This window comes from Dioscorea cayenensis, chromosome 18 (genome assembly GCF_009730915.1).
Source record: "Dioscorea cayenensis subsp. rotundata cultivar TDr96_F1 chromosome 18, TDr96_F1_v2_PseudoChromosome.rev07_lg8_w22 25.fasta, whole genome shotgun sequence".
NCBI lineage: Eukaryota > Viridiplantae > Streptophyta > Magnoliopsida > Dioscoreales > Dioscoreaceae > Dioscorea > Dioscorea cayenensis.
The window spans coordinates 18,358,097-18,428,665 of NC_052488.1; the positions used below are offsets into that span (position 1 = coordinate 18,358,097).

A 70,569-nucleotide genomic window follows, 5' to 3' on the forward strand; every position below is an offset into this window, starting at 1 on the left:
AATGATGAATAGATGGCTCAATAAATAAATCAAATTGACTTGCATAAATATCATAACACTCAGCATATAAAATGCTTATAGCTTTGAATCCCCTTCCACAATTAATTCAAGGATACAGTTAATGCAAAACACAGAAAATTTTGTAAGAGGAATTGAACAAATAAAACAAAGCAAATTTAGGGAGTAAGGATTTTATAATTATCTAATAAAGTAAAGCATTCACCAAGACATTAAGAACAGACATAGTAAATACCACATGAAAATTCTCAAAACAAACCAATCCACACATCTTACTTATCACTTGATAAAACATAGAAACTATTTAGTATAAGAAAATTTCTGCATAAAAAAGTGAACACCCTATTGAATCAAAAGCATATCATATATATTGGAGAAAGTAAGCAATAGATTTAACAAGCAAAGAATAAATATTCTCTTATATAATCTAGCATGCAACAACATTATAAGTTGAAAATCATATAAGAATTAAAGACAACACCCCTCCACATATGGAAAAAATAGTCCATAAGAATTAAACTTACAACAGCAAAAAAACATAGATTTTGACTGAACATCATCAAGGATATAGAAGTAGTCATCCCTAACATCCCTTTCTTTCCCTCTCTCCACACTTACTTTAGGCATACAGGACATGTCATAGCACAACCGCAACTTCACAAAAATGACATCTTGGCATAGAATTCTCTTGTGCATGAATTCTAAACCCTAATACCTAATGTGACCAAAAACACTAGGCATTACGCATTTCACAAACAAAACCTTCTCAAATTGATACCCTTTCCCAATTTAACCATTTATATTGTACACATAAAAATAGAATATAAATGACTTAATTACCTGCACCGTGTCATCCAACCTATCCTAGTTCTGGCCATCATTCCGATAGTCACTCTGCTGATTAATCAATCTCTCGTCAGATGCCATGCTACTTAGGGTGTCCTCAATGGAGCGTGCAAAATGAGATAAAGATTCAGTGGAAAAAGGGAGAAAAAGGAGCTATATGGGTTTTCAGCCCCGTGACACTACAGCATATTAGGTCTTCTCCGGCATTTTTATTGACCTTTGGCGGCGTTTATAAACACCAATAAATCACTCCATGGCGACTTTGGAAAACGCCAGAGAAAACGCCAGGCAAAACTAACGTCGCTGAAGTAGCGGTGTTTGTTGTATAAAAATGCCGCTAAAGTTAGCGACGTTTGATCATAACACGCTGGCAATGTTGATGCCAATTCTTCGAGAGTAGCCCGGATTTACCCACGTTTAACAAATAAACGCCACCAATGTTCCGGCGCTTATCAACCAAAACGTCAGAAAAAGAACATGGTCTAACATTGATTTTTGATTTATTGGAGGCATTTTAAGTAATAAAACGCCGCCAAAGGGCCAGCATTTTCTGAAATAAACACCACAAAAATTCGGCGGTCTGTGTATTCTTTGTTGATTTTGCCGCCGTTTTAAAGTAAAAACACCGGTAATTCGATAAATCCTGTGATTTTTTTTCAGATTTTTGCATTTAATACCCGTAATAAATTTGAATATTACCTAAAACCCAAATTAAACTTCAAGATTGTCCATATATTAATAAAAATAAATATGAAATCAATAAATAATGTACAATCTTGTATGTGAATGCCACAAAGATATATAAATTTAATCAACTTAGAGATCTTGAATCTCATTCACAATCACAAGTATTTAACAAAATATGATAGGTACAATTGTGAGAAAAACTCATAGACACCAAAAACATTCAAAGTTCACATAAAATCTCATAAAAAAGTGGGGAAAAAAAAATCAAACATTCATCGGTCTTGATCATCTAACCTCCTAAGAGTGCATTAATGTTCTAGAGAAGCATGATTCTGCAAGAATAATTTAGAGTATTAGTATTAAACAAAACACAGCATTATATGTTTAATGTACACAAGTAAGCAACTCTATATATCTACACATGTTGTTTCATATGTTTTAGTACTGCATGTGGGGGATGTTTTCTTTACCGGCTAGTGCATGATAAACGGTAGCAAGGTATGGGTTTTATAGTACAATATTTATTTGAAAAATTAACCTAGATGCAGTAATAGATGGCTTTGAGAGGGAAAGGCAGAAGAAAGGTCATAATGGAAATAATGCATGAACAACATGGTAATTTTCACCGTGACTCTTGTCCTGGAAACAAAATAAAAAGCAAGCAGGCTTTTTCGAATGGTCAGGGCTTCTCTGCCGGTTTTCTTGACTACACCATAATGAGCCTACACACACACACACGCACACACACACACACACACACACACACACACACACACACACATATATATATATATCCATTGTTTGTCCAGTTATTTCTCTGTGCTTCAATATCTCTTGTGAATGTTCACAGAGGTTTAAGTTTAACACACACACAGACACACACACAGTAATAGTTAGAAAGATAGAGATGTCAATGAACAAGAGGTCAGTATTTGCCATGGCGGAGAGGCATCACTACAATGACTACGGCCGCATTTGACAAACAATTATGCAGTGCAAATGAGCAAAACAACATGTCTTTTTTGGAGACAAAATATTGCCGATGTATATTAGAAAGTGTTAATACTTAATATAGTGTTGATGGATGAATATCTCAATATTATAACTCATCTTAAAAATAGTCCAGTTTCCTCAAAAACATAAACCAAAATAAAAAACAAACTCTAAGACCAAAATTTTCTACAAACCCCATATCAAAACAAGCAAGATAGATGTCCAAATTCAACACCTCCACGCAAACATGATTTCAAGCAAGCCGGATAGAATTTCACCATCCAAATCAATCAAAAAAAGAAAAGAATGAACCAATATTTAGATAAAATCCTAAAAGAGGAATGAGAATGAAGCAAAGGATGAGGATAAGGTGACAGAAGTACCACCAGTGATTGATGCTCGGGAGCCACAATGAGTTGGAGATGACGGTGATTAGGCACTTGAGAGGAGAGGGTAGTAGCTGCCAGGAGAGGTTCCGTGTGGCAGCGGGGGCTGCGGCCGGAGATGTAGAGAGATAAGCTCAATGGTAAATGGGATTGGAGGTCATCTTTTAATTAAACCTACAAGAAGAGATAGGAGAAACAATTCATCAACTTCCTTTCCTTGATTTCTCTTAAAGAATTAAAAATTTCGGATCTTGATTCGTTTGATAGCCCTAAAAAGCATGCGTCAAAGAAATCACAGCAGATTATGAATCAAACACAAAGCAAAAAGGCAATCAAATTGGCAACCTGAAGGAGAAAACTCCTTAGAAAGAAGGCAAGCAACCAGAAAACCCCCTTTGCTATGGTTCCGAGATCGAATAGCAAGGTATCAAAAGTGTGCGACGGTGTTGAATGGCAGTGAGATCGAGGGAAAAAGAGCAAATTGGAGAAGGATTTGGGACTGAAGAAGGAAGCAAAGAGGGTGGGCAACTCGGAGCTTTTATGCGATGGAGAAGAAGACCTGCAGACAAGGGTCGAAGATGTGGGAGAAAAATAATAAAGTTTCCCGGCGTTTTATCAAACAGCGCACCAAATCAATGGACTTTCTCAGCGTTTAAAAGGGATCCCCGCGAAAAATGATAAATTCTCGGTGTTTTAAAACTAAAACGCCGCTCTAACAAAACATTTCTCAGCGTTTTTCATCAACACGCCGCAAAGTTCCAAATCTTCCATACTAGAAATTGCTTTAGTGGCGTTTTAAAATGAAAGAGCCGTACACATACCGGTAAAAACTCATAATGATGTAGTGTTGCCGGCGTTTTATACACAAACGCCGGAAAATCAAGAGGAAATTCCCGGCGTTTCGTAAAAAAAACGCCGCTAAAACAAAACATTTACCGGCATATCTCCTGACATTTTAGAGAAAACCCCGTTGATGTTCGCAAATTCTTCGCGTCATCCTTTTCCAGATAGTGCGCATGCACATTGCCGGCGTTTATATTATAAACGCCGCTAATGGAAAAACCATCGCTGCGTTTTCCATTAAAACGCCGCCAACATCCAATTCTTCAATCCTAGAAAGAGCATTCGTGGCATACAGTAAAAATGCCGTAGATATGCCAGCATTTATGAAAACGCTGCCAATAAAATGCCGCTAAAACCCTACAATGTTGTAGTGTGACTTTGCAGTTGGGGAGGAGAGAAAGTGGGAAGAGGAAAAAGGGGGGAACTTCTCGGCCATGTGGAAAGTTGGCGTGGACTGAATTGGGTGAGTCGGCCTGCCACATCATCACTCCGTTAATGTCGTCTGTGATAATGACTTGATTGGAATGATTTACTAAGTTAAATGACTCAAATAGATTTTGTTTCAGTGACCTAAATAGAAATTGGGCAATACTTCAGTGGCCAACTAGTTTATTTACACAATTTAGTAACTACAAATGTGTTGTCATAAAGAGAAGGAATGTATTAACCATCACCTTCTCATATATCCATTTATTTGCTTCCCAAATTTAGAATCACTTTAAGAATATTTTTAACCAAACAAGGTATTCGCCCACTTTGGTGGATGTGTAGATCTCATGGAGGAACAACTTGGAGACTAACTGTAAGGGCATCTTGGCTGCGGGGGCGATCTTTAGCAATATATGGCGAGAGAGAAATAACTTATTTTTTACTGTAATGCTTTCTCATTGATATCGATTATATTTAAAATTAATCATATTATTATTTTTTGAATACTTGCAACCACAAACATAAATAAAGATTAAATTTGAGGATTCCACTTCTATAATCAAACAAAGCCCAAATTTCCTCCATGTAAACAACACCCTCTCCGTTGAAGTGATGACATTCGACTCTGGAACTAGATAATGGGTTAATGCACCATATTGTTCTCTATGTCACTCATGACGGATGATCCACCATTGTGATTATTTTCATGGAAGTTAATCTCTCTAGTTGTTTTATGTTTTTTTCTTCTTGGGTCGATATTCGCTATTGCTGGTGGAATGTATGCTCAAATGTTTGATGTATCTTTATTCATTTGTATTAGTTTTGTGACTTTCTAATAAAGTTAAGGTTTACTCATTTTATATGAAAAAAAAAATCTTGATTTATACATGAAGATGTACTTTACTAAATTAAAAAACAAACATGTATATTTTGATTGTGAGTTATCTCCTCGCGAGTGTGTAAATAACCAATTTGCACATGAAACTATATCTTGAGGGCTAATGAGTTGGGTTTTTTTTAATGCATTTTCATGTATTATTTAAACTATTAAATCGTTTGAACCATGAAAATAAAATTATTTGAAACATATAGAGAAATTTATATATCTTTTTTAGAATATTTAATTAAAATAAATAAATAAATTTAATTAATTAAAAACCACAAGCCAAAAAGAGAGACAGAAAAAAAAAAATACAATGAAAGCAAACTGTAGGTTGCGATCAAAAAGGTCTTCTGCAGTGGGTCAGACCATAGTGCGTTAGACCATTATTGTAAAAGACAAGACCACGTTTGATAATGGACTCCGCTTCAACTACCATCATATATATATGTTTATCTGCATGAAGAACATTTATTTATTAATTATATATATATATATATATATATATATATATATATATATCTTTTGCTAAAAATTCCACCAAATGATATATATGTGCTCCAACAGAGGCTAAAGATCGACTTTCTATAAGCTTTAATACTGGTGGAGGTTTATTATTAAGATCTTGTTAGCTGGGATGGCAAAGGTGGTTGTCCGAGAGCTCAGGGGATATATATATATATATATATATATAATATCTACATATAATTCTGAAATATCAGTAGTACACGCACCCAACTGCATACTGCTTACCGGAAATTAATGGTTACTAGCTACTTCGTATACTATATATATATATATATATATTTCCATGAAGTAATTTGTAAGCTATGAAAGCATTGATGTTAAAGACTCAAAATATGGGAACCACCAAAGAGAATTGACTCATGAATGAGCTCATCTCAAACACTCCATGGTTTTGACTTAACTTAAACAGCACTATTATGAAAAGCTTGAGACTTTCAATTCACATGGCCTGTTTGTGGTCTCACACAATACTTTTAAGTACTCCAAAGCTAAAGCCTGCTTTGCCTTGAGAGCTTTTCTTATATACATATATTTATATAAAAGGAAAGAATGACCAAGCCTTGCACTTTGGATGTCCATTGGAAGCAAGTATTCCATGCTTAAATGAGCTTTATTTGCATGGAGATCATCAAATTTATAATAAGTTAAAATCATGTACTGAAAAAGAGCTTTTTCTCTTGAAAGCCATTCCCTTTGCTTTATTATCACCTCAAGGGGAGGTCCCTTTGTCTCTGGCTCCATAAGACAAAGCTCTTCTATCCTATTCCTTCACAGCATGACATGCTACCACTCTTAATACTTTTTCTATTTATTCATTTTTTTTAATCTCTCTTTTTGTTTCCTTTTCTTTGTCTTTCATGTGATATGATCCACCACCACGAGTGAAGGTGATGTGGGGGCATCCTTTGGTGGCTCTCATCCTAGAAAGGATGTCATGTGCCATGTGTCATGTGTCATGTGTCATGTGTCATGTGTCATGTGTCATGTGTCATGTGTCATGTGTCTACTAATAGAATGGACTCAAGGGCATATAGGGTGGTGGGCATGATAAAAGTTGATGGAAAGGAAGAGGAAGAGGAAACATCTATTTATAGCCACTACCTTGACATGCCTTTAGTTTGTTTATTCACTTTTGTTTGTTGTGATCTCATTTCAAGATCTATCTTGCTTACTTAAGAGCCAAAACAATTTAACCCATTTAAGGTGCATCTTAAGCTTCTATATCTATCTATATATGTATAAATTAAGAGTGAGAGTCAAATTCATGTTCTATATAAAAATTAAGAAAGTGCATGAATGAATCACTTCAATGGTGGTTACATCTTCCTTCCCATAACTCCACCTTGCAGTGTTTGGAATATTATACCTAAATTTAAACAAGAATAGTCCTAATCAAAATGACATTATTTGCACGCATTATATACATATGTTAATATATATTATGTTGTTTCAATGAGACGCGACTTTGTATTTAAAGAGCACCTACGATTATTTATTTGCCATTATTTAAAGAGTTTTATAATTTTTACAAAAAGTCAACTTGAAATAAATGTGGCATAAATAAAAGTAGATGAGATAAGACCTGCAGTGTCATATATATCTTGCCTTTTGTGTTCAAAGCTTCGTAATTATTGTGTTCTAATATACTGAAAATTTGTTGTTTTTTTATCCAAATACAATATTTTGTCACCAAAGTTAATATATATATATATGATTTATTTTTCAATTAAAATTGATTATCTAAATTGATGAAATATATAGTTATCTCATACAAAGAAAATATCATGGTTACATAAAAGTCTATAGACCACAGGATCCCAATTGGGACCAAGAGATCCACTAGTTTGGTACCAAATAAAAAAGTTGGCACTATAAAGATTTGAGTGTTATATTAGAGAAGGTTTTCTTTTCTTTTTTTTCCCCACAAATATCATACTTAGTTGAAATTAATTAGCATCATTATTACTCTAATTAATCATCAACGCCTCTTGAATATAATGTTCAATTGGAATATTTACGTACCATGCATTAAAAAGGTTCAATTAAGTTCAAATAAACATCAAAATGAATTCAAACAAAGTCTTATACAGAAACTGTCAAATGGCATTTGCAGACAGGTTATCTTTAATTTCCACTGCTTGACATCATATCAAAATATGTCTGCTTTGCAAAAGGCTGTGAGATAAAATAAAAAAGTAATAAATATAAGACAAACTGCCCCCTTGACCTCCCAAATTTAAACCCCACAAACCAGATTTAACCCCATTGAACAAGGTGAAAAAAGTTGAAGCAAAGTTGTCTTTGAGGTGGGTAAAAGTGAAACCCTAGCTAGAGAGGTCTAGCCAAGAAACAAGAGAAAGAGGAGCACAATACCCTAGAGAGGGAAATGAATGGAGTTAACAGAGATAGTGAAGAGGAACATAATCCTTGTTTCATGCTGCATGGCTTTTGCTTTGCATCAAGTGATGCAGCAGAAGGTGGCATGCATTCACTGGCATCACAAATGTACTGTTTCACATGTGAGGTCACTGCACCATCTCCGTTGCCAAGGTATACACACTCACACAACCATCCACTATTGGCACTGAAAACCATGTCATTTCATGTACTTTGTACGTGAGCTACATCTACACGTCTCAGACTAAGTGTTTATTATGTCTCTATGACCTTATTAATTGACATGAATTTCCTCCCAGAATTATACTAAGTCCATGCATACTGAAAAAAAAAAAAACCACAACCATCCAAACTAATTAACCTCCCTGATCACTTTGGTGTATATAGTAAGCGAAACGAAAACAAAAACAACAAGAACAAATACATGAACTATTATGGCTCATGGTTTTGGTTATCATTCTCACCTTCACCTTCAGTGACAACAGAGGATATATAGCTCACCGCTGTTGGTGAAGTCTCATCAGAGCTAAACCTTTTCTTGCAAGCATGACAAGTGATCTCAAGCATAGAAACATTGATCTGATTGAAAGCTTGTTGTCTAAGTGCTAGAGCTTGCTCTAGTTCAGCCTGTGCTCTTTGTCTGATTCTCTTAGCATTGTTGAACTCAAACTCAGCCATTTGCATTGATCTTTTGGCATTCTCTCTCGCTTGATCAGCCATTACTTTCTCCACCTTTGCTTCCTCATCCATCCCTCTTGGTTCTGGACCAATTGAGAGCTTTAAGTTAGTAGCAATCTCCTCCTCTTCATAACATGATGGTGTAGAAGAAGAGATCAAGATGTTGTTGGTGTTATTGCATGTCGGTAGCAGCTGCAACTCAATGCATTCAGATGGTCTTTGATTACATGCTTGATTAGCCATGCATGCATCTTGATGCTCAATAAAACTCTCCACTCTACCATCAAACATTAATCAACAACTAATTAAAAAGAAATTTTTAAATTTTAAAGATCCTTTTTTTAAATCTTTATATATATAAGAGATCATTGATCTAAACCTGGAGAAAACACGGCCACAATCACAAGTATGCCCACGAGTGCCGCAAGTCTTCAGATGAGCTTTGTAGTCAGACTGAACAGCATAGCCCTTACCGCAGCGCGCGCACACCCACTGTTTGTGCGCACTGTGTTTGCGTCTGAAGTGCTTCTTAATGCCGACCAAATCACCGAGAGCATGCGCAGGATCATGATGTAAACAACTGCTCTCCGGACACACATACACTCTCTTGCGCACCTCACTTCCGCTACTACCACCTCCACTGCTCTCAGTAGCATCTTTCTTAACTAGTTTCCATGGCACCTTGTGCCGTCTTCTATGCATTTGTAGGTTCTGGTCACGTTGAAAGCCCTGTCCACATATCTCGCAGATGTATCTATCTGACTCTAATAGAGTTTTGGGCGATAGAGCTACAACCTCTGCATCAGGATCTGTATGAATACATAAGTCTGGGGCTTTCCATTTTTAGAACTGTAAGAATATATAGGAAGAAAGGAAGATGAAATTAACTTACCTGGAGTTCCTGCTGGCCGGCGCTTTTTCTTTGGGTTGCCGGACAGAGGTGATGCAGTGGCCGGAGATGGAGAAGAGAAGTACATGACTATGGATGTTGTTGTTGTTGTTGTTGCTGCTGCTGTTGTTGTTGATGATGATGATGAGGATGATGATATCTTCTTGATCTATAGCAAGTGATGGAGATATATAATATAGATAGAAGGAGCAAGAGGAGGTGGAAAAGGTGGCTCTCTCTCTCTCTCTCTCTCTCTCTCTCTCTCTCTCTTTTATTCTATGGAGGGTATGATTTATATAAGAGTGCAGCTTTACAACAGCTTTAGGTTTAGCAGCTTTCTTTGGGATTTTCTTGGGAGGCACTGTGTATATTTCAATGGATAGAGATGGATAGAGAGGTTTGCACAGTGAAACACATGGAGAGAGAAAAACACATGTAAGTGAGAAGAGAAGAGAAGAGAAGAGGCTTTGTTGTTCTTGTTGTTGTTGTTGTGTGCATCATAATGACTGTTGTTTGATGAGTGATTGCAGGTGCATGAGCTATGGCAGAGACTTGGACTTTGAAATACACCTGCGCTGTGTGTCTTCTTGTTCTTTCTGCTTCAAATGGACAAAAATGCATTGCTCATAGATGTGGAGCCCATGCTACAACAACATTGATTGTGCCGCCTGAGAGAAGTGATTTAGCATGTTTGGATCAGCTATATAAGTTAAGTGCTTACGATGGTTTATTGATGTTTGGATCAGCTTTTTTGGATAAGTTGAAGCTGTAAAATAAGCCCAAAAAAATCAGTTTTTTTTATAAGCACTTAACTTACTCAAAAGTACTTTTCTCAAAAGTGCTTCTATAAAAACCAAAAAAAGTATTTTTTTTATAAACTCATCCAAATAAGCCCTGTTGTTGTGTCATTTGGCCTCTATTACTATTTCGGTATTGGGATGAAAATGTTATTATTATTATTATTATTATTATTATTTCAATTCAGATAGATTGCTCGAGTAGAGATAAGGTTTCTCACTTAATTTTTTTTCTTTTTTTTAAATTTGAGACAATTAAAAAAATAGCAAACCCTGCCCAATTATATATATATATACACACACACACACACATTAACGAATAGATGACAAAGACCCCCATTTAAGTGACAAATAGTTATAAAAATATACTAATTATAGTGAATAGTTTGAAGACCCTAAGGGCTAAATCTCTCTAACCTATCTTAAAGAGGAGAAATCATTGTTCCTCCTACAAGGAACTCTGGGTGTATTTTGCGAATTGAGAGACTTAAAATCAAGTATCCTCCAAAAGCAATACATGAGAACTAGCCGGCTATGTCCTTGTTCTCTAATTATATATATTTTGTCCTTTAAGTAATTGTTTAGGAGATTATTTCATTAGTTTGTTTTATTATTAATGTGATTTTCAAATATGTCATTTATTTATTTATTTATTATTGTTATTTGGTTATATATGTTTTGAATTAAATTTGTTTATCCATTTATTTTTTATTTTTTATTTTTTATTTTTTTTAAATATGAACAAGTATTAATTTCAAACTTTTTCAATTTGAGTTAGGAAAAAAAATAATAAACATACTCTAATATATTAATACTAGTCATATTAAATTTTTTTCGCTTTGATTTTGAATCTTAAATAGTTAATATATTTCTTTTTTTCTTTTTGACAAAGTCGACAAGTGACAAAGTAAAGGACAAACGAGTACGGAGGTGCGCCAGTTACAATGGCTTGAATGACCTCCTGAGAATAATCCCCCCGCCATGCAACCCTGGAGGGGAGAACGAGAGGTAATCCTCACACAGAACTCCCACAGGGGACCCTAAATATGAATTGTAAGCTGAGAGGTTCGAACTCGAGACCTTTCACTTACAACCATGGGTAGTTACCATTGGGCTAGCCCAAGGTTCCCATAATTAGTATATTTCTGATAGGTAAAATTTTGAAAGCAGCTAACATTATTTTTTATTATGTTTTATTTGAAACAATAAGTTCAATTTTAATATTGTATCTTGTCAAGCAATTTTTTATACATAGGATTGATCAATATTATTATTAATGAAAAATTTCATGCTTCTTAATCCACCATTTAATTCGATAAAGATGGTGGCAAAATTGAATAAATTTTATATAGTCTCCCTTTGTTTAAAGCTAGGTGGTATGGATGTATTTTTCATTCTTATTGTCATAAACAAATGAAAGTGGCAATAGTCTTTTATTTATTTATATATTTATCATCCACTTCATGTTGAAATTAATTTACAAGAATTTGCAATTTTGGAGCATGAGGAGGAAATTTGTGGAGGGCACTATAATCAATGAAAATCCCTCTTCACAGAGAATTTCCCTGCTCACTTATCTTACGGTCCAATAAAAAATAAATAAAGTCCTTGAAAAGCTAAAAAAATTGACGAGTCAAACATAAATATCACTTTCAGAAAATGCAAAATAATAAAAAAAAAGTGTCAAAATTTTACAAAGGTTTTAATATATATATATATATATATACTAGAATCTTTTAATACATCATTACCCAAGCAACCAAAATCATTAGAATGTTTTTAAAACAAGCTTGAAGAATAAAAGAGGTTTAGTCTAAATTAAAGCTATGTAGAAATTTTATTATCATCATTATCAACAACAACATCAAAAGAAGAAGAAGAATCCATCAATCATACTTATTTTCTTCACCAAGAGGTGACCATTAATCAGGCTATTTTAAAAAGAGCTAGGGTTGGACATGACTCCTTCACTGTGCCCCAATTTACTGATTCCTTGATTCTAACGTAAATTACTAAATTCCTAGCATGATGAATCAAGGGGCTATTTATATAGCAACCAGACAAAAGTATTATAAAAGATGTCATTTGTTTATGTTTGCCTGGTTTGAATATTAATTTATATGTATATATAATATAGAGTTAAACAAAGTATTGATGGGAAGAAGGATCTTAACACATGCATTACTTTATGAAAACTCTAAATCCAAGACCAAATCTCTTTGATGTCTCTAAACTTCTCTTAACTAAAGCTCAAATGGATGCATCCATGTGACTAATGACTCATACTAAGCTCCATCTTTAACCTTTACTTAGCTTGCATAATGATCACTGTTTGGTGTTAGCATGTTAGACACTTGCTTTGGATCATATTGGTGTTGCATTTGTTTTTATTTTTTTTATTTGTACTTAAAAAATAATGATAGTAAACATTGTTTAATGAAGCATTGATGATGCTAAGACATGACTTGAGAATAAAGATGTAGATTGGCTTCATTCTTGCAAGTGGGTGTCAAAGCATATATAGATTTAGGGAACAAAGTTGATTAACTTATTAAATGCAAAGAGAGAACCCATCAATGATAGGATTTAGGATGTTTTTATAGATAAAGTGGGTTTATGTCCTTGGATTGATTGCACTATAAATTATTATAAAAATCCAAGGCCAAAGAAGAGAAAGAGAAAAATATTTGTGAAAAAACATGATTCCAGAACAATATTACTCATAATGTATTTTAATGAACCTTGATATTTCTAAATTCATTTTGAGTATTTTTAAATTTATTTATTTTTTAAGTTATTTTGTACAGTAAATTGTGCATTTAAGATTGGCTTTGCAAGTCATTGGGAGTAATTATTGCGAGAGAAGGTTTATACTCTTAAATTTCTCAAAAGGACTTCTTTTTCTTTAGAAAAGTCAATTCAAAGCAATAATGATCATCAAACAAGCTTGTTCTTCTATGGTGTACCTTCTTTCTTTACATTACGTTTGAACAACAAACCTGTGAATTTTAATCTTTTTTATATAATAATATTATATATATAACACGCAAAGAGACAGTAAACAAAAACTAAATGTTGTCAACTTATGAATTTGTAGAGGTGCCTATACTCATTATTATTTTTAGGGAAAATTATTGTTCATCCCTCGTAATTTTTAAAATTTTCCAAAAATCCCCTCCAACTTTTGCACACCCCGGACAGCCCTCCGTTATATTTTACATTCCCTTTAACCCCCCCGCCGGTAAGTTGAAGTGGGTCCATGATATGAAATTCCTTTTTTGCCCTTGCAAAAGGAGGAAAAAATGGCGCCCAATCACATCATGTCCGAACTTTATGCATATTTTTCCAATGCCTCCTGCTTGCTTTTTCTCAAACAAAGTTTAGGGTGCTCATATCTTGTTCTTCTTGTTCTTGTTCTTATTCTTGTTCTTCTTTTTCTTCTTCTCATTTGGTGTACTCAATTTTAGCTCTTCCGATTAAATTATGGAGAGTTTTTGTGCTGTCGCCATTGCCACCCTTCCGGTCCGCAAGTTGTGTTGTAGCCATTACCACGCTTCCGGTCACAATCGCAGATCGTGCAATGAATCTGTTGCCGAGTAGGCATTGTGTATATACTTGTTAGTATTGTTTAAATATTGAACTTTAGATTTACATATATCTGTTATTGGTTAAATATTGGCTTCTATGTTTAAATGTTTTCTTTTATCGTTTAAACTGTATTTTTATCCGCTTAAAATATACAACGCGATGGTGGCAGCGGTCTCCAAGCGTAATTAATGCACGCTCGGTTACCCAAGCGTTTCCACTGCCGTCGCACATAAAAATCGGAAGCCGAAGCGGCAGCAGGCTGTTGGGTTTCGCAGTATAAATGGGAAGGAAGAACCATTTCGTTGAACATACTCTACTGGCGCAACCACTCCTCTTCCTCTTCCTCTTCCTCTTCCTCTTCCTCTTCTTCTTATGTGATGGTCATCCTGTCGAGTCGAACATTTGGTGTTCACGACATTCACACCATTCAAACCACATTTTTTAGATCATAGACTTTTTACAGGATGTGTCATGATTGTTTTCCTCTTGTCATCCCTAAACAGCCTGTAGGTGAAAACTTTCTTTTTCTTGCCCAAGTCGAAATGCTCGTCTTCTTGCTCTACTCTACGGGTAAGCAATGACGGAAGTGCGTTTCGCCTTGGGTCAAGAAAAGAAAGTTTCACTTACAAGTTGATTGCGGATGATTACCAGAAGAAGGTTCATCACATATCCTTTAAAAAGAACTTGATCAATAAAAAAATGTGGTCTGGCTGGTGCGAGTGTTGTGGACACCGTATTCACCGGTGTACTTGATCTATAAAGCAATGACTGTCCGTGATGGTTACGTCGTGCGTTAAATGGAGAGTTTGAAGCTTAAACAGAGAATTTTTGTATTGTCTTACATTCTATTTTTATCAGAGATTTGTATTTTAATTGATGCTCATCTGTAATTACACTGATATTTAATAATAAAATGAATGTTGTATTGTATTGTATTAAATGTATTTTTATCAGAGATTCATATTTTAAGTACATTTCATTGTAATTACGTTGATACTTCATAAGAAAATGTTAAACTGTAAAATGAAATTTAAACAGGACAAAATAAGTTAATATTGAATAAGAATGTTATCAGAGATTTGTATTTTCAAATTTAAACAGAGACATAACAAAGAACGGCATTGTAAACAATACAAACAGTTATACAATAATCGATTTACTCTTTAAACAATGACAACGGTGTTTAATCACATACATAAAGATGTTTAAACGTTTTACATATTATTTACATTATATAGACTTTAGTTAAAAAGAAAACCGTTATTTTAAACACTATATGTATCTGTTTAAACATAAAAAGCTTGACGTTTAAACAGAGACTCATGTTGAGGTGAGAACTTTCATTCGAGCGATGACAATATGTCTTACTCGTGACATTGACATATATTTCCCTTTTTGCCCTTGGGATGGAGGGAAAAATACCGCCCAATCACATCACATCACGTCTAGTCTATCCTCCATGCATACAACTGTGCACTTTTTTGTTTGCCTATCTGACTGTTGTTTGTTGTTTACATCTTCTTTTTCTTCTTCTTCGTCTTCTTTTTGTTCTTCATTTCATTTGGTTCGTACGATTTGGTTTTCGGCCGGTATATTATGGAGAATTTTTGCGGTATTGCTAGATTCAACGGGGAGGGAAGAGTGCTGATGTTCACGGCTCAGACTTCTTGGGAGTTGGTGTTAGCTGAGATATGTGAGCGATGGGGTCTCGAAGTTTCCCTTGTCAGGGTGAAGTTTATCACACCAGATAGATATAAAACGGTTTGTCCAATAGAAAACGATGTTGACTTCCAGTGAATGTGTCACGTGCACTCCATCTTCAAATGCGGTGTAGTTGATCTTGTTGTCGAGACAGACAATGTGCCATTGCGGAATCCTAATAAAAACGAGTTCTACTCGTTGTAAGTTCCTTCTCTTTTATTTGATCCAGTTGTATGGGTTCATTATTGTTTAAATATGTCAGTTTCTGCTTAACATATTGTACTAGTCGTTTACGCTAATTGGTAACGGTTTAAGTATTTAATTTAACGTTTAAATATTGGCATTATCCCTTAAATATTATATTCTCAGCTTAATATATTGATCTTTTCATTTGACTGAAGTGTTGGCAGGAATTCAGATTCTGCGAGTGCTCCCGTTCAATCCCATGGTGACCCGGACGGTGTGGGATGTCTTCCATCCTCGTCAGACCATTCTGAAGTGCTATCGTTGGATATTGGACAACGTTTTGACTGTGTGGAACATTTCAGGGACGTACACTACAAGAAAATTGACCTTTTGCAATGACACATTGCCGTCGCAAAATATTAATTGCCGTCGCAAATGCTCTTTTGCGACGGCATTTCACCGTCGCACGCCGTCGTATCTGCTTCCATCGCAAAAGATAACTTTTGCAACGCACCCTCGCAAATGATACATATTGCGACGGGGAAAGGCCGTCGCAAAAAATAAGATGTTTCATGGCAAAAACATTGACAATGCGACGAACATGGCGACGACTATTTTTTTGCATCGGTATTAGGCCGTTGCAAAAGCATATTATTGGCGACCAAATGTGGTGGTCGCAAATGACTATTATTTGCAACGACGAGATGGGCGTCGCAAAATGTTGTATGTGCTACGAAATGATGGGTATTATTTGCGACTCGATTGTAACCGTTGCAAATGGGTATTATTTGCTACTCGATTCTAACCGTTGCAAATGGGTATTATTTTCAACAAATTAAGCGCCTTGCATGTATAATTTGCAACCAAATTATGTCCGTCGCAAATATTTTTTTTTGTAAAATTCGGCAACATCTACCCTGTTTTTTATGCGCCTGTATTACAATAGAATCTGAATTTTATAAAATAATCATACACATCATCAACTCCATTGCTATTGAACATTTACTCAATTAAAAACAAAAATTCAATGATAGGCCAAAATCTAAGAAATTAAAGTGTTATGAAAATCTAAAAATTAAACATTGAGTCAATAAGAATTTAAGATATCGATTCAATGCAAACTAAACATGTTCAAAAAAGTAAAAATTTTCAATCATCATATTCTTCATCATCGTCGCCATCACCATTGTCATCGTCTTCATCACCATCTTCATCATTATCGCCATCGTCATCATGAGTTTCATCACTTCTTTCGCAATCTTCCTCGAAGCTATTGTCATTGTTGTCTTTTGCATTAATATTTCCAGATTCCTTTGTTATATTTTCATGAGAATTAATACTCAAATCTCTAAGTCCATTAGTGTCACCCTTCAAAATAAAATAAGATAACATTAAACAAAATAATCAATAGAAAAAAATACATAAGTCCTATTACAATGTTATAATAAATCAAATACACATGCCATAAAAACATAAATTACATTAACTATAATTTGAACATGATCTTTTTTGAGATTTTTGTAGTTAGGTACATATCAATGGAATTAACAAGGAATATAAAGAGCCTACTTATACGTATATATGCACGTACTCTAGGATAAATGCATGTACAACTGTCACCATATATAGCTTCATATTATTGATACATATCTTCTTCCATTTTTGTGATTTTCCAATCAAAATTTGGTGAGCATATAAACTTGTACTCATATATATATATATATATAATATGAAGCTGCAAACTAGAACTTTCTATAGAGATAGACTTTCATGAAAGAGAAATGGATAGTCCAATGGTATGACACCAAAATATAAGAGGGAGGTCATGGATTCAAATCCCTCCTCGACAGTACGTTCATCGCACTGTTCACCCGGGATTCTTATACTATTCTCATACTGTACATACCATATACATCCGGATTTCAGTACTGTTCGGTACTGTTATATTCATCTAAAAAGGGCGCTTGTCGTCTATTATTCATCATAGGTAGAACACAAAAAGGAGAAGCAAAGGTTCCAACCTATTTGGCAATAGATCTCCTTTTTCTTTTTCTTTAAATCAAACAATACCCTAGCAAAAAAATATAAGATATATATATATATATAAGAAAACAGAAAGAGAACAAAAGAATGGAAAGAAACCATGCATAATATTGTAGAAACAAGCTAATACAAACAAGTGGTTGGAGCTTTCAGTGTAATTTCTGTTTTAGTGTGTGTTTTATTTTTTCATATATTTTGGGGCGTGAATTCTTTTGATTTTTTAAAAAAACAATATATGCATATATATTTGTTTACTTGTTTGTAAAATTGGGTTTTTTAACTTAAAAAAATGAGTATTTTAATGAAATAAATATATAAATAATTGAAACCTTCGATCCCACATGAAAAAAATAAGATCTTTGGTAAAAATCAATCTCCAGAATGATGAAGTTTTTTTGTTCCTAACTGACATAGAAATATTTCAAATCTAAAATTCAATCTCAAAATCAAAACGCAGAAGATATTTACTTGTGTCGGACCAAACACGCATCATAAATTTGTAAACAGTAAAAAATATCAAATGAATAATAATGTTTTGATGAGTAAGCAAAGAATTATTAAATAATTAAAAAAATAAAAATCACCACCAACCATCAAATATCAAAAGAGGGCACTCGGAGATCTTCTTCTTGTTGTGGCAATGGCCCAGGCCCTCATGAAGCCATCGGTGAAGGCACGGCCAGCAAAAGAGGTGTCCGCACCGGGTCACCACTGGATCTTGTGGCAAGTCTAAGCATATGCTGCATTCGAAACCCCCCTCGGAAGTGATGGTGTTGGTCGTCGTCGTCTTTGGATTTGCCGACGATTCTGTTTCTGGAAATCCTCGTTGGTTCATCTCTGCTTCAATCCTTTTTAGATGCCAAACATACTAGATCGATGACCAAAAATTTGTGATGAAAAAAATATATATATTTAATATAATAGGATGTATTACGGTTTAGAGTCTTAGTCGAATCATGACTAATTAGTTTGGATGTAGATAAAAGTACTTATATGCTGAAATTTAAATTAATATTTTAAAATAATTAATGTTATCTTATCTTTAATATTAGATATATTTTATTAAAAAATTATATTAGAGATATATATAAATACAACATAAAAGTAAGTTTTTTCTGGAATAATTTAATTAATTAATAGATTTGATTAATTAAATACAGTTTTTCTCGTGGGGAGCCACCACACCAAGCCTCAGAGACTATATTAATCATAAAACAGAGTAAGGAAATTTATATATATATATATATATTAGACAAACCATTACTTTGAATTTGTCTTCTCATTAATTTACATGGCGTTGATTTCAAGAGAAATGGTGATAAGTGAGGAAATAAAAAACATATCACTTCTATAAAATGTGAAAATTGAAACAAGAGAGATAATTATTTCACTGATAATTTGGTCTCTATAAATTTTCAGGCCTTGGAATCATAAACTGCATTGATTTATATCTATATAAAAAATAAAAACAATTTAAAAACAAACAATTAAATGCAGTGTCTTTTATCCATATTATCTCACGGTCTTTTAATATATATATATATATATATTAAAAAAAATCCAAAAAATAATAAGAACAAGTGTTGATCAAGTAATTGGTTATGAAGTTAAATACCTGAGAGAGACCCGGAGATTGGAAAGCTGGGAGAGGCTCGAAGGGATATCTCCGGTGATGGCAGCGGCGGAGAGAACAAGAACGGAGAAGAAACCCGGAGAGACTCAAGACAATGAGGTTGCGCAGCCCATCCATGGCGAAGCTGGGGTTACGCCGGCCAAGTCGAGTCCGGCGAAGGTCGGAGACTATCACAGAGACAACACAGCCTCCATGGCAAGATACACCAACCCACGTCGAGCAAGGGTCGGAACAACAATGCCAGTCATGCCCATGTGGTTGGTGAGAAGATTAGGGATAAAGCCAAAGTGATTTCCTTTCTCAAGATAAAAAATATTAACTTGTAATGGTATTTTATAATTTCACCCTTATAATATAAAAATTTCTATACTCTCTTTCAAATACTATAAAAAGAAAAATAATTTAATTTAAAAAATATATATACAACAGAAAGAAGGAAATTTTCTTATTCTCTATTTTTATTGTAATATTGTATGTAATATTTTTCATAATTTTAAATGAATAAACCCAAATAAAAAAAATATTAAATTTTTTTAAGTTTTTTTATAATTAATTTAAATTATTTATTTATAAAAAAATAAATAAATAATTGATTTGGTTGAACCTAATTGATTTGTTTCATTGCTTTTTATTTTTGATTCTTTTTTTAATAAATATTTTTGATTTATTTTTAAATTTCATTAAGATTTATTTATTTATTTATCTATTTAAAAGTTTGGACCGAGGCCTAGGGACTGGGATGTTATGCTGACTTAGGCCATCACATTGGGCTGTGGAATTTGGGTAATATTTTATATGTCTTATGATGCAATATAATATATAAGTTTGTTAATGTGAATCATTATTCACAAGATATCCATTTTATTACTAGTAGTTATTATAATCTTTTTATATGAATTGAGAAAAAAAGTGATTTTTTTGAATTATTTTTTTAATTTTTTTAAGGAAATAATAATTTTTGTTTTTGTGAAATTAGTAATATTCGAACAAATTTTTAGTATGCTTCATCTTCGATATTTGTGTAAGATTTTTATAAAAATTTAAGTATATGTTGAAAAAAATTATTGATGGAATTATTGTTTAAGTTAAAAAGATCATACCACAAAAACGAATTAAAAAGCTCAACAATAAGTTATTCCACTTTTTTTAGATCTAATAGGATTTAATGTAATATAACAAAAAAACTAAAAAGTAAAGATAAAGGAAATACTATGGTTTTTTTAGATATATGGGCTTTTTTTTGTTATATTAATCATGAGGAAGTACTGTGGAGAAAAGGAATTATAAGTGTTTTAAAAGTTAAAATCTCTTCTTGTGTATTATATAAATATGTTTAAATTATTTTTATAATTCCATAATTTGTTTAATTTATATTGTTGTGCTTTTATGATCTTTATAGTTACTCTTAAAATATGAAAAAAAATAAACTATCTTCTATGAACTAATTATAGCTATAGTACGAAAAACTCTTATGGAGAGTTGATTTTTGCATCAAGTATTAACATGGAGATTTATTAATCATTACAAAATTTTAAGATAAATCATCATCATTATTATTATTATTACTATTATAATTATTATTGCATCGATGTTAGCCATGTTTGTTTGCATGTTTTTGTGATTCCATTATTGGTGGTCGGAAAAATTCATATTTTTAGCGATGGTACTGGTGATTGTGTCAAAAGTTCAAAGTTTTTGTAATTGACAATTATATTGTTGCCAAATCTCACAATTTTTGCGATTGCGTCAAAAAGCTCATAGTTTTTTTGCCATTGACAATCAACGTTGTTGATGAGTAGCTCATAGTTTTTGTGAGGGCATATTATGGTTGGTCGGGAAAACCTCATTGTCTTTCCAACTTGCATTATTGTTGTTTGCAAAAATAACATAGTATTTGTGACCCGATGATGACAATTGATCTCACAATCTTATAGTATGTGCAACCAAAAAAAGTGGTAGTCGCAAATGCTTAAAGGTTTTGTAAGGATGTTAATTGTCATTACAGAAGCTTATAGTATTTGCGACGACCATCAATATTGGTTGCAAAAGCTCATTGTTGTTGCGAGGGCATTATTGTTGGTCGCAAAATATCTTAGTTTTTCCGACGGAATTTTGGTTGGTTGCAAAAACACATTGTTTTTGCGAGGGAATTTTGTTTGGTCGCAAAAACTCATACTTTTTCCGATGGATATTGTTCTTGGTTGCAAAAAAACATAGTATTTGCGACCAAAGAAAGTGATAGTCGCAAATGCTTATAGGTTTTGCGATGACTTTGATTGTCATAGCAAAAGCTTAAAGCTTTTTCGACTACAAATTATATTGGTAGCATAAAATACATTTTGCAAGGGTTGCTCGGAGTCGTCTCAAATATTTGGTCGCAAAAGGTTAATTTTCTTGTAGTGGTACTTCGAAATCATGCAATCAAACGAAATTTTGACTTCAAATTCATAAAGAACGAGAAACATCGGGTGACTGTGGAATGCGCCGCCGATGGTTGTCATTGGCGCCTTCATGCTTCAAAAGAGTATAATAAAAATACTTTCAGAATCAAGACAATCAACCCGTCACACACTTGCGGTGGTGGCATAGGTTCGGCGTCACATCCGAAAGCGTCCAAAAAATGGGTAAGCGCACGAGTGATTCAGAAGCTCAAGGACCGGCCCTTGTACAAGGCCATCGACATTCAAAAGGACATGTTGCGGGAACATGGTGTCCACATACCATACAAGCAGGCTTGGTTGGGAAAAGAGCATGCCCGGGTGGTCCTCGACGGCAGTGACATCTCTAGCTACGACTGTTTGCTTTGGTATGTGGATAAGGTGGCTGAGACAAATCCCGGCAGCGTTGCGATCGTGGAAAGAGACGGAGATCGTTTTAGACGTGCGTTCTTTTCTTTCAGCGCATGTATTGTGGGATTCAAGAGGGCTTGCAGACCGCTGCTGTTTCTCGATGGTACCCACCTCCTTGGAAAATATCGGGGTACACTACTGGGTGCCACAGGGAAAGATGGAAACAATGGTTTTTTCCACGTCGCCTTCGGTATAGTCGACAACGAGACCGATGCCAATTGGACTTGGTTCATATCTAAGTTAGGCGATGCTTTATACGAGGAAGGAGATTATCATGAGATAATTACCTTCGTGTCAGACAGGTCGAAGGGCCTTGTAAACGCAATTGCGAGAGTCTTCCCTTCTTCGCCACATGCATACTGTCTTCGACATTTGGAGGCCAATTTTATGAAAGCCAATGTCAGACTTGGGAAGACATTGAAGGATGAGTGCTGGTCGATATGCTTCCGCATTGCGTGGGCATCCACGGCTAAAGATTTCGATGATACCGTGAATGAACTGCAGGCCACATCACCCGAAGCTCATCACTGGTTGATTAATAAATCGGATATGGCACATTGGTTAAATTATCTGTTCAGAGGTGATCGTTGGGTGAGATGTATTCAAATGTCGCGGAGTCGTTCAATGCTTGGATCAAAGAAGCTCGTCATTTACCGGTGACGAAAATGGTCGACTCCATAAGGTCTGCGAATTTTGATTTACACTTAACATTTCGTGTTACCCTTTAAAATGTTTTTATCTTTGTTTAATTAGACTTCTCCGACATTAGATATTGATCTTATCGTTTAACCTTTTAAAATAATATTTAAAAAGGTTCACGAATTATTTAACCATCATTATCTTTGTTTAACGTTATTTGTAGGTACAAGTTGATGCGCATGTTATGTAACCGGCGTGGGCAAGCGAACAAATGGGAGACCTACTTATGCCCAGACATACATTCGAAGGTAGAGATAATTGTTGAGGATAGCCGAAATCTTCGTGTTGGTCGTTGTGCCGATGATCGTTACGAAGTGATCGACCAGTGCAGCAACTCTGTCGGGGTCTTCATGGAGCACTGTCGATGTGCCTTGAAGGTGTTCAGCACCAGCCGCATCATCCTTCGATGCGGGGACGACGGCGACAACATCAACCGCGGACACATCCTTACGTGGTTGTTCTTGTTGTGGAATTGTGTCTGGCTTCGATGCGGGGACGACGGCGACAACATCAACCGCAGACACATCCTTACATGGTTTTTGTTGTTGTGGGATTGTGTCCTGCTTTGATGCGGTACAGTCGGCCACGGCCACGGCCACGGCCACGGAATCAACTATCTTCTCAGCCGTGGCCACGGCAACAGCATCATCGGGAGACAAATCCTTAGCTTGTTCTTGTTCTTCAGGGATTGTGTCCGTCTTTGATGCCGCAATCTCGGGAGCCGGTTCCACCGGGTCGTGGATTTCGTTAACAAGAGAGTTAACGATCTTTTGCACCTCGGCGACGGCCACATCATCTACGATGTCCTCCACCGTCATGGCCATGTCATCAACGGCGACAGACTCAGTAACAGCATCCGCCGCCGATGGTTTTGCTATTGTTTCATTGTCAGCCGGCGGTGGAGACAGAGGCAGTATTGTTCTCCTCTTTTTCGCAAGTCTCTTCGAATGTGGCCGTCTTGGAATGGCCACCCCGATGATGTCGTCGTCGTCAAATTCCTGCGCCTCGTTTGTCCCGGGTGCTTCAGTTGTTTGGAGGGACGGTGCAGTCGATTGTGAACGTCCTTCCAGAGCCTCAACACGAGCGTCAAGCCGAGGAAACTCGATCATCAATATCTGGCACGCCTGCATAAGAGTTGCAGTGACATCTTCGCCTAATGTCGCCGGTGGGGCTGCCACTTTCGGAGGGGCTGCCATGGTCGGGGGGGCTGCCACAATCGGGGGAACTGTCGTTGTCGTGGTAGGGGGGGCTGTTGCAATCTGGCGTGGTGGGGGAGGGCTTCTCCGGCGTCGAGGAATGTGTGCGCGTGGTGGGCTGGAAGTACGAGAACGGGGTTGGCAGCGCACAATAGAGGTCGCCCTCTCATCTTGCCTTCGGGTAAGTTGTTCGAGCAATAGCATCCCTCCGCTCGGTTGGCCCCAACATATATTTCTTCTTCAGCACTCGCCGGAAACAACTCAGGAAACTAACATATGTAAACCAAACAATTTCAGCGAAATCATTCAGTTTAAACTATAACAACTAAAGTTAAACATAGTTTTTATATATTAAACATTATCGAATTTATTTAAACGGAAAGCACAATGTTTAAACATCAAAGACTTATGTTAAACATTGTCCATGATTTATTACCTCTTTTCCTTCGAGCGATGACAAGTTGGTTTCTACCGTCGCTTGCTTCCGGTAACTACTTTCACCGTAGCACAGCATCAGTGGGACCTTGCCGAATCGGACTTTCTTTCCCGTTCCGGTCAGCTCGTAAAACCATACGTTAAGCGCGACCGAGCACGCCTTAATATATCCTTTGTTGGTCTTCTTCCCGGCGCATCTATCTTGCACTCGAGCGGCTGCTTGTGGAATGTCCTCCATCAGCCACTTGTGCGTCGCCTGCGCCTATGCGTATCGCCCCATGGCGGGTAGATCATCGACATAATCAACGATCCAGTTCGGAACCGAGCATGATGTATTTGGGAAGAGGACTGTACCCATGAGGTACACCATCATGAGTTTGACAAAATTTTCTTCTTCCCCCTCTGTCGAACAAGTTGGACAAGAGCGCTCTTGATGGAGTCTCTGTGTCTCTCATAGGTTTTTTTGATAAATATCTACCTTGAACTCGATCGGATTTTATTCTTCTTAAACACAAGCTGCGTCGCCATCTAGCAACTGAGACCAAGAACGAGGGCCACATCTTGAGACACGAAACTCGGCGAGCTTTCCCCGATCCTGAATTTATTGGTGCGGCCATCGTACCTTTGCAATAGAGAATCAAGAAGGGCCCTCTCTTGGTAGATAGCTTCCAGCTCGATGAATCTCGCAAAGCGGTGTCCTTCGGATGATCTCCCGATGTCGAGGGGTCATGTTATCTTTCGGTTCGACTAAGGTCTCCACTCACGGGTGTCAAATAGCATCGCCCATTAACTAGGTTGACCGCCATAGTCAAAAAGCCCTGCGACAATAACAACACATTAAGCGGAAATATAAGATTTTTAAGCGGTAACATTCGGGTTGTTAAAGCGGAGATATCATTTGTTAAAGCAGAGAACTAGTTTATTAAGCAGAGACAACAACATTTAAAGCTGTAACATCTCATTTTGTTAAAGCGTAAACCTCATTTTTTTAAAAGCTGAAACCATATCAAATGAAAGGGGAATTGTACATTATAAATATTACACAAATCATAATAATCGAAAAAACTATTATGATAGTGTATACTGAGACAGCATAAAAACAACACAAAACCCTAGCCGAGAAATCTCCCAGCAGACTAACAAAACCCCAGTGAGAGAAATCCCACATGAGACTTGATATCTTCCAATAAAAAGCAGGGAGCACAAAACAAAACCGAAAAAAATCTTTCTTTATAGTGAGCAGGTTAACATAAAACCATACTCAATACCTTAGTTTGCAAGCGATGAAATGCCAACTACTTGCAGGGGGACTTCTCCTTCGAGATCTTTGGTGGAAAGGGAAAAAGTCTGCAATTACTGAGGGCTGGCAGTAGAGACAACTCGGAGGCGACTTGGAAATGGTTTAGCGAAGACTCTAGTTGAGAAAAAAAATAATTACAAGGCTCCAGTAAATTCCTCTCTTGGGGTTACCCTACGGAAAACCCCCCACTTCCTCTCATACCGCCGAAATGGCTGCAGTCACGACTCCCCATGCAAGGGCATTTTTGTCGATAAAATTTTAAAATAACACCGTTGACATCCGTTACATGCTTTGGGGGGTTGAAAAGCATGGAAATAAAAAGGAAGGGGTTTTTGGGGAGTGCAAAACTAACGGGGTATTTTTGGCAATAATGCAAACTTAGAGGGTGTTTTTGGCAATTTTCACTTATTTTTATAAAGAGATACCTTTTTTCTCTTTATTTTCCAAAAACAAGTTATCAAATAAATTAAACATTTCATTAGATTAATTAGACGTGTGAAGTTGTCTTTTGTTATCAAACAGCATATATTACATTCCTTTGTAAAACTATTTTTTTTTTTAGCATAATTTCTATAATTTGTACTTTTTCCTTTTAAGGGAAATTTAATGCCTCTATGGTTGATTTTTTTTTTTTATAAATTAGTGAAAAACACCTTTTTCATTTTTTTACATTATGTGGTCTGTTTGGATAGCCAGAAATTATGCCATAATCAGTACAATATGGCATAATTTAACATTTTCTGAAAATTATGTCATATTGGTTGTTTGGGTATTTATTTTAGAGTATAAAATTATAGCATAATATAGGTATTATGGCATAAAAAAATATTCCACTAAGAGTGGAATATTTTCTCATTTTAAAAAGTCTCTCTCTTCCTTTCCATCCAATCACCAGCAATGGGCCTACCGACAGTTCGGCAAGCCTCCGGTGACCGCCCAGCAGTCCTGCCGACCTCCGGCGACCGGCCACCGGCGGTACGACCAGTCTCCGGCGACCGGCCCCCGGTCCAGCCGATCTCCGGTGACACACCGGCTGCCCACCGGTGGTTCGGCTGACCTCCGGCGGTCCAGCCGCTTACCGACTGGCCTCCGATGACCGGCCACCAGTGGTTCGGCCGACCTCCAGCGACCGGCCACCGATCCACCGGCGGTCCATTCATCGATCACCTAGTCTCCGTAATTTTTTTTTATTTTGTTCCCAAACACTCATTCTGTAAGAATAAAATATACCATAATTTCTGTAATAATCACTTGCACTTCCTACATAATAAAATTATACCATATTTTTTTATTTTACAGCCAAACAGGCCCTAAAAGATTTTGAGTTCAAAATCTCTCAAACTCAAGTAAAATAAAAAACCATTAAATTATACCTTGGTTCCTTAGCTGATTTTTCATTTGTCATTTCCTATCCATGATTTTATATTTGTCATTTTCAATTTGTAAAACAATATTGAAACCAAGCTGGTTCAGGTTTTCAGTGGCCACTGGTCCATTATTCAAGACATGTAAGCAAAAAATCTTCAATGTAGATTAAATTCTTAAAAATAAAATTAAAAAGTATTTTAAAAAAATTGATGATGTCCCTAACTAAATTCAGCCTAATCATTTTAATATATAAATATTATTTCCATATTTACATAATAAATAACATAATAATTTTATGTGGAAATTGCCAAAAAAAAACCCCTAACTTTGTCATATTGTCAAAAAAAAACCCCCTAATTTTACAATCCCCAAAACCACCTTCCTTTTACACTCCATGATTTTGAAAAACCCAAAGTATGTAACGGTTGTTAACGGAGTGATTTTTAAATTTTATGGACGAAAATGCCCTTGCACGGGAAGTCGTGGTTGCGACTATTTCAGGTGTGAGAGGAAGTGGGGGGTTTTTCTTAGGGCTACAACCATTTGAGCCGTTTGCTTGTCTTCTCTCAACTCGTGTCTCCAGCTATTTTTGTACATTCTCTATAAAATTCAGCTTTTCCCTTGCCATCAGTGTCTCGAAGGAGAAGTCCCGCGCAAGTATTTGGCATTTCATCAGTTTGCAATCTAAGGTATTGATTATGGTTTTATGTTAACTATTCTGTTACAAAGAAACATTTTTCGGTTTTGTTTTGTGATTTTGTTTTTATTGGAAGACATTGAAGCCTGCAGGGGGATTTATCGGCTGGGGTTTTGTTAGTCTGCAGGGAGATTTCTCGGCTAGGGTTTAGTTTTGTTTTACATTTTCGTCTGTGTACACAATCGAAATAGTTTTTCAACTGTTGTGATTTGTGTAATGTTTATAATGTATGTTTCCCCTTTCAATTGATATGGTTGGAGTTGTACAAATGAGGTCTCCGTTTAAAGAATAAGCTTTTACCGTTTAAGTTTTGTCGTCTCCGTTTATATATTGGAATCCCTATTTAATAATATAGGTATCTATTTAACAAGAGATATCACTGTTTAAGAATTGAGAGTTTACCGTTTAACAACTTATATTTCCGCTTAACAATTTGTGAATACGGTGGCTGAATGTGCTGTTATTGTCACAGGCTTGTGATTATGGCGATCAATCTAGTTAATGGGCGATGCTACTTGACACCGGTAGTGGAGATCGTGGCTGAATTGAAAGTTCACATGATCCTTCGACACTAGGAGATCATCCGAAGGACACCGTTTGCAGCATTCACTGAGTTGCAAGCTATATTCCAAGAGAGGGCCCTTCTTGATTCTCTGTTGCAAAGGTACGATAGCCGCACCAATAAATTCAGGATCGGGGAAAGCATGCTGACTTTCAGGCTTGACGATGTGGCCCTCGTTCTTGGTCTGCGTTGCGATGGAGACGCAGTCGTGTTTCAGAAGAAGAAAACACGCTCAGCTTTTGAAGAGAGGCATTTATCCAAAACCTACGAGAGACATAGAGACTCCATTAGGAGCACTCTTCAACAACTCGTTAGACAGAGGGGAGAAGAAGAAAATTTTGCAAAACTACTGATGGTGTACCTCATGGGTACAATCCTCTTCCCAAATACCTCATGCTCGGTTCCTAACTTGATCGTTGATTATGTCGATGATCTACTTGTCATGAGACGATACGCATGGGCGCAGGCGACGCACAAGTGGCTTATGGAGGATATTCCACAAGCAGCCGCTCGAGTGTAAGCTAGATGCGCGGGAAAGAAGACCAACACAAGGTATATCAAGGGTTGCACAGTCGCACTTAACATTTGGTTTTACGAGCTGACCTGAACCGAAAAGAAAGTCTGTTTCGGCATGATCCCAAGGATGCTGTGCTATGCTGAAAATACTTACCGGAAGCAAGCGACGATAGAAACCAGTTTGTCATCTCTCGAAGGAAAAGACGTAATAAATCATGAACAATGTGTTTAACAGTAGACGTTAATGTTTAAACATATTATTTACCGTTTAACTTTGTTCATTTACCGTTTAAAAAGTATTCTTCAATGTTTAAAACTTTTATTCACTGTTTACGTTTATGTTATAATGTTTAAATATATAAGTTCAATGTTTAACTATAGTTTTTATTGTTTAAACTGAATGATTTTGCTAAATTGTTTGGTTTACATATGTTAGTTTTCTGAGCTGGTTCCGGCGAATGCTGATGAAGATATATTTGTTCAGGCCAACCGTCGGTTCGATACTATTGCTCTGAAACCACTTGCTCGAAGGCAAGATGAGAGGGCAACCTCTTCCGTGCGCGCTTGACGCTGGAGAAGCCCTCCCCTACCCGCCAAATTGTAACACCCCCACCGATGATGACATCGACAATCCCCCTGATCGTGGCAGCCCACCCACCCCGGACCGTGGCAGCGCCCCTGACGGCACTAGGCGAGGATGTCACTATAACTCTTATGCAGGCTTGCCAGATATTGATGACCGAGTTCTCTCGGCTTGTCGCTCAGGTTGAGGCATTGTAAGGCCGGTCACAATCGACTGCGTCGTCCCTCCGAACAAATGAAGTACCAGGGACGGACGCGGCGTCGGATTTCGATGACGACGACATCATCGGAGAGGCCATTCGAAAACGGCCTCATTCGAAGAGGCTTGCGAAAAAGAGGAAAACAATGATGCCTCCGTCTCCACCGCCGGCTGATGATAAAACAATAGTAGCATCATCGGCAGCTGATGGTGTTATCATTGATGACATGGCCGTTATGATGGAGGAGATCGCAGATGATGTTGCCATTGCCACGGTTGATAAGATCAATGACTCCGTCATGAACCCGGTGGAACGGGCGGCTAACAGTGCGGCATCAAAGATGGACACAATCCCTGAAGAACAAGAACCAGCTAACATTGTGTCTCCCATTGATGCTGTTGCTGTGGCCACGGTTGAGAAGGTCGTTGACTCTATTGTCAATAAAATCATAGTCACGTTGGAACCAACGGCCGACATTGCCGCATCGAAGGCAGACACAATCCCACAACAACAAGAAGCATGTAAGGATATGTCTCAGCTTGATACTGCCGTCGTGCCCACATCGAAGGAAGATGATGCTGGTGCTAAACACCGACAACCGTCAACAACAGTGCAGCATGATGATCCCAAAACAAATGTTGACGAGGGTCAAGGGAATGCCGCCGAAATGTCAAAAATTAGAAGAAGTTCAAAAAGTCTTTATTCCGAAGAAGAAAAAATACGTTGGCCAATCGCGCCTCAACAAGTACGAACAGGAGTTGATAAGGATCTTCCTCAACTGCCCTATGGACAAGTAAGTTTGAAGTTTTTATGGTATTGTTTAAACTATTACATGTTACCCTTTAAGTTATATATTTAATGTTTAACTATTCCAGATATAATTTAAACTATTATATTTTACCATTTAATTTATATAGTAACCGTTTAAATATTCGACATAGAATTTAAATGGTTGATGTATCAGTTAAATATTTACAATATTGTTTACGTATCTCTGTTACCGTTTAAACGCAACACTGTCGTGTGGAAGAATGACTCTGTCAGCCTCACACGGTCTAGGTTATTCGATCTGCTTGAGGGGAAAGAGATGGTCGCAGACGATGTGATGGACGCTTTCGTATGTATAATCCAAAATTCGCTGACGATAGTGCCATATCGTTATAAGAAGCGCGCCTCCATCACACGACTACTGGCGCTGTTTATGTCAATGCAGGAAGATGCACATGATACCACTATGGCTATGATCGGAGATGCCACGCGCAACTTTCATGATGTTGAAATTGTCATCCTCCCGATAATTATGAATGGCCACTTCCATATCGTCATCCTTGACAATGACAAACAAGAATACATGCATTATTCTTCATGCTAAAGCAAGAAATACGATAAAGACGCGCTAGACATGGTAAGTGCTTTAATAATTTGTGTTTGAGTAATAGTGTTTGGTAAATAACCGGTATTCTAATATCAACTTGTATACGTCCACAGCAGAACCTATTCGACCTTTGTATTGACATGAAGTTCGGCGAGTCGGTGACCGCAAAGTACCCACTTGTTCATGACACTGAAACCCCACGACAAAAACAAGGAAGTGTCGACTGCACCGTCTATGTGATGCGATTTATCGAGTAATTACTCGCAGATGAGAAGCTACGGCTTCCACAGACGAACGTCCCTTATCTGTAATTAAAGTATGTTTCCCGCATACTTAAGGAGGGGAAGGCAGTCAGCATCACTGCCAAAGGGGAGTGTTCGAAAGCGGGTTCATAGAATACGTTGTCTTAGTTTCAAATGTAAACTAGTTTAAATTCAATTCATTGTTTTCGAAGAACATGACAAATTTTGTTAATGTAAATTTACATGTATCTATATTTATATACTTGACTATTTTTTTAACCTTCTAGTATCATTGTTTAACTTGCACTTTCATTGTTTAATTTTAAGTTTAATTGTTTAACAATCAATGTCATTGTTTAAATATCCATGTTACAGTTTAAGAAGAACTAGTCACTTGTAAAAATAACTACTTAACGTTTAAAATAATAATGTCTCTATTTAAATACATGTGTTAACTGTAAGAATAAGGTTTTCTCTGTTTAAAAATGAAAAGTTGGCACACAATTAAGTTTGTTTCTTTTTAAAAATCAACTGTTTTACAATGGCTAGTCGGCGCACAAAGGGTTGTGACTCGATCCTCTTTTGCCTAGTACGCCCAGGTTGCTTTCTCGTCACAGGCGGTCGCAGACGCAGTTCATGATTTCTGTCCGTAGGCTTGTCATCGTCGGGTATGGGGAATATAGCTTCCTTATATGTCAGTTTGTAATTGTCGACGGTGAAGTAGCCGCTAATAAATCGATGAACGTTGGTGTCTGTCTGCATTATTGCAGCGCAAGCATGTTTGCACGGGATACCATAAACTTGCCACCTGCGACATGAGCATGTTCTGATGGCAAAATCTATAGAGTAGCTGCACTAGTCAATCACTTCATAACAATCATCGACACAATGACCAACACGAAGATTTCGGCTATCCTCCACAAGTATCTCCACCTTCGAATGTATGTCCGGGCACAAGTAGGTCTCCCATTTGTTCGCTTGCTCACGGCGGTTGCATAACATGCACATCAACTTGAACCTGTACAGCGTACAACACAAATCTCAGACAAGGTTAAGCGAAGACATTAATATTTAAATATAAACACACTTTATTAAACAGTATTATCATAAATTAAACAATGATGTAGATGGTTAAACGCAGAGAAATATATTTGAATATTGATAAACTATCTTAAAGGATAATACAAATTCTTAAGTGAAAATGAACATTCGAATACCTTATGGAGTCGACCATCTTCGTTACCGGCAAATGCCGAACTTCTTAGATCCAAGCATTGAACGACTCCGCGACATTCACTACACCATAATGGGTCTTTAGCGGCATTTATTTTGCGGCATTTTTTCCAAACGCCACTATATTTATGACTTTAGCGGCGTTTTTCCATAAACGCCACTAAAAAAATAATTTACCGGCGTTTTCCTGCAAGTGCCACTAAAGTACTGTAATTTAGCGGCGTTTTTTGTAAAAAACGCCGCTAAATTCTAGATGTTATTAAATTTCAAAGTCATAAAATTTATATTTAGCGGCGTTTTTTCTAAAACGCCACTAAAGTCATAATACTATAAAATTTCAAAGCACACAATTTATGTTTAGCGGCGTTTTTATAATAAACGCCACTAAAGGAATGTAATTAGTGGCGTTTTTAGAAAACACGCCGCTAAATTCCTGATATGATAAAATTTGAAACTAATAAAATTTATATTTAGCGGCATTTATGACTAAAAACGCCGCTAAAGTTATGATATAATTAAATTTTAAAAGCCAAAAAATTTAGATTTAGCTGCGTTTTTTCCAAAACGCCGCGAGATGGTAAAAAATTTTTTATTTGAAAATTTATAAAATTAAAAATTCCGTGGCGTTTGTCCCAAAAACCGCAGTGAAAATCTAATTTTTTTAATTTAAAAATTACAAAATTAAACTTTAGCGGCGTTTATGCATAAAAACGGCGCCAAAATTTATTTTTTTTGAAAATTCAAAATTTGCGCCGTCTTTTTTGAGAAAATTTGAATTTGGCGCCATTAATTTTAAAATTTTTATTTAGCTGTGTTTTTTAAGAAAAACGCCGCTAAATACCATCAGTTTTTATTTTGTATAAATACCCTTTGATATTGAAAAAATTGTGAAAATGATAATAAGTTATGATGAAGAAGAAGAAGATGAAGATGAAGAATGTGATGACGATGATGATGACGCGATAAGAAGAAGAAGAAGAAGAAGAAGAAGATGATGATGATGATGATGATGATGATGATGATGATGATGATGACGATGACGATGATGATGATGATGAAGAAACTAGAAGAAGAAGAAGAAGAAGAAGAAGAAGAAGAAGAAGAAGAAGATGATGATGATGATGATGATGATGAAGAAACTAGAAGAAGAAGAAACAAGATGTGAAGAAGAAGAAAAAATAGAAGAAGAAGATGATGATGATGATGATGATGATGATGATGATGATGATGATGAAGAAACTAGAAGAAGAAGAAGAAACAAGATGTGAAGAAGAAGAAAAAATAGAAGAAGAAGAAAAAGATGATGATGATAATGATGATGATGATGATGATGATGAAGAAACTAGAAGAGGAAGAAACAAGATGTGAAGAAGAAGAAAAGAGGAAAAAGTGAAAATAATAATAATAATAATAATAATAATAATAATTAAAAAAGAGAAAAGAGAATAATTTAAAAATAAAGAAAAAAAATCTAAAAAAAGAAAAAAACAATAATAATAACAATAATTAGAGTAGTTGTTTTTCTTTTTTATAAAAAAAAATCAGGTTAAAAAAATTTACATTAATTTTTTAAATTATTTTTTAAAAACGCCGCTAAAGAACAGATAAACGCCGCTAAGTTAGTGGCGTTTACAAATAAACGCCGCTAATATAATTCGTAAATTAATTATTTTATAAGGTATAAAACGCTGCTAAAGGAAATAAAAGCGCCGCTAATTTAGCGGCGTTTATCTTGAAACGCCGCTAATTGCTGGGACATTGCCGACACTATCTTTGGCGGCGTTTTGCCCGGTGTTTTCGGAAATCGCCGTTATGGTAATTAGCGGCGTTTAAAAACGCCGCTAAATGTAAAAAAAAATACGCCGCTAAAGACCCATTATGGTGTAGTGATTGGAATACATCTCACCCCAACATTCGCCTCTGAGCAGATAATTCGACCAATGTGCCATATCCGATTTATTAATCAACCAGTGATGGGCTTCGGGTGATGTGGCCTGTAGTTCATTCATGGTATCATCGAAATCTTTAGCTGTGGATGCCCACGCAATACAAAAGTATATAGACCAGCACTCCTCTCTCAATGTCTTCCCTAGTCTGACGTTGCCTTTCATGAAATTGGCCTCCAAATGTCGAAAACAGTATGCATGTGGGGAAGAAGGGAAGACTCTCGCAATAGCGTTCACAAGGCCCTTGGACCTGTCCGAGACGAATGTAATTATCTCATGATAATCTCCTTCCTCGTATAAAGCATCACCTAACTTGGATATGAACCAAGTCCAATTGGCATCGGTCTCGTTGTCGACAATACCGAAGGCGACGTGGAAGAAACCATTGTTTCCATCTTTGCCTGTAGCACCCAGTAGAGTACCCCGATACTTTCCAAGGAGGTGGGTACCATCAACGAATAGCAGCGACCTGCAAGCCTTCTTGAATCCGACAATACACGCTCTGAAAGAAAAGAATGCACGTTTAAATCGCTCACCGTCTCTTTCCACAATCGCAATGATGTCGGGGTTTGTCTCAACCACCTTATCCACGTACCAAAGCAACAAATCGTAGCTGGAGATGTCACTATCGTCGAGCACCACACGGGCATACTCTTTTCCCAATCAAGCCTGCTTGTATGGAATGTGGACACCATGTTCCCGCAATATGTCCTTCTGAATGTCAATGGCTTTGTACAAGGGCCAGTCTTTGAGTTTCTGAATCACCCGTGCGCTTACCCATTTTTTGGATGCTTTCGGGTGTGAGGCCGATCCCACTCCACCACAGCAAGTGTGTGATGGGTTCATTGTCTTTATTCTGAAAGTATTTTTATTATATTCTTTTGATGCATGAAGACGCCATTAGCAACCAACGGCAGCGCATTCCACAGTCACCCGGTGTTTCTCGTTCTTTATGAATTTGAAGTCGAAATTCAATTTGATTGCGAAATTTCGAAGTGCGTCCCTAAAATGTTCAACGCCTTCAAAACGTTGTCCGATATCTAACGACAACACTTCAGAATGATCTAACAAGGAAGGAAGGCATCCCACACCGTCAGGTTCGCCATGGAGTTGACTTGGAGCGCTCGCAGAATCCGAATTCCTGCCAACACTTCAGTTTAAATGAAATCATCCATAAGTTAAATAGAGACATAACATGCTTAAATGATAAAATCATAATTTAAACGTTAAGTCAAAGAGATACACGATGAAGATAAAATTTACTTGCAATCAGAATATATTTAAACAGAGCCTGTTAAACTTAAACCATAATGAACTTATACAACTAGATAAACATAAAAGAGAATAATCTTATAACGAGAAAAACTCATTTTCAGTAGGATTCGACAATGCCACATCGTCTTTCTCCACAACAAGATCGACTACAGAGCATTTGAAGATTGAGTGAACGTGACACATCCGCTGGAAGTCGACATCGTTTTTTATTGGACAAACCGTTTTATACCCATCGGGTGTGATAAACTTCACCCTCACAAGAAAAACATCGTGACCCCATCGCTCACATATCTCAGCTAACACCGACTCCCAAGAAGTCAACGCCGTGAACATTAGCACTCTTCCCTCCCCGTTGTATCTACCAATACCACAAAAACTATCCATAATATAACTTCTAAACTCGAATCGAACAAACTAAATGAGAAGAAGAAGAAGAAGTAGATGATGTAAAGAGCCTTCTAAAATGTGTTTCACAAAAAAGTACGCAACTGTATGCATAAAGTCAGACATGATGTGATTGGGCGGTATTTTTCACACCATTTTAAAGGGCAAAAAAGGTATTTCATTACATGGACCCACTTGAAGTGACCGACAAGGGTTAATTCCTAGAGACAATCATTACTGGCTCCTTGGTTGGTAATTCTTCTTCGTTTTCCACCATTGCCGCTTTCAACCATTGTCTCGAAGTTTTTCTTCGCTTGTAAGGACGATGCTGCAGTGTGAAGTCCTTGCAAGCGACCAATCGACTGCAAGCGAGAAGCGGCGGGAAGTAAGCAAGTGACGATAGAAGCCAACCTGTCATCGCTCAAAGGAAAGTACTCCACTTATCATGATTCTCTCTGTTTAAATATCAATCTTTAATGTTTAACAAATATGATATAGTGTTTAACATATTGGTTCACTATTTAAAATCATTTTATATAGTTTAAACAAATATGTAAACCGTTTAAATATTATCATTTCACTATTTAACAATATATGTTATTGTTTAAATTGAATGCTTTTACTGACATTGTGTTCACTGACAGAGCCTCCATGAAGAGAACATTTGAGCAGCTTGCTTGTTCACTGTTTAAAATAATTCTTAACTGTCGTTTAAACCAATATGTAAACCGTTTAAATATTTTGATTTAACTGTTTTAAAATATATGTGATTGTTTAAATTGAATGCTTTCTGCGACATCGTGTTGAAGATGGATATTTTTCCAAAACATTATGTTACAGGCATTCCATCAAGCCTCTTGGGTACCTCATGGGTCTCTATTTAAATGTCAACCTTTTTACGTTTAAACAATTATATATATTCTTTAAACTATCTGTTCACTGTTTAAATAATTTGTATATCGTTTAAACATATTTATTTTTTTGTTTAAACCGTTGTCACTATTTACACATTTTTTTTTAAACACCGTTGTCATTGTTTAAGTAGTAATACGATTTTGTTTAACATTTTGTTTGTTTACAATGTCTTTTTTGTTTCTAAAAATGTTTAAATATCAAAGGTTGACACTCAAATAAGTTTGTTTCATTTATAATATTTAAACATTAACAATGGCCTCTAATTAAATATCAAAAGTTCACACTCAGATACGTTTGCTTCATTTCAAATAAAATATTTACAACATTTACAACATCCACAACATTTACAATGTCTTCACGGACATCGAACACTTGCGCGTCTATTTTAGTTCGTCTATTAAGATTTCGGCTTTCCTCAACAAGTATCTGTACTTTCGAATACTCACGGCGGTTGCATAACATGCGCATCAACTTGAACCTGTACAACGTAGAACACAAACAGTTAAAAAAGGCAGTTAAACAGTTAAACGAAGACAATAATATTTGCACACTAAGGAACTTTTTTTAAACGCTGAGAACAATTCTCAAGTGATAAATATCAATTTCGTTTTAAAGTATGTGTTGTGGTCACCCTCTCTGGAGAATCCTCCGCAATCAAGCAATGCGTGAAAACTTTCTTGTCCTGATCAAGTCAAAATGCCCGCTTAATTGCTTACCCATCATCCTTCGCATTCAAGCAATTAGGCGGGCTTTCTGACTTGAACAGGAAAAGAAAGTTTAACTTGTTGCGTGATCGATTCTCCAGAAGAGGATGATCACGACAAATCCTTTATGGTGGTCATAAAGATGAAACTCATGAAGATGAAACTCATGCGAGAAGAAGCAGAGGAAGAGAAGGAGGGGTGTTCAGGGGAAGTGGTCTTCCTTCTCATTTATGGTGTGAAGTCCGTAAGCCGGTTGACGCTTCAGATTCGAGAAAAAAAAATGGAAACGCACGGGGGACCTAGCTTTTCTCATTAACGAGATAGAATTTAATGCCGTCATTAATTCTTGTGCACGGGATACCATAAATTTGCCATTGGCCACCTGTCAATACTTCAGTTTAAACGGATCAGAAAATATTTTAAGGAGAGACATAAAATGTTTAAATGATACATTACAATCTTAAACGGTAATGCAAATAGTTAAATACTGACAAATAAATTAAACGAAGAAGACAATTGTTAAATATAAAAATAATGTATTTAAACAGAGACAGACGACGTTAAACGGTAATCAACTTATACAACTAGATAAGCATAAAAAAGAAGAATCTTACAACGAGAAAAACTCATTTTCAGTAGGATTCGACAATGTCACAGCGTCTGTCTCGACAAGATCGACAATGGCATATCTGCTGGAAGTCAACTTCGTTTTCTATTAGACAAACCGTTTTATATCCATCGGATGTAATAAACTTCACCCTGACACGGGGAACATCAAGACCCAATCGCTCACGTATCTCAGCTAAGCTAACTCTAATTCCCAAGGAGTCAGCGCCGTGAACAATAGCCCTCGAATCGAAGAAATTCTAACCTTATCAAGAAACCGACAGAATTCAAATATAACAAACCAAATGAGGAGAATAAGAAAAAAAAAAAAAGAAGAAGATGTGATGAGCCTTCTAAACTTTGTTTGACAAAAGGCACCAAAATAACTAGCAAAATTGTATGTATAAAGATTAGACATGAAGTGAGTGACCGTTTTTTCCCGCCATTTTCAAGGGCAAAAATGAAATTTCATAACATGGTTGCGTTTCAAGTGAACGGTAGAGGGTAAAAGGGAAGTTAAACAATAACGGAAGGGTTGTCCGGGGTTTGCCAAAATTGGAGGGGTTGTTTGGGAATTTTTGAAATTCACGAGGGATAAACAGTAATTTTCCCTAATTTTATTATAGTAGCTTATGATTAAATATAACTATACATTCAGTAGATTTTCATTTATATGCATTTGAAGATACATGAATGTCAAATTTGTTGTTTAGTTGGATGTAATTAAAAGTTGGATGTAATTAAAAATAGTAAATTATATGATTTTTTTGTTTAATTTGAAGAATTTATAAATCTATATTCAAAAAATATGTATATGAGTAGGCGTACTTAAAGTATTCGTCAATTATAGTATATTAATTTAATTATTTTAGTTATCATATTAATTAGTCTAATTATTAATTAAAATTTTATTTTAGTTAATATACTTATGTTAGTTTTTAATAACAATTTTATTTTTATTTATTAATTTAAATAATTTAATTATATATATATATATATATATATATATATATATATGTTATTGTAAATATATAAAAATAAGAGATGATTGCATGATAATCATTTAAGACTTGGAGGGAGCTTCCAACTCCCGGGCTATTGACTTACATCCACCCATTTTGAGGACAAATCAAAATCCTGAAAATCAAAAGTTAAAAGGATTTTAAATTATGGTGGATTTGACAAATCCACCAAACTTAACAATGGTTCTAGGATAAATAATGATATATTTCCGTAGTAGGCCTGAATGCCAGTTTGGCATTCACATTAAATATCTTGTCATTCTTTCTATTTTCTAATTTTTTTTCAAAAAAATTATAATTACTCTCCATTAGGGTTTAGGATTTAGGTTAGCATTTACGGTTTAGAAGTTCAAGGCCTATAAAGTTTAGAATTTTATAGATTTTAGGGTTTTATAGCTTTGGGTTTGAAGCTTTAATGTATTTCAGGTTTAAGATATATTATTGAATAAATGGCATAAATATTATGCTCTCTATTATTTTTTAACTTAATTCATACTGATTTAAAAAAAAAAATAGTTTAAATTAGTTGATTACTTATATTTTATAAAAAAATTTATTACTTTCGAAAACTACCCCTATTTAAAAATTCACTAAGTGGAGTATATGATTTAATGCTTAGTTGATTATTATTTATTGAAAATTATACAAATACATAAATTATAGGGTAAATTTAAAAAAAAAATATTTAATACTACACAAAATTTCTAATATAACAAAATTTCTAATGTGACAAATAAAAAAAACAAAAATAAGCTAAAAAAAACAACAAGTAAAAAGGAACGCATCACTGCCAACTTAGCATCTATTTCATTTGAAAAACATACTTGAAATACTTATTATGTAAATATAGCCTAACTCCAACAAAAAAACAAACAAACACCTCATAATTGTATGTTAAATTAACCAAACACAATGTAAAGAACCAATTCAATCGATTTTAAAAGTGAACAAACAATTATCGTATTTTGAAACTAAAATAAATAATCAGAGCATATTTCTAAGGGCATAAACACAATACAACAATTTTGAACCGAAACTTGAATAAATAATCAGAGCATATTGCTAAGGGCATAAACACAGTATAACAAATTTGAACCGTCTCCATAATATAGAGTTGATATTCCCAAGATCAAGGATTCCACTTGTGGCAACTGCCAAACAAAGTAAACTCTAATTGGTACAAATGCTCCTTGGATTCTGGTTTGTTATTTCAAATGTATGACAATGACTATGCAATTATATTTTTAAAAAACATAATCCATCCGTAAAACATAGCTAGATTATATCAAGTTTATTACAATATCTAATACCAAGAAAGCATACATAAATGTATTTAGATTCAAAATCAAAACCTTTACGCGGCCCAATATCCAGACGATAGACCAGTCAACCAATTTCCAAGTAAACACAATTTTATTGTTAACATTTGTAATCAGATTTTTACCAAACCAAAAAAAGCGACAATGGTGTTGAGAGTCCCACAGGAATGGACGAAGATGTTCGCCTCACCTTCGACCCCAATGGCCGGCCGGTCTATGTGCCCGGTCATACTCCCTCCCTCGTGTGAGGAGGATGAGAAAGACTTTCGGTCCTTTGATGACGAGGAGGAAGACGTTGGTGTGTTTTCAGAGTTCTTGGACCAGATGCTTGGAGACAAAGAGGGGTTGTTGAGTGAGATACCGACTGAGGTTGGATTGGGAATCTATTCCGGTGAGTCGCTGGCGGTTGTAGAGCCTTGCTCCCATGGTGACCAAGGTATCCCATTGGATGAACGACCAACAATGGCCGAGCGTCACCTCTGTGGAAGTCTTGGATGTGCTCGGCTTGTTGGTGATGTGGCTAAGAAGGATGCTTGCCCGGCTTTGGTTGAGCCTTGCTCCCATACTGGTAGGCAAGTTAGTCTAACGGAAGATTATCCTGCTGTGGTAGAGCTTGGCTCCCACGCTGGCGATGGTGTCTCGCAGCTAAGCCCGTGGGCGGCCGTGTGTGGGAATGATGGTGTCTTCGGAGCTTGGGGAGTGATGGGGGATCAAGAGGAGGCTCGGTTTGTGGAGCATGGTTGGTTAGTACGTAATGAAGATAGCATTTTGCATGGATCGAGTGGGCATCATGGCGAGCAGTGGTTGGGCCATCTGGTGGGCTCGCATGTCTCTTTTGCAGGGAAATATGGCGATCAGCAAGGTGTTGAGGAGATTGCCTGGGTGTTTGCCTTGGAGTGTGGGGTCTCGTCGGTAAGTCTTAAGATGGCGATCTCGATCCGTTATGAGGAGAGAAGGCTGACGTCCATTTCTCACTTTGAAGAGAGGACACACGCGGTGGAGTTAAACTCTCGCGTTAACGATCGACGACCGACGGTGGAGTGGAACTCTCGTTGGAGGATGGTTGCATGTGCTGATCGTCCGGCGACGTGCGCTGGGGTCCAAGGAAAGGTTGTTGGGGTTGTGAAAAATGAAGGGGCGACTTCACCGCCGGTGGTCGAGCCATGCTCCCACGGCGGTGAAGTAAAAGCTCTGTCATGTATTACGACTCCAATTCGACGGACCGCTAGTCCCTCTATTGTTCAACATTGTGCTCTTGGACGAGCTGGGGACTGGTCTCCCGAGCATGATCATCATATGCGTTGCATTGTCCCCTCAATGCGTTGCTCGAGACCACGACGTGTCGATTCGGAGTTTGCTCGCCATCCGATGATGCAGAGCGTTTCCCTAGACGCTGATGAAGACTTGGATACGTATCCAAGTCTTATGAGTTTTGATGTTGTTGACGGACACGTGGCGGCCATGCACAAATCGGGCGTTTGGTTGGCTTGTACGTTAGGGATTTGTTCCTCCTTTTGTACTTCTGGGCTGTTGATTGGTGGGCTGGGTTTTAAGTGGGGCCAAAAAAGTGAGTTGTTTGCTAGGTGCCTGAGTAACTCATTGTTGGGTGGTATTGTGGTCCTTGTATTGAGCCAAAAGTTGGGCTGCAATGGTTTAGGTGGGCCTGATCGGGAACCAGTTGTGATGACCTTGTGGTTCTCAATTTTCGGGCCGAATTGCGGGCCTTCGCATTCTATTTTAACTGGGGTGATTTTGGGGTTTGTTTTAGTTGGAGGTTTTAAAGTGAAGTTGGTTGATTCCTTGCTGACCACCTGTTATAGTTGGATTTTCTTGGCCCAACTTTCATTGCTACGAAGGGAGTTCGTATGCCGAGGAGGCACTTCTCTGGATACGGGCTAATCTCTTCAGTCACCGGTTTTTGGAGGAGGCCTTTTATTGTCCCTCCTTTTTAGCATGTTGTCACTTCGGTGCTTTGATGCTCTTTTTTAGTGCCTTCACTTTTTTTGGAGGTCCATCGATCTGTCTGCTTTTTATTTTTAATCGAAGTGGTTTATCCATCTTTTCAAAAACGACAATATCATTTATGTGACTTTTTCAAATTAAATAAAAAAAAATTTTATGTTAAAAAATTCTTTGATATGGACCTATTTAGAGGATTTGAACCATCATACTACACTGGAGCCAATGAGTCAAACCACGACCCAAATTAAATTCAAATCAACCCAAGTTATAATCACCCAAAAATCTAATGAAATGATTTTGACCACCACGGTTGTACTCAATTTTTAATATAATAGAATCATCTTCTCCTCCTCTCCTCCTATGGATTTTTTTTTTTTAATTTAAATTTTTAATTTTTCACAAAAATTTATGTTATTTTCTTTTATTTTCTTTTGCTCACTATCATTTGTTGTATCTCCCATCTACCGTTTGCCAAATTTTTAATTTTCCAAACACTCTGTGAGGTATCACCATCCATTCTTTGCAATTCATGACCTACATCTCCACAAAATTAATAACGAATCTTTAATACCATCAACATCCAAAAATGAGTCATGGCATTTTTCTAGGTTGATCTATATTATGAGTGGTTGAGTTTTGATTCTTTTGAAGGTATTATAAACAATTCAAAATGAACTCAGATATTACCTAAACAGGACTATGGCCATAGTCCTGTTTTGATTTGCCTATAAAAGGAAGGAAAACAAGAACTAAGGACAACTTACCACATAGAAAAAAATTACTGCAACATAGTTATTAGCTATAAGCTTCATACGATATTAACAAACAGAAAACAATTAACTTAATGAAATGATTAAACCCTGTTCTTATCATTGCTCACCTTCACAGTGTTGCTTTCGATAAGCCATCAATTAACTTTGATTTTCTACTCAAACAAGACTAAATATTTAAGTAGCAAATTGGTAGAAAGGACACCAGCGTCCCCAAGATGAAAGAATGCATTTGGCAGCCAATGAAAGACTCAAACTAGTTAAAAACAAAACAAAAAGCAAAACGTTTGCAAATACCATACTGTTATATATCACATGAAACAATATTGCCATCTCTATAAATTTGAAGTAATTTCTACCAAACTCACATATATATCTTCAAAAGCTTAGTATCACATGTAACCTTCTCTTCATCCCTATGTATATTTTGAAGTAACTTTGATTTTCTACGACAGTTATATACACCTTCAAAAACATAGCATTATGTATCTCTATACTACTGATTATTTGCCCATATAACCTTAGTAGGTTTTCTGAGACCGAAACATTGAACACCAGCCATTGGTCATTAATTGATGAATAATGCTGCACAATGTACACACACACACACATAGGTTATTTGCACATGACTCCATGAGATCCTCTGGTTTTGCAACAAACATCCTTAATTCTTCCTAATTACACAATTCTTTGAAATTTCCTGTGAGATATATATACACAGCCTTCCTAAGAGCCTTGATATGGATCAACTTTAACACTAAAGTAGTAAAATATTCACCAGGCTAATGGAGAATAAAAAGTCTTTCATAGATCAGTTTCTATCAGTAATGTTATCTTTAAAAATCATGAAGATATTTTTAGAAATCAATTTCAAACTAGTTATGCACATATATATATATATATATATATATATATAGGCCTGATGCCTGGTAAAGGCAATGAATAAAATCACACAAAGTTCTCAAAAGAAAGAAAAATTCAAGAGAAACAGAAAAGAAACAATTTTGGACAACAAGTGGACAACAAGAGGAAAATAAACAAACAGATAAAATATTTGTCATGTAGCAGTAGCAGTAACCAAAAATAGGAAAAGAAGAAAGGTTGTAGTAACGGCAGGATAAAAAAGAAAACTGAAAAACATACCCCTCTCTCTCTCTCTCTCTCTCTCTCTCTCTCTTTGTGTTGTGTGTGTATGTACAGTATAACCCACCCCACCCATCAATGCAAACCCACGTAATTCCAGCCAATCAATCCATTTTGACCCAGCCCTTTTCCTACTAACCTTCTCCTCTTCAATTCCTTCCCTTCCCTTCCCTTCCCTTCTTGGTCGGCTGCAATCGTGCTTCCCAAATTCCCAATTTTTTTAATTCACAAATTCCAATCTAATTCAATAGAATGCCAATTCTTCTTCATTGGAGGACAACAAGGTTGTAGTTTCCAATGTCCAGGGCCCGCGAATGGTGGCGCCGTACCACCGCCGCGGCCAAGGATCGCCGGAGTCTATACCTCTGCCGAATTCGCGGCGGCGCTAAGCGGCCTTGGGGCGTCGATCTTGAGAGCGCCGTGATCCGCGCGACGAGCCACGACGAGCGCGCCGTGGACTACTCCAGCGCCGGTCGCGTCTTCACCTGGGCGCGAGCCTCCCCGTCCTTTCTCAAACCCCTCATGTGGAGCATCGCCCGCCGCGCCACCCGCACCTCCTCCTGGCCCGTCGCCCTCAAGTCCCTCCTCATCGCCCACGGCCTTATCCTTTCCACCACCGCCGGCGCCGGCTCTTCTCTCGGCCGCCTCCCCTTCGACCTCTCTGATTTCCGGGACCGCTCCTCCCCCGCCTTCTCGTCCTTTGTCCGTGCCTACTTCCGGTTCCTCGACCTCCGATCGGTCTCCACCGACCTCGATCCAACTGACCTTTATGACCTAGAGACCCTCCAGGAGCTCCTTGACCTTCTTCTCCAGATCCGCCCCTGCTCCGATGGAATGGAGGTGAGTCTCATCCTGGAGACCATGGACTGCGTGCTTATCGAGGTCTTCGAGATCTACAGCGGCATTTGCAGCGGGATCGCCGGCTTCCTGGTGGGATTCCTGGGATCGAAAACAAGGGATCTCGGCGACGTGGAGAAGAAGCAGGGTGTGGTGGGAATCAAGGTTTTGAAGCGCGCCGGCGAGCAAAGTGTTAAGCTCACCGGCTTCTTCGAGGTTTGCAAGGGCTTAGGGGTCAGCAATGCCCGAGAGCTGCCGGCCGTCGAGCGGGTACCCGACGAGGACATTGAGGACCTTGAGAGGCTGGTGATCGCCGGAGGAGGAGGAGGGATAGACCGGGAAGAACGGCAGGGAAGTCCGGCGACGGTGGTGACGGAGGAGTGGGTAGTCTTCGAGGAGACGGAGGGGTATTTTGGGAATAAGGATAGGTATTGTCGGAATCCGGCTGTTGTCGATGATGTCAGGGATTTGATTCTGTTTGATTGAGACTTGAAATATGATGTCATATCCATTTTTGTGTCAACCTTTTTCTTTTTCCTTTTTCTTTTTTTCTTTTTACTTTTGTTTATATATTTTGTTGTGAGGGTTTTCAGATATATATTTGGTTGAGCTTAAAGTCTGAATAAGTTTTTAATAACTTTTTCCCCCATTTTAAAAACATTAATAATTTTGGAAAACAAAATCCTATGTTTGCTTTTATGCGCATTTTGATAAATTTGTTTTTAATGAATTAGATAAAAAATTTAATTTTTTTTATATCAGATCACAAACTATGGATGAGCAATATATGTACTGTAGTTGGTTTTTTAAAAAAAATATTGCAAAAAAATAATAAATTAACAAATATGTATGTTTTGGCGCATTTTGGGGAACAATGGAAAAATTTTCCGTTATCTTTTTATTTTCTTTTTATTTTAATTTTTTAAATATGAAAAATGGGAGAGCATCTCCCGGTTTCATTTTTTGAATAATCACTAAAGTTTTGTAAAATTGCAATTTGCTCACTTAAATTTGATTTGTTTCTAAATAATCACTGAAGTTACTAATTATTTTAAATAACAGTCACCCGAATGATTACCAGCTTCATTAACTGACGTGGACACTGTGAAAAGTCCAATCAACATTTAGAAAATTGTATCCACATCAATTAATGAAGCCTGTAATCATTCGGTGACTGGCATTTGAAATAATTAGTAACTTCAGTGATTATTTAGAAACAAATCAAACTTGAGTTAGCAAACTTTAACTTTACCAAATTTTAGTGATTATTCAAAAAATTAAACCCCCGTTTTCCTCTAAAAAAAAATAAATGAAAAGTGAGACCTCCTTGTTTTCACTTTTTATATTAAAAAATGTATAATATATATATATATATATATATATATATATATATATATATATATCCGTTAGTCACCCTTCTAATAAAAAATTTTTTACACTTGCATTTTTAAAATTTTTTTTTATATAATCCCCAATTTCCACTTCATACCACCTCCACTCCATTTTCATTTTCTCCTTTCCTAATCCTATTTCAACTTCTAATTATCGGGTATTTTTATATTTACACATGTATAGGATTTTTGTTGATAATTTTTTATGGGGTTCTAAGGATTATAGATTGACCACAGTTCATCCATTTTACTAAAAAAAGTTTGACTATCCTATTTTGTGCTAAGTACTGATGAGTATAATTTGCACTCAATATATAGACCTTCTTTAACTCATAATGAATTAAATTTGAATTATTTTGAACCAATTTTACTCATGATCATATTGTTATTACATTATAGGAAAGAAAAAGAATGATTTGAAGGAAGAACATGTAAAAAGCACAAAATTGGAGGAAAAAGAGCAAAGTTTCAACAAAGAGGGAACAAGCAAAACAGATTGTATAGCGCCTAGGCCCTAGCATGCAGCGCGTAGGCGCTACAACATCAAGAGGTGCAAAATATAAAATATAGAGCCTAGGCGCTATAGTCTTTGGCGGCTAGGCGCTACCCCGATTTTTATGTTATAAAAGGGGCTAGGGTTGAGACGATAAGAAGGGGGAGAAGAATTTCGGAGATCAAGAGGCCGGGAGTAAAGATTCAGCACGGATTCATTGCCAGGCTTTAGTTTTTTAGTTTTTCTTTGTTTATTTGATTAGGAACATTATTAATATGTCAAACTTTGCAATTATTATGTTCCAAATACTTTTTCTAGGGCTACGATGTGGCCAGACTATGAAAACCTAGATTCATCTTTGTTTAATTTAATTGATGCTTGTTTTAAGACTATGTTGGATATTTTAATCTATGCTTAATGCTTGTGATTGCTTGATCACCAATTGCATGATTAGTAATTTGATTTGAGACCGAGAGGTGATAATTGAATTAGGTCGTGGTTGAAATATCGTACCATCATCATAAGATAGAGATATTTATGAGGTTGTATGCATCTTTATAAATTTCTAGAGCTTAATGAGTTTCATAGATTCACAGTTATCTCAAACATGAAGTTAACTTATCAGTGGAATATGCTATTGATGCTTGAGAAAGATCAATATGTAATTTAGGGAAATTTGATGACAACATAAGGAACAAATATTGATTGATTAAACTAGATTATCTAGGTGGAATTAGTCTAGGTGAAATAGGAAACACTAGAATCTCTTGACGTTGATTTCTTCTCATCTCTCTCTCTCTCTCTCTCTCTCTCTCTCTCTCTCTCTCTCTCTCTCTCTCCTTTAATTAGATTTTCTAAATTAAACCTCTTCAATAGGGATGGCAACTGGTCTGGTCGGGTGCGGGTATTACCATACCCGTACCCGTACCTGATACCCCACTAGTATACCCGAACCCGACGGGTTTTAAAAACCCAAACCCACACCCGCACCCTACAGGTAATCGGGTACCTGCGGGTATACCCGCCCCCGCTCCAATATTAAAAAAATTAATAAAAAATATATTATTTTTATTAAAAAAAATAACTTAAAAGTAATTATAATTTTATAAAATAAAATAAAATAAATAAAATAAAATAAAATAATTATAAAATTACAAGACCAAACAAAGAGGAAATATAAAAAACCCTAAATTGTTAAGTTGTAGAACATATTAGTATATATATATATATATATATATATGTATATATATTATATAAATATTTTAGTAATTTTAATTTCGGATTGGGTACGGGTTCGGGTCGGGTATTAGAATTCCCATACTCGCACCCACACCCGTTTTATACAAGTCGGGTTTTACCCGAACCCGACCCGAAACTCAGTTAAATCGGGTTTTACCAGTCAAACTCGGGTCGGGTCGGGTTGGGTTGGGTCGGGTATGGGTATTATTGCCATCTCTACTCTTCAATCTCATTAGTCAAGTAGAATTAGGGTTAGTAATTTTGGTAATTAATAAGCTCAATCCTCGTGGGAACGATACTCTCTTATCATTATATTACTTGTTTGCGATAGCATATACTTGCGTTATATAAATCACACCAACAAGTTTTTGGCGCCGTTGCCGGGGATTGTGTTCTTTATTAATATCAAGAAAAAAAAACTCTAGTTTTTCTTCATAATTCATTGTTCTTGATTTCTTTTCTCTTTCCAACAAAATTGTTAAAATTGAATGCGAAAATTTGGTACTAAAAGTCTTATACCTTTTCACTCTGAAATAGAACGTACGTGTCACAGGAACAGGAAGGAGAAAAGACTTACAAATAATCAATCACCAGAAGCCATGGATAATCCTAAGGAAGCAAGATTTAGGGACAATGCAACAACGAATGAGCAAGTATTTAATAATCCAATGGTGGTCAATCAACCAATGGTTTTGCGTGATTATGAGATGCCATCAACTGGGATTCAACCTGCGATTAGGTGGCCAATCATTCAAGCAAACAACTTGGAGCTGAAGCTGGTGACTCTTCAAATGATTCAATCAATTCAGTTCAGTGGGCTACCTAATGAAGACCCCAATCTTCATATCATGAACTTTCTTGAAGTTTGTGATAATTTAAGTATAATGGAGTGGATGATGAAGCAGTTCGCCTACGTCTATTTCCTTTCTCTCTAAGAGACAAATCAAGAAATTGGTTAAATTCATTGCCACCGGATTCCATTGTTACATGGGATGATCTTGTTCAGAAATTCCTTGCCAAATTCTTTCCACCAGCCAAAACAGCAAAGATGCGGATTGAAATCAATAATTTTGCTCAATATGAAGGCGAGACTTTATATGAGACATGGGAATGATATAAGGAATTATTAAGGAAATGTCCTGATCATGGGTTACATAAGTGGATGCAGATTCAAAACTTTTACCAAGGTCTAAACAACACCACCAAAACACTAGTGGATGCATTTGCAGGTGGAGCTTTAATGAAAAAAACTATTGATGAGGCATATGAATTGCTAGAAGATATGGCTGCTAACAACTATCAATGGCCTAATGAGCGAAACATGCCAAGGAAAGTGGCTGGAGTACAAGAAATAGATGCCATTACCAACCTTTCAGCCCAAATAGCAGCTCTCTCAAAGCAATTAAAAAACAGTAATTTGGCAGCAAATGCAGTAAAAACTACATCTCTGGCTTGTGAAATGTGTAATGGGCCTCATCAAAGCTTTGAATGTCCAGCTGGTAGTTTTTTTTTCACAAATGACAGTAAAGCAAGCTCAATATGTGGGGAATTTCAACATGCAACAAGATAACCCCTACTCCAATAGGTGCAATCCAGGATGGCGGAATCATCCTAACCTATCTTGGAAAAATAACTCAACCATGCATGAACAAAGTAATCCACCATAAGAGAAGAAAATAAATCTGGAGGAAGCAATGGCTCAGTTGGCTACTACTCAAACATAGTTCATGAATGAAACTCGTACTACTTTGCAAAATCATTTTGCACAAATAAGGAATTTGGAGGTTCAACTAAGTCAAATGGAAAGTATGTTAACAAAGAGACAACAAGGAAACTTGCCTAGCACATATGAGGCAAATCAAGAAAGTGTGGCAATGAACAATGCAATGCAATCACTTTGAGGAGTGGAAAGGAATTGAAGACCCCAGAGAAAAAGTCAGTCTGTAGATCAAAAGCATGATCAAGGAAACCTTGAACACAACAAGTCTGAAGCTCAGATTCAAGCATCATTACCACAAGATAGATTTACCAGAATTCCATTTCCTTAGCGCCTAAAGAAGAATAAGCTTGACCAGCAGTTTGCTAAATTCTTGGATGTATTCAAGAAGCTTCATATTAATATACCATTTGCTGATGCTCTTGAACAAATGCCAAGTTATGTGAAGTTTATGAAAGAAATTATTTCAAATAAAAAAAAGTTTCAAGATTATGAGGCAGTCGCACTTACTGAAGAATGCAGCGCAATCTTGCAAAAGAAGTTGCCACCCAAACTCAAGGATCCGGGCAATTTCACCATCCCATACTCAATTGGGAATGTGGTGTTTGAAAGGGCATTATGTGATTTGGGAGCAAGTATCAATTTAATGCCCTTATCAATCTTCAAGAAGCTTAACTTGGGAGAAGCGCAGCCTACTACAATCACATTGCAATTAGCAGATCGTTCATTGAAGCATCCTAGGGGAGTAATTGAAGACGTTCTTGTCAAGATAGATAAGTTCATATTTCCAGCTGAATTCATTGTACTTGACATAGAAGAAGACAAAGACATACCAATTATACTAGGTAGACCATTTTTGGCTACTGGGAGAGTGATTATTGATGTGCAAAAAGGAGAATTACATCTTCGGGATTAAGAGGAAGAAGTGACTTTCAACGTTTTTGATGCTATAAAATATCCTCAAGCAAGTGAATGTTGCTTTCGTATTGATGAGAAAAATCATTTGCAATTGAATGAGTTCGATGAGTTTCGGAATGAATCTTATAAAGATGACAGAACTTATAAAAAGCAAACAAAGGCTAGGCATGGAAAATTCAAGCTGAAGTGGTGTGGACCATTCACAATCAATAAGATGTTATCATATGGTATTGCGGAAGTCACTCATCCAAATAAAGGAATTCTCAAAATTAATGGGCAGCGGATTAAGCTATATTTTGGGTGGAGCTTTGACTAGGGTAAAAAGAAAATCATCTTGAACCCATCATGACAAAGGAGTCATCGAGCTGAGGACATTAAACAAAGCGCTAGCTGGGAGGCAACCCATGCATTTATTTTTAACATTTTATTTTATTTTATTTTATTTTTCTTATCTTATTTTATCTTATTTTATAGTTCAGCTCCCATAAGCTCCAACCTTCCAAGAACACCCACCACCAAAGGGTGACAGTGAAGAGATGAAAGTCAAGACATTCTGGGGAGTTTTTACCTTTATTTTATGCTTTCTATTCATTTACTTATTTCTCTTTGCTCACATTGAGGACAATGTTTTCTTCTAAGCTTGGGGGTGTGGTGATGTTTATAAAAAAAGAAAATGAAAAAAAAAAGTTATTTGGTTTGTGGAACAATGATGGCCTATGATAAAAATTCTAGTGACTTTCTAATCCATGAAAAACAATAGATGTGTCTCTCTTTTGACTATAGTGCTTGTGTTGCTCTATTTTTAGTTCCTTTACACTCTTAGCACACCCAGTTATGCTTATTAAGTTGTCCAAATGCTTAGAGTTCATTTATGCAAATTAGGAGCTTACTAAAGCCTTGAAAGACCCTAGAATTAGTTAGTTAGGTTAGTTGTTTAATTAAAAAAAAAAAAACAGAAAGAGCTACCACCTTTGATGTGTGAAGCCACTTCTGAAAAGTCAGATACTAAGTATGCCCTATTGGGAGAAAGGGCTACCTCAAAGGATGTGTGAAAGCTACTGTTTTAGAGAAAAAAAATTGATGATGGAATGAAAAAAAAGAAGAAAAAAAATAAAATGATGAAATATATATAAGTAAATAAGTTTGGGGGTTCAATTAGAGGTTAGGTGGGCTCTTATTTTTGCATAAACGAACAAGAGTTTCAGGATAGCGAAGTAGCAAAGACTGGACACAGACACACATAGAACCTTAAATGGAGTAAGATTTGCCCTCTACTTGAAATTGTAGACAGTGCTTAAAATTTCTTTTTATGGGTTTGAAAAATCCAACTTTGAGGCCGAAGTTCACTTAATGTTGTCATTAATCATATTTCATTGTTTCACGATATTTTTCTTTCTCTTTCTTTTGTTTGAGGGCGAACAAAACTCTAAGTTTGGGGGAATTTGATGAGTATAATTTATACTCAATATATAGACCTTCTTTAACTCATAATGAATTGAATTTGATTTATTTTGAACCAAGTTTACTCCTGATCATATTGTTATTACATTGTAAGAAAGAAAGAGAATGATTTGAAGGAAGAATATGTAAAAAACACAAAATTGGAAGAAGAAGAGCAAATTTTCAACAAAGAGGGAACAAGCAAAACAGATTGTATAGCGCCTAGGCCCTAGCATGCAGCGCTTAGGCGCTACAACATCAAGAGGTGCAAAACAGAAAGTATAGCGCCTAGGCGCTACAGTCTTTGGCGCCTAGGCGCTACCCCGATTTTTATGTTATAAAAGAGGCTAGGGTTGAGACGAAAAGAGGGGAGAAGAATTTCGGAGATCAAGAGGCCGGGAGCAAAGATTCAGCACGGATTCATTGCTAGGCTTTAGTTTTTTTAGTTTTTCTTTGTTTATTTGATTAGGAACATTATTAATATGTCAAACTTTGCAATTATTATGTTCTAAATACTTTTTATAGGGCTATGATGTTGCCAGACTATGAAAACCTAGATTCATCTTTGTTTAATTTAATTGATGCTTGCTTCAAGACTATGTTGGATATTTTAATCTATGCTTAATGCTTGTGATTGCTTGATCACCAATTGCATGATTAGTAATTTGATTTGAGACTGAGAGGTGATAATTGAATTAGGTCTTGGTCGAAACATCGTACCATGATCATAAGATAGAGATATTTATGAGGTTGTATGCATCATTATAAATTTATAGAGCTTAATGAGTTCCATAGGTTCACAATTATCTTAGAGATGAAGTTAACTTATCTAGTGGAATATACTATTGATGCTTGAGAAAGATCAAAAATGTAATTTAGGGAAATTTGATGACAACATAAGGAACAAACATTGATTGATTAAACTAGATTATGTAGGTGGAATTAGTCTAGGTGAAATCGAAAACCCTATAATCTCTTGACGTTGATTTCTTCTCATCTAACTCTCTCTTTCTCTCTCTCTCTCTCTCTCTCTCTCTCTCTCTCTCTCTCTAGTCCTTGAATTAGATTTTCTAAATTAAACCTCTTCAATCTCATTAATCAAGTAGAATTAGGGTTAGTAATTTTGGTAATTAATAAGCTCAATCCTCGTGGTAACGATGCTATCTTATTATTATATTACTTGTTTGCGATAGTGTATACTTGCGTTATATAAATCACACCAACAAGTACTGACTAGTGCAGGTTTAGTAGCCCTACTTTTGTACTATTTATTTACCAGTACAAATTTTTTCAACCTACTTTGTACTAATAATTGACTGGTGCATGTTTGACCAACGATGTAGGTTTGACCATTCCACTTTGTACTAATTAATGACTGGTACAGATTTGACTGTCCTAATTACTGACAGGTGTAGGTTTGACCATACTATTTAATACTAAGTAGTGACTAGTACAGGTTTAACCTTTCTACTTTGTACAAAATATTAACCGGTGCAGGTTTGATCTTCCTACTTTGTACTAATTACCGGTGCAGGTTTGACTAACGGTGTAGCTTTGACCATCCTACTTTGTACTAATTACTGACCGGTGCAGATTTGATCATCCTAATTAGTGACCGGTTTATATTTGACCGTTCTACTTTATACTAAGTACTTCATAATAATTTTTAACCAGTATAAGTTTGACCTTCCTGTTTTCTATATAAATTTAAAAAAAAAATTAAAACTCTTAACAGTAGCCATGCTTGCCCGTTAAGAATTTTTTTTTTAAAAAAAAATAAAGAAAACGAAAGAGAACCTTCCGTTTTCTAATTTTTCTATTAAAAAATAAAAAAACCATGATAACCATTTTCAAATTTTTTAATTAAAAATATAGAAGACATGAGAGCTTCTCCCATTTTCTATATTTTTTCTTTAAAAGAATAAAAAGGTTGAAGATGGGGAAGTTTTCCCGTTTTCCCCCAAAATGCGCATTTTGGTAAATAATCCAGAACATGTGTATTTCTATAATTTTTTATTTTTTTGCAATATTAAAAAAAGCCTACTGTAGTTACACACTTTCAAGTTTTTTTTTTTAATTATGAATTTGAGAATGAGAGAGATTTTTAAAAAAAATTATACATGTAATTTTAGGTGCAAATAATTGAATAAGCACTTGTTGAGTGCTAAAATTGACATTAACAGAAACAATATATAAGTACCTAAAAAAATTGAGCCACAGAGAAATGGACTTTTAAAAAAGACTAAGGGGATGTTTGGGTAATTCAAAATTATACTATAATCCATACAATATGCCATAATTTAACATTTTATGACAATTATGCCATATGGGTTGTTTGAGTACTTAATTTAGACTATAGAATTATTACATAATATGGGTGGTGTAGTATAAAAAAAAAATATTCCACTCAAATTGGAATATTTTCTCATTGTAAAGTGTGTGGCTTTACAAAATAAAGAGATAAAGATTGGCGGTGTGGCTTCTACCCTATTTCTTTCTCCCTCTATCTCTCCAACTAAACGGTGACGGAGAGATTTTCTCGCCGCCAATCACCAAATTGAACAACACTGATCACTCGACTGTACGATGTTGATCCTTAGAAGTGCCTCAATAATGGACCCTCAAACTCAAAGTTCAAGTAATGAAATGCTTCGGGGAATAAGAGATCAAGATGGACAAAGAAAAAAAAAGGAGCGAAAAGGAAAAAAAACCGCAAGATTTATTTTGTTAACCAAACATTCATTCTGTAAAAATAAAATATGCAACAATTCTGTAATAATTACTTGTACTTCTTACATAATAACATTATGTAATAATTTTTTATTTTGTAACCAACTAGGTCATAAGTGTAGTTGAATTTTTTAGGATTAATTTTTTGAGTGGTCACTAAACTATACCTTTATTTCAAATTGGTCACTCGGCTTTAATTTGAATCAAATTGGTTACTCAGCTTTAATTTGAATCAAATTGGTCATTTAAAATTAATTTATTTTCACCGGCAAGTCACCCGTATGTTTCCCAGCCCCATTGCTGATGTGGTTGCCGGAGAAGCCCAGCCAGCAACTTAATTACACATCATGTAGCATAAGTGGCATGTCCACATGGACAAATTTTCCATGTGGACAAGGAACCCTCCACATTAGTCATCCTCCATGCCACCATTGTTCCATGCCAGCAATCATCCATGTCGGAAATGGACAATGTCGTTCATGAGAGACAGACAAGAGTGATGCCCAAAGTGATGATTATCTTTACCAAATCTCAAAAGACCCAGCACCATTCCCAATGAAAAAGAAGAAGACAAGGCCAAAGTTTTGCAGCTAGTGATGTTTCAGGCAAGGACCAAGCAATCGGAGGTGATGGCTGTTAACATGGATAAACGAGCAACAAACGAGGAACCACCCGAGTATTCTAAGACAATCTTTGGAAACCCTAACTCTGGGATGTAGTTTTCTTTTTTGGTTTTTTATTTTGCCATTACACTATAAGGATGATGTCTTTGTTTTGCATTTGAAGTAAAGAGTTATGGCTTTTAAGGAGGAACCACTTGAGTTATTGTTTAATTTGCACATGTGGTAACCAAGATGATTGTCTCCTTGTATGTGGTCCCTCAACATGTAGTAACTAATTATTTCTGTACTTATGAGTGTGAATATTTTTTCCGTGCTCCTTGTAACCAACATGTGGTAAAAAAGATGATTGTCTTCTTGTAATATCAACAAGTTAATTATAAAGCATAAGAATCTTGGGTATTACAAAGAAAATTGATTACAGTTGGAGCTTGTCTCAAATTTTGAACATCAGACCTTGTATTCAGCAACTCTTTGACTATAAATCATGGTAGAAATCATCATTCTAGTTTCATCCAAGGGCTTATGGACATTCATTCAAATGTAGAATCCTTGAGATTAATATCTCTAATTCAAAGATGAGTTAGTATGCTATTGTAAGGAATGTTTAAAGAAATTGCAGGTGGTGTTTGACTGATGCTATTGATGATAAAAGACTCTTGAGGTTTGGGAGTATGTCCTACATAATTTTACTATTTCTGCTGGGACCGAGGACACTATCAAACGGAAGTTGAATTAATATAGAAATTATTCTATTTCTAGCTATTGGTGAGATAGTGTTTGCTGGTTTAAACTAGTTTGGTTTCCCTCTCGGGATCATTAAGTCTCTAAAATTAATAGGTCTTTTTAAATTGGAGAAGAGGAGTGAGCTATTTTTGTATGAGAACCAATGGCATTGCAGTGTAAAATTAGGAAATTGGCCTCTCTACTTAGCCAAGAATCATGCTATTTTTCAGTATAAGTAACCTAATTTATATTAGATTTTTTTTCTATCGTTCTGACTAAGTTTGGTATTGGTGATAAGAACTCTCTTAATTGGTTGCTATTAAAGATTTGGTCTTGAACTCTATCCTGTTTTGGGTTTTCTGGCATTGGAGTATAGTTATTTATTTGGTTGTTGATGGAATAATTGTCCTAATTAGCTATGGTGGCTATTTGTTTTCGGTGTAATTTGGAATCATGCTTATGTTTGATTTGACCATGTGGTAACTAAGTTGATTATATCCTTGCATGTGGTCCCTCAACAAGAGTAAATTTAAAGTACACTGTCCTAATTTTACTTTGTGTATGTCATATGTTTTCCTGGGATTGAATCAACAATTACTCATTTTAGTACCCAATGCTATCCTATTCACAATAAGAATTGGTTACATCAATGGCGGGGTAGAAAGATTAACTGACTATGTGGATTATTGCTGTGGTGATCAAATCTCAAGGATAGAGATGATAAGTATGGCTATGGAGTTTAACCTACCTGTTGAGGGTTGTAGTATTTGGTGGGTTGCAGTTGTGGTAAAAACAAAAGGTTAAAATATATAAGTACTGACTTAGATGCTTTGAGAATAACCGAGTGTGTAACTTTTAGCAGGGAGGCCGGTGCATGTCTGCTTTAAGATTGCCAATTCAGAGTTTGATCATGGAGTTAGACATAGCTCTAGTAAAGTGGCTGGGTGCAGTGATCTAGGTACTGATCGTATAAATGCAAACAAGGAATGTGAATGTTGAAGAACAAGATGCAAAAGAAATCCATAAGGAAGACAGTGAGTTGGAAGCCACATTAATTGGCGATTGTAGACATAAGAAACCTTTACAAGGAGAAGAAGAATCTGAATTCCATGACTTTGACTATAGCTTTAGTCCTGATTCTGATGGAGAAGCCATAGACACCTCTGAAAATCCCAAGGCTATTATATTTTGGAATGGAGAACCTAGCAGAGTTGGTAGTGATGCTAGAGATGGCAATATGTACCCTACCTGACAGGTATATTTGTATCCGTACCCTGTCAAATAGGGTAATATCCTTTTGGTCGGGTAAGGCTATGCCTCTACCTTGCTCGTACCCTTACCCTTTGAAGAGGGTAATGGTAAAACATGCACCCTTATATATATATATATATATATATATATATATATATATATATATATCTTTTTTTATTATGCTAAACATTTACCCAATAATTTACCTAGGATCCATTTTTATGGTGATTAATTTGAAAATAATATTTTAAATTTTCTCTTAATATATTATTTTGGATTTTATTTAATTTTTAAATTTATATTTAATAGAGCATAATATTATCAAAATTAAATTTTGGATTTATATTAAGAATCATAATTAAATTAAAAAAAATAAATATTATAAAACAAATATAAAAAAGATAATGTCATAATAATTTACTAGTGTTAGCCTGAGCTAAGAGTATCTTTAATGGGAGGTCAATGAGGGTATATTGAGCTTATAAGCATTAAACCCTCCATAATATTATTTAATTATTTTATTAATAACAACCATTTTTTTAATTTAATTTACTAAACTATTTATTAAATATAACATATTTAACTTTTAAAAAAAAAAATACTTTTTACACACATAAAAAAATCAAAAACATAAAAAGAAAATATAAGGGAGGAGTTATTGTTGCAACCCTGGCATCGAGGTTAGTAACCCTAATGCTGGGTTACTATCTCCCATAAAAAAATATATTATTTAATTATTTTTATTAATTATAATATAATTATTTATTATTTATATTCTATTATTATTATTTTAAATATTTATTTTTTAAATATATGATTTATTATTTTATTAATTATATTTAAAATTTTACTAAATAAATATATTATAATGAAATAATGTAAATAGTTAAAAAAAGATGAATGAAATAATTGTGGGTCTTATTTTATAGTATAACTATTATGGACGATAGTTTAATGGTTGAGAGTTTAAAATGGGTTGATGAAGTGGCATGTGTATCAAACTCTATGATAGTCTAACGTTTAAATATGCCCTAATGAGCTATGCATGGGAGAGATAAAATATGTTAAAAATAATATTTGCACCACATAATTGTCTTTTTTGATGAATAATTCTTGTCGATGTAGCTCAGTTGGGCAAGGAATCAATCTTCAAATGAAGTTATCGTTTGAAAAGTTCCTGACATTACTTTTTATGGCTACTAAAGTGATCACTCTATATATAGTGGGGTTCTGAATAAAATGATGTTAATATAAGACCTAAATTCAGATTGTGCTAGAAAATATAATTGCATTTGTTGTAGTTGGATTTTGTTTGCTTTAGATTGTGGCCTTGAAGAAGACATTACTGAACCTTTTTGTACCCAGTAATTTGATTCATGATGCTTCTAGTGATCAAAGGCTATTAATCTTTGTGTAATGCTTCTAGTGAATTTTATTGTTGTTGTTGTTGTTGTTGTTGTTGTTGTTATTGTTTAAATTTCATTCGGTAATTTGAACAACGGGCAAGCTGATACTTTGCAGGTATACCTATACCTTTCTAATAAAGGTGAGGGTATGACTTTTTTTTTACCCTGGAGGGTACAAGTATAAGGTATGCATTACAGGTATGGGTAAGGGTTTTGATATATTTTACCCATACTCTAACCATTGCCATCCTTAAGTGATGCTGGATTAGACTGAGACTATGCAACATCTAATGAGTTACACTCTTGTTCCTCAACTGATGAGGATGAACTTGCTACTAGTAAGCCTAGGTACCTTGAATTTAATGAAGCTTGTGACAGGAGGAGCCTTGATTTTAAAATTGGTATGAAGTTTAGTAACTTAAACCAATTCAAAGAGGTAGTAAAGAATTATGGGATTAAAAATAGGTATGAGATGAACTTCAATCAAAATGATAAAAAAAGGTGTAAAGCATATTGCAAGAAAGGTTGTTCTTTCTATCTTTGGGCTTCACCCATAATCAAAGATGGGAGCACAGTGCAGATAAAATCAAGGAATTTAAATAATGAGTCCAGTAGGAAGTACAGTAATATACATGTAAATGCTAAGTGGATAGCAAAGGCCTATTTGGAGCAATTCATAGCAGACCATACCTGGAAGATTCAAAGTATTATTCAAGTAGTAAAGACCTATCAAGAAATTGACAATAGTAGGCTGAAGGCATATAGAGTTTAGTGTATTGCACTTAGATAGGTTAATGATTGATTTTGTTGATGTTATGTAATTGTGTAACTGATCATATTAAATTTTTGTTTTTTTAATATTTTGCCAGGCTTATAGATGGTGATGAAGAGACTCAAGTGTATAAGCTTTTTGACTACATATTGGAGTTAATGAGGACCCACCTAGGCTCCACCATTAAATTCAAGTGCCATGCAAGGGTGTTCCAGGCAATGTATGTTTGCTTGGCACCACTTAGAGAAGAGTTTCTTGCAGGTTGTAGGCAAATCATCTTAGTTGATGGCTATTTTCTAAAAAGCTTTTATGAGGGGCATCTATTAACTACAGTGGGGATAGATGCAAATGACTGCATCTACCCCATTGCATGGGAAATTGTTAACAAAGAAAATAAAGAGAACTGAAAGTGGTCTATGGAGCTTTGGACAGAGGATAGATGCAAATGACTGCATCTACCCCATTGCATGGGTAATTGTTAACAAAGAAAATAAAGAGAACTGGAAATGGTTATGGAGCTTTGGACAGAGGATTTGCAAATCACAAACAGCTTCCACTGGTCCTTCATGAGTGACAGGCAGAAGGTGAGCTTCCTTTTATTTAATTTATGCATATTGCTGCTTATTTTGTTAATGCATTGCCTTTTTTTGTTGTTGATGAGCAAGGCTTAAATGATCTGTTGTATGGCTTCATGATGTGTTTTGTTTATTTAATTGATCGCAATGATGCTTATTTTGTTGATGCATTGCCTTTTTTGTTATTGATGAGTAAGGCTTAAATGATCTGTTGTATGGATTCATGATGTGTTCTGTTTATTTAATTGATGGTAGTGATGCTTATTTTGTTGATGCCAAGTCTTCATTTTTTTTGGGTTGTTGATGAGCAAGGCTTAAATGATCTATTGTATGCCTTCATAATGTGTTTTTTGTTTATTTAATTGATGGCAGTGATGCTTATTTTGTTGATGCCATGTCTTCATTTTTTTTTGTTGTTGTTGATGAGCAAGGCTTAAATGATCTATTATATACCTTCATGATGTGTTCTGCTTATTTAATTGATAATAGTGATTTTTTTTAAGCAAGGCTAAAATGATGGATTCTTATTGTTTACTTTATTGATGAGCCATGATATTTCCAAGCATGATATGTTAATCATGAAGTTCTGCAGATCCAAGTAAATGTGAGATGATCAAGTAAATTTGCAGAGCTGGTTCTGCCACCTGAAACATTAGATGTTTTGAAAATTGAGCATAGTTTACTGAGCATTAGTCTCATTGATTGTTTTACTAAACATTGAGCTGAACATTAAGCATGTTTTACTAAGCATTAGATGATTTGAAAATTTAGTTGATTCATGTTTTTTTAGAATCTTTATATTTTCCTTTAAAATGATTTGTCATGTTTTATAATTTATTTTACATGTATGCATCAAATTTGCTGATTTGGTTTTATTCCTTGTGTCTGTTGTCCTTGAACTTTCTGTCAGCCATTCCTACTGATTTGTTCAATGTGGTTGTATGTGTTGGGTTTAATTAGGGCATCACCTTCCATTGAAGAACTTTTCCCATATAGTGAACATAGATTGTCTCAGACATATCCATACCAAATTTAGAAAAAAAAACTTAAGGGGGAAAGTTCTTAAAGACTGGCTTTGGAGATGTGCCACTACAACATACATCCCTGCATTTGAGAAAGCTATGGCCAAATTGAAACACTTGTATGAATGGGAAAGTCAGCAAAAAGGGAAGTAGATAAAAATAGGAAAGGGTATACCAATGGGAAAGTCAACAAAAAGGGAATTACAATGAGATGTAGTATTTGTGGGAATGTAAGACATAATAAAAGATACCATGAACAGGTAATTGTGATCCTTTTTACTTTACATTATTGGTTTATATGTCATGCGTTACCACTAATTAATTGTTACAATGTGCAATGCAAAGGAAAAATAAAGGTGTGGGTGAGCAAGTGAATGTAGAGAAAAGTGAAGTTCAAAATGAAAATCCTACGGACATCATTGATTCCCAAATTCTTTAAGAACATTTTACAATGGTAAGTACCTTATTTTATTTTTTAAATTGAACCACCAACTATCCAATCCAATGTTTAAGTCATTTATGCTCAACATGACACATGTTGACTCATTAGCCTTGGGTGATCACTATGCTTCACCAACCACACAACTATACAATGTATTTGAAGAAACAATGTCACAAGTGTGTCCTAATTATGAGCATGATTAATTTTCATAATGGTTGCACATTCCTTTAAACTAATTTATATTTGTTGGTTAACACTATAGGTTATAAATGCACATGATCAAGGCCAGTCTAACCAAACAATTCCTACAAGACCAAAACTTAATACCAGAGGGGACAAAAGCACCAATAATGCTCCATAGGGGACCAAAAAATTTCCACCACATGCTGAAAGACCATCAATGTTCAAGGCTCATGGAAAAGACAAAGAAGGACAAAGTAGCAAAGATAGTGATGCTACAAAGAGAAGCAGAGTGTGACTCCCAAGGAAGAGCTAATTGATAACTTAAAGCATGTCTTCATAGTGATAAGCTGGCCATTGTCTTTTAATGTTTTTTGTTTTCCCCTTTGATAGTATGTATTTTGTTTTTTGTTTTTTTTCTGCAATTTGCATGATGGCTTCTAATGTATTGACATGTTTTGTATGTTATTACACAAACTCTTGTGTTAATGGAGGTCCTTGGCAAATTAATACATTAAGTACTTTGTAACATATTATCTAACCAATCTTATATTCTAATATAAGAAAATTATTTTTTAGATCATTGTATGTAATAATCACACCCAATGAATGGTTGCAAAATATATATCAACCGCAATTTGTATATGTTTGCAAATAGCAGATGCGATTTCAATTTGCACTAAATGGTAACACACATGCAATAGAACAAAATTCAAGATTACAATTGGTAAAGGTGAACAATTTTGATGGAAAATAAATGGATTGGTTTAGGTAGAGTCTCTCATTTGATTATATTTGCTGAGAATGAACCCTAAATCATTAATATTTAATTTCCTAATGATCAACTCTCTCATATGAATGCATCTCTTGAGGTTAAAGTCTTCATTTAATTTGCTTAGAATCAACTTCTGTGTCCTCTTAATTTATTACATTTATTCTCCAACCACGGTCCTCTCTTCTACGACCATCATCCTCTCTTCTCCGGTCACCATCCTCTTCTTCTCTCTCTTGCTCCCCCTACTGATGTCGACACCGATGACTGGCACAACGACTATGGATCCTCTTCTCTCCACCGGACGACAATGTCAACCTTCTTTGAGGGTTGTCATATCTCGAGATGATTGATGAAGAAGATGGCTGGCGTGGATGGCTTTTTCTCCACATGGCGATTTGCATCCACCATGGATTGACTTAAGTGATGTGGAGATGAATTAAGTTGCTGACTGGGATTCTACTGCAACCACATCAGTAATGAGGGCTGAGAAACATACTGGTGATTTGCTTGAGATAACAAATTAAATTTAAGTGACCAATTTGATTCAAATTAAAGCTGAATGGCCAGCTTGAAATAAAAGTATAGTTTATAGATCACTCAAAAAACTAATCCCCATATCTATGAAGGGGAGTAGTTCATAAACAAATGGCATTCTGGATTCTAAAAATTAATAAAAAAATCAATAAACCAAATGCTCCAAATTATAGTATCTTTTATTCTGAAAGTGAAATTTTCCCAATAAGCTCAAATAGCCTTTATGCTGTGTACCTTTGACTCAGATTAAAAACATATTTGACCAAGGTTTTCAGACCTGGATCGGGCATCAACCCGGAGAAGGGTAGGGGTCAGGGGTCGAGGGGTTTAACCGGGTTGAACCGGGTCAATAATTTTTATTAAAAATAATATAAATTTTATTTATATATAATTAAAAAAATCAAATATTGAATAATAAAAAATAAAAAAGTAAAAACATGACTTTTAAAAATTTCACCAAGTATTTTACATAAATAAATATTGAAGTACACCACATTAAAAATGTGAAATACACCAAATAACATAAGAATAAACTAATACAAAATTAATTGAGAAACATATAAATATTCACTAGGAAATACACAACTAAGAAATCCGTAAAATAAATAAAAATGAAAACATTCCCTTGGTCTATCCCTTCCTTAGTTTTATAATTTTATATTATAACCTCCAAAAATTTGTATATTATAAAATGAAATAAGAATTAAAAAAAAATTGTGCAAACCCGGGTTGATGACCCGGCCAGGTCACCGGGTCACCGGTCCGATCGGTCAGGTTACCAGTTCAATCACAGTTTTTTCAAGATCCGGTTTTATATATTGAACCGGACCGGTTTTAAGGCCGGGTCCGGGGCAACCTAGTCCGACTGCCCGGTCTGGTTTAGGTCTGAAAACACTGTGTTTGACACGCTTAATTCTTCATAGACTTGTTTAAGACAACCGGAACCAGTTTGACTTAAGAAAAGCATAAAGAATTTGGCCAATACAATGAAGAATATATATATATATATATATATATATATATATATAAAGCATACATGTCTACATATCTGATGGTGTTATAAATTATTTTATTATAAGTTATAATAAAATAATATTATTAAAAATCATGATAATAGTACCTTTAGATGAAAACACTGTTTCAGAAAAGTTATATATTTTGATTAAATGTATTTTTTTATATTTCATATCATTTCACATAACCCCATAGATTGGTTATATTAAATCTCGATTTTTTTTTTTTACAAATCGGTGACAATTACTTTTTTATTTTTTTTGCATTGTGCTTGAGTTTTGAGGTTTATAGTAATGTTAATTAAAAAAATATATAATTTATATAAAAAATGGTTTGAATTATTTCAATGACCTCTTAGTCTATTGGTACCATTCATATACTGTGGAGGTAAAGTAGGATTTATTGGAAAATTAAATTTTAATGGAATTTGAAAGGTTGATTTATGCCTATAAGAATAGGTGTTTTATAAATTAAAAAGACTTTGATTTTTAGAATTCTAATTAATTTTGGAATTTGAAGAGCTTTCGAATTCATAGAATTTAAAAGATTTCAAACCATTTGAATTCTAGAATTGAGTTAGAATTTGAAAAGTTTTATGACTATTAAAACTCCAAAATTTATATTTGGAATTTCAATGGTTAGTTACATAAAAATTTGAAATTCCAAGAGTTAGTCTCCAAGGCCATTTAAAGGGCTTTAATCTTAAACTTTAGGAGCACACTTCTTTTTGAGAAAAGTGGATAAACCACTACTTTATTGAAGGTGGTAATCATTACTTTGGGGTGTTACCATTACCTTGGGGTGTTATCATTACCTTTAGGAGCACACTTCTCTAGTAGAAAGTCTAAAGGGGCGTTTGGATAGGAGTAATAGTTCCCCCCTTGTTTGGTAGATATTTGAAGGTGGTAATCATTACCTTGTGGTGTTACCATTAACCCGCCACAAGGTAATGGTTCATTCCCCCCATATTGGGAGAAAGGAAGGAAGATGGAGGGGTAATGGGTGTAAATTATATATTTTACCCCTCACTAATATATGTATTTCGGTATATTAATATAACAATATATTAATATATTAAATAAATATAAATATATTGATATTAAAATAATTAATATTCAATTAAAATAATCATATAATAATTATATTAAATAAATATTTATATTTAATAAATATATTAATGTTAAAATAATTAATATTTAATTATAATAATTATATTATATAAATATTTATATTTAAAAATGTATTGATATTAAAATAATTAATATTTAATTCTAATAATCATATAATAATTATATTAAATAAATATTTATTTCAAATATAAGCCATAAAATAATTAATAAGTAATTTAAATAATTAATTATAATAATTAAAATTTATTTAAAATATTTTATGAACAACAAAATTTATTTATTTATATTAAGGGCATAAAAGTAACTTTACATCATATCTTTCATTATTTTTTCAATTCCCAATATATTACTTTTCTACTTTTCCCATTTCCAATGAATTATCTCTCCAACCAAACATCTTTTTCATTCCCATCCCCTACCCATTCCTTCCCCCCCTCTCTCTTTCATTACCTCATTCCCCCTCATTCCATTACGGTAATTCAAACACACACTAAGTTCCATGTGATAGAGATCACATAATTCATTTCACCGGAGTTGTAAAGTGGTGCTACTTTACAACTGAAGATCATTGTATCCTAAGAAACAGACGTCAGTTCAAACCCAAGCACTAGAGGGTGGCGAATCTGATTTAAGTAAACTGTGTGATACACAATCCTCGATTTTGTCTCTTATCGTCTTCAAGATCAGGTCCTCTTACATTTAATTTAAAGTTTGGCTTTACTTGTAATTTTTTATTTACTAATTTCCCACATAGCAAGGATCGATTGTGTCTAACAATCTTAAAGCATATCATTTCCATATTAAAGGTGTTTTACGCAATAATCTTAAAGTAGAGGTATTATTTTCTAGGGTAAACTACTTGGTTGGTCACTAAACTTTTTATGTTTTCCTATTTTGATCGCTGAACTATAAAAATTTCAATTGGGTTACCAACGTTAGTGTTTTCTTCCAGTTGGATTACTCTCTCTAACAGCGTTACCCTGATGACTGCTACCTCATCTGCCATGTCAATCCTTGCTAACATAGTAAGCCTTTCTCACTTGTGGTAAGACCCTCTCCTCCATTCCTTTCCAATTCATCTTCACCCCCATTGACTTCGTCCCTTTCACCATATCCAAGTTCCCTGGTGACCCCAACGAGTTCCATCACCTTATCTCCAACCATACTAAACCTTGTCCTCTTCAAACCATTTCTCCTTCTTTTCCCTTGTTTAGACCTTAACAAACATCCATTAATGGTTTTGCAACTCATCATCATTCCTTTTTACAACTTGTGCTTAGAAATGGCCAGCAACCATGTTGTTAGCTATAGTGCCACTTGCAATCACTTTAGAAAATAGTTCACTGTCAGCTCCCTCGTCGGCGCTTCTCCCATCTTTGACCTTACACATCCCCACCCATCTAACAAATTATACTTCACCTACTTAAATATGTGGTACGAACTCAAATTCCAACCACAACCAAATCAGACTTCACTAGAGATCGACGATGACTTCATTTCGATGTTCACTCTCCGTTGAAAAACACATAGAGAAACTGAAGCTCAAGCTCAACTGTGCACATATGGGTTTGTATGGTGAAAGCTCATGCATGGTCGGGAGAGAATAACTCACTTCTATTTCACCTTTAATTGTTGACCTCGGCTTTGACCACCGCTAAACCAGAAGTACTTTCGAGAACTACTTGCTCGATTGCTTTATTAAACTCAAAAGTCAATGAGCTCATCGGAGAAGATGGAGTCATAGCGGTGGCGAAGGCATTAAGGTTGGAATAGAAGATTTGCAAAAGTGTGGAGTATTGTGTGATGCAGAAGGGTTGATAGAGAAGATGAGAACTCTGTTTAAGGAACAACCATTGGTGGTGGCTGGATCACCAATGGATTTCTCTATCGAACAACCAAAACTAACACAGGCCATCGTTGAGAGGCTAGGGTTAGAAGATGAAAAGAAAAGATAAGGGATGATGACGTGGAAAGTTATTGGATGTTGTGGAATGGCACGTCAACAATACAAGTGAGAAGGCCTTACCAAGTCAGTAAGGATTGACGAATGACAAGTGAGGTGGCAGTCCATGTCAGCATCAGGGTAACGCCATTGGAGCGAGTGACCCAATTGGAAGAAAACATTAATGTTATAACCAGGTTTTACTGTAGATTAAAATAGCCCATTTCTATATATTTTTTAGCACAATACTGTAGCATTATAGTCCTGTAGCAGCTTTATCCTGTAGCATACCAGTCCTGTAGTGATCTGCTACTGTAGCAACCCGTTACTGTAACAACACGATTTTCTCTTAAAACCTTTCTTTTTCTTTTTCTTCTTCTTCTTCTTCTTCTTCTTCTTCTTCTTCTTCTTCCCTAGTTTGGCCGAACCCTTTCTTCTTTCTAATTTTTTTTTTCTCTTTTCCGGCGAGATTTTCCGGCGAACCAAGTGTCCTCTTCCTTCTTTCCTCACCCTTGAACTTGGTAAGCTTGGATTTATTGTTTTATACCATATTTTTCTTGTATTTTCCTTGTTTATAGATTTTTTTTAAAAACCTTGATTTTTCCACGGATTTGCTTGTTTATAGGCTTAAATTGAAGCCATTGACTTGTTGTTCATGTGTGAGAATGCTTGTGATGAAATTTCTTGATTTGGTGTTGTAAATTTGGAGAAAATCATAGTTTAAGGGCGTCTTTATCGTAGCAACCCGAAGTTACTGTAGCATCAACAATCGTTTGTTGTTTCTTTAATTTCTTTGGATTAGAGTGAAGCTAAAACCCCTTGAAATTCATTGGTAACCTTTAGACTTAGCTTTGAGCCAATCCTAGGATCGAATTAGGGTTGTTTGTTAGAAAACTTAGGGTTTCGTTGTTTGATTTAAGGCTTGAAACTCATTTTGAATTGTTGAAAGGAAAGGATTCCCATGTTGTTTCTTGTGTTGGGATTTGCAAATTAATTTGTGTTAAGAGCTTGAGTTTTGCTTGTGTGTTTATCTTGTCCTCGTGCAAATGGTCGAGGTGTTATTGATTTATGATATGGATGGCTTTTGCACTCCGAGTGGAGTTGTGTTTATTGTGGCGATTGTATGGTGATATCCTACTGCAGTAGGCCGTCTCCACGGTCAGCCTGTTAAGGTGGCTTGCTGACCGGCTGATTACTACGAGGGTCAGTTCATGTGGGAGTGTAGAGCCCTGACTGGATATTCATCGGGTAGCCGGAGTCACCAATCGGTGAATTGATGGGTCAACGTCAAGGGCATGAGTACCTTGGCGGCTCTGAACCTAGCCATGGCCACGGTGAAGGTTTAGAGAGTTTTCTAGACCACGTTATGTTCGATGAGTGTTGGGTATTGTGCTTATTTATTTCAAAACCATGACATTTGGTTGTTTTTACTTGTATTTGAAACCATGTTTTATGATTTTTGTGTTGTAAACCCTAGTTGGGGTAAAAAGGGTTTTCCCGGTATTATTATGTTATTTTAATTCTTTTGAAGACTTCTATTATATGTAATAATATTTCTAAACTAGTATTGTTTTGGTAAAGCATTTATTTTGATGATTTATTTTTATTATTATTGCTGTTGGTGTATTTCTGATAAAGTTGTGCTAACCTCCCCTCACTGAGTAACTTTAGTTGCTCACCCCCTCTTCCCTTTCCCCAGGTTTCAGTTCAGCGAAGCGATGCGGATGTGAAGTGCATGGCAAGAATTTGTTTTAGGGTAGCTAGTTTAGCTATTTGTTTATTTTTTTCCCAGTTCTTAAGTTGTAGTGTATTAATTACATTAATGTAAACTTCTTGTTAATATTTATGTATTCATTTCTGTATCTTAAAACCCTTGCATTATTTGTGGTCTACTCTATATCTGTGTTAGATATTGTGGAATTTCAGGTGTATTGGGCAGCCTTGCGACATCCTGAGGGTTGAGTGACAAGGTATCCCTCCTCGAGATCGTTGCGGCGGTTGTCACGTTCTGTGGACCCACGGGTCGGGGCGTGACAATTAACGTTAATGATCCAATTGAAATTTATTGTAGCTCAATGACCAACATAGGAAAACAAGAAAAATTTAGTGACCAACTAAGTAGTTTACCCAATAATTTTTTATCACTTTAACTCCATTGGACTAAAAATGAAGTTGGAAAAAAATGAGAGAATTAATAAATAAATTTTCAAGTTTGTTGTTTTTAAAAGTTTCAGTAACAATATACTTAATTAAGTTTCAAACATTATTATCAGAATGATGATAATCATGTTAGGTGAGAATATTATTTTTAACATATGTTTATCTCTCCCGTGCATAACTTGAGCATAACACTAATAATAATAATAATAATAATAATAATAATAATAATAAAAAATAGTTTATAAATTTTCTAGAGGCAAAATCATCAGGTTTATGATAGACATGCTTGTAATTTGACCCATAAATTTTCTTAGAAATCAGGTGTGGTTCTAACTAAGCATTAGGGTTTCCTCTGAGCTACATCCCATCTCCCTCCTTTGCGATTATAACCACAAAACCCAGTCATCTGCATCATTATTATTTTCTTTGTTTC

General features: G+C 35.6%; 3 protein-coding genes and 1 non-coding gene across 5 annotated transcripts; 2 read left to right on the top strand and 2 right to left on the bottom strand.

Moving 5' to 3' along the window:
- Positions 1 to 8,346: 8,346 nt before the first annotated feature.
- On the bottom strand, positions 8,347 to 10,125 carry LOC120281939 (protein indeterminate-domain 14-like). Of its 2 annotated transcripts, none has more exons than XM_039288632.1 (3): positions 9,578 to 10,125; positions 9,065 to 9,482; positions 8,347 to 8,962 (listed from the first exon to the last, which is right to left on the bottom strand). In XM_039288632.1, exons 1-3 carry the CDS (start codon positions 9,660 to 9,662, stop codon positions 8,440 to 8,442), a joined length of 1,026 nt encoding a protein of 341 aa, XP_039144566.1. In that variant the 5' UTR covers positions 9,663 to 10,125; the 3' UTR covers positions 8,347 to 8,439. The 2 variants fall into 2 exon arrangements, with proteins under 2 accessions (XP_039144566.1, XP_039144565.1); XM_039288631.1 differs by having other exon boundaries at positions 9,065 to 9,494.
- Positions 10,126 to 44,904: 34,779 nt separating this feature from the next.
- LOC120281900 (putative clathrin assembly protein At1g25240) lies at positions 44,905 to 46,237 on the top strand. Its single transcript, XM_039288596.1, has one exon. It carries the CDS (start codon positions 45,120 to 45,122, stop codon positions 46,143 to 46,145), a length of 1,026 nt encoding a protein of 341 aa, XP_039144530.1. The 5' UTR covers positions 44,905 to 45,119; the 3' UTR covers positions 46,146 to 46,237.
- Positions 46,238 to 49,827: 3,590 nt separating this feature from the next.
- LOC120283128 lies at positions 49,828 to 49,934 on the bottom strand. The gene has a single exon (XR_005543129.1). It is a non-coding gene; the product is annotated as a small nucleolar RNA R71 (small nucleolar RNA).
- Positions 49,935 to 50,064: 130 nt separating this feature from the next.
- Positions 50,065 to 51,415, top strand: LOC120282873. The gene is made up of 2 exons (XM_039289708.1): positions 50,065 to 50,214; positions 50,831 to 51,415. Exons 1-2 carry the CDS (start codon positions 50,065 to 50,067, stop codon positions 51,413 to 51,415), a joined length of 735 nt encoding a protein of 244 aa, XP_039145642.1.
- The last annotated feature ends 19,154 nt before the right edge of the window (positions 51,416 to 70,569 follow it).

Coding starts and splice junctions, on each gene's coding strand:
- LOC120281900 (XM_039288596.1), top strand. CDS start 45,120: ATGTCCAGGGCCCGCGAATGGTGGCGCCGTACCACCGCCGCGGCCAAG.
- LOC120281939 (XM_039288631.1), bottom strand. CDS start 9,662: ATGTACTTCTCTTCTCCATCTCCGGCCACTGCATCACCTCTGTCCGGC. Junction 9,495..9,577: donor CCGGCCAGCAGGAACTCCAG/GTAAGTTAATTT, acceptor GTATTCATACAG/ATCCTGATGCAGAGGTTGTA. Junction 8,963..9,064: donor TGTGGCCGTGTTTTCTCCAG/GTTTAGATCAAT, acceptor GTTTGATGGTAG/AGTGGAGAGTTTTATTGAGC.
- LOC120282873 (XM_039289708.1), top strand. CDS start 50,065: ATGGCTGCTAACAACTATCAATGGCCTAATGAGCGAAACATGCCAAGG. Junction 50,215..50,830: donor GTAATTTGGCAGCAAATGCA/GTAAAAACTACA, acceptor CCATTTCCTTAG/CGCCTAAAGAAGAATAAGCT.